The 72,089-nt window shown below is 34.1% G+C and overlaps 1 protein-coding gene across 2 annotated transcripts; it reads left to right on the top strand.

The window, feature by feature from the left end:
* Positions 1–39,216: 39,216 nt before the first annotated feature.
* On the top strand, positions 39,217–50,231 carry LOC139865968 (glutamate synthase 1 [NADH], chloroplastic-like). Of its 2 annotated transcripts, XM_071854087.1 has the most exons (21): positions 39,217–39,731; positions 39,819–39,938; positions 41,154–41,267; positions 41,375–41,527; positions 41,608–41,708; positions 41,801–41,897; positions 42,145–42,254; positions 42,347–42,450; positions 42,533–42,712; positions 42,846–43,189; positions 43,378–43,439; positions 43,544–44,013; positions 44,482–45,351; positions 45,451–45,605; positions 46,029–46,190; positions 46,271–48,085; positions 48,193–48,461; positions 48,539–48,844; positions 48,933–49,200; positions 49,322–49,579; positions 49,681–50,231. In XM_071854087.1, the coding sequence occupies exons 1-21, from the start codon at positions 39,345–39,347 to the stop codon at positions 49,942–49,944; spliced, it is 6,609 nt and encodes a 2,202-aa protein (XP_071710188.1). In that variant the 5' UTR covers positions 39,217–39,344; the 3' UTR covers positions 49,945–50,231. The 2 variants fall into 2 exon arrangements, with proteins under 2 accessions (XP_071710188.1, XP_071710189.1); XM_071854088.1 differs by lacking the exons at positions 39,217–39,731; positions 39,819–39,938; positions 41,154–41,267; ... (1 more) ...; positions 41,608–41,708; positions 41,801–41,897 and adding an exon at positions 41,943–42,067.
* The last annotated feature ends 21,858 nt before the right edge of the window (positions 50,232–72,089 follow it).

The following is a 72,089-nucleotide window of genomic DNA, read 5'->3' as shown; positions in this document are numbered from 1 at the left end:
ACGAATTGAAGACGCAAACGACCAAAAAGCTCAAAAGTACAAAAGACAATCAAAGAGGTTCCAATTATTGATAAGAAACGTCTCGAAATAACAAGAGTACAAGATTCAAAACGCAAAGTACAAAATATAAAATTGTACGCAAGGACGTTCGAAAATCCGGAACCGGGACCAGAGTCAACTCTTAACGCTCGACGCAACGGACTAAAAATTACAAGTTAACTATGTATATAAATATAATATAATATATAATTAATTATATTAATTATATATATATTATATTTATAAATAAAAACCGTCGGCAGAGAAAGACTCCAAAGTTGTGAGCTGTAATTTCATTCTCCGCGACTCGCTGAGTTTGAAGGCAAAAATGCCGCGAGTCGCGGAGCCCCAAATTCAGAAACCCCCTATAAAGCTCGCGCATTCTGATCGTAAATCATCATCTTTTTCTTCTTCTCCTCATACGTAAAATATATATATATATTTATAATTTATATTTTAATTTTAATTATAATTCTAATAATAAGGGTATGTTAGCAAATGTTGTAAGGGTGTAAGTTGAAATTCTGTCCGTGTAACGCTACGCTATTTTTAATCATTGTAAGTTATGTTCAACCTTTTTATATTAATGTCTCGTAGCTAAGTTATTATTATGCTTATTTAAAACGAAGTAATCATGATGTTGGGCTAATTACTAAAATTGGGTAATTGGGCTTTGTACCATAATTGGGGTTTGGACAAAAGAACGACACTTGTGGAAATTAGACTATGAGCTATTAATGGGCTTTATATTTGTTTAACTAAATGATAGTTTGTTAATGTTAATATAAAGATTTACAATTGGACGTCCCTAAAAATTACCATATACACTCAATCGGACACGATGGGCGGGGTATTTATATGTATGAATAATCGTTCATTTAACCGGGCACGGGAATGGATTAATAGCCACTAGAATAATTAAAACAGGGGTGAAATTATGTACAAAGGACACTTGGTATAATTGATAACAAAATATTAAAACCTTGGGTTACACTCAGTCGACATCCTGGTGTAATTATTAAACAAAGTATTAAAATCTTGTTACAGTTTAAGTCCCCAATTAGTTGGAATATTTAACTTCGGGTATAAGGATAATTTGACGAGGACACTCGCACTTTATATTTATGACTGATGGACTGTTATGGACAAAAACCAGACGGACATATTAAATAATCCAGGACAAAGGACAATTAACCCATGGGCATAAAACTAAAATCAACACGTCAAACATCATGATTACGGAAGTTTAAATAAGCATAATTCTTTTATTTCATATTTAATTTCCTTTATTTTATATTTAATTGCACTTCTAATTATCGCATTTTTATTGTTATTGTATTTAATCGCACTTTTAATTATCGTACTTTTTAATTATCGCAAGTTTATTTTATCGCACTTTTATTATTCGCAATTTCATTTATCGTTATTTACTTCATGCTTTAATTTAAGTCTTGTATTTATTTTTAATATTTTACATTTGGTTTTAACTGCGACTAAAGTTTTAAAATCGACAAACCGGTCATTAAACGGTAAAAACCCCCCTTTATAATAATAATATTACTTATATATATTTGTATTTTTATAAAAGTAAACTAATATAGCGTTGAGCTTTGTTTAAAAAAGATTCCCTGTGGAACGAACCGGACTTACTAAAAACTACACTACTGTACGATTAGGTACACTGCCTATAAGTGTTGTAGCAAGGTTTAAGTATATCCATTCTATAAATAAATAAATATCTTGTGTAAAATTGTATCGTATTTAATAGTTTTTCCTAGTAAAATATAAACTATTTAATATCCCTTAGCTTTGACATCAAGCACTTAAATCGATTGATGATCTTAAAGAAAGAAAACAAAAAAGTTATATTTTTTAAGTTGACTTTGAAAAAGCTTTCGACTGCATAGACTGAGAATTTTTTTTATCATGGAAACACATGGGGTTTGGGGCTAAATGGATTAAATGGATAAGTTCTTGTCTAACCTCCACCTGGAGACCCGCTCTCTCCTTTTCTTTTCATAATTGCGGGAGAATGTCTAAATCATCTTTTAAATGTCGCGGTAAACAAAAATCTAATTAATGGGGTCGAGGTCGGGCGGGAAAGAGTTGTAGTGTCACATTTTCAATACGTTGATGACACTATCATTTTTGGTAAATGGAACAAGCTAGAAGTTAGGAACACTTTAAAAATACTCAAATGTTTTGAAAATCTTTCGGGCCTTAAAATAAACTTAAACAAAATTTGTGTGTATGGAATTGGGACCTCATCCTTTTAATTAAATCAACTTGCCACTTAGTTCGGATGTAAAGAAGGATCCTTCCTGTTTAACTATCTTGGACTTCCAATTGGCGCTAACCTAAAACTTCATCATAATTGGTCACCCATTTTTGAAAATTTAAAAAACGACTAACCGATTGGAAGGCTAAATCAATCTCATTTAGTGGAAGGCTTACTATTATCAAATTGAATCTAAGTAGACTCCCTTTATAATATTTCTCTCTTTTCAAAGCTCTCGTTGGAATCATAAATGAACTTAAAGGTATATGTCGTGATTTTTTTTATTTTTTTTGGGGTGAGTCTTTTGATGAAAGAAAAATGGCTTGGGTTAAATGGGAGCAAATCTTGCTACCTTACGAAGTTGGTGGTCTAAATGTTGGCTCCTTAAAACTTAAAAACTTTTCACTCCATGCAAAATGGTGGTGGAGATTTCTTAACAATAAAAACTCCTTTGGTCACGGGTTATTAAAATCATTTATGGTGATAACAGTGGGTTGGGATGCGTCTCTTCACTACCAGTAAATAATTTGGAAAAAAATCTCGGATATAACATGTATAACATCATTAATATTGAACATGCCCTAACTAAGTTAGGGTTTAATATTTCTAATGCTTTTGTTAAGGTAATAGGTAATGGAATGGAAACATGCTTTTGAAACGATATATGGGGTCGAGGTGCGATTCTAAAAGACGAGTGATGTTCTGCGAGGTGTATATAAAATAGCTTATATTTTACAAGGAAATACTATTAAATACGATACAATTTTACTCAAGATATTTATTTATTTATTGAATGGATATACTTAAACCTTGCTACAACACTTATAGGCAGTGTACCTAATCGTACAGTAGTGTAGTTTTTAGTAAGTCCGGTTCGTTCCACAGGGAAAATCTTTTAATCAAAGCTTAACGCTATATGAGTTTTATTTTATAAAAATACAAATATATATATAAGTAATATTATTATTATAAAGGGGGGTTTTTACCGTTTAATGACCGGTTTGTCGATTTTAAAACTTTAGTCGCAGTTAAAACAAAATGTAAAATATTAAATAAATAAAAGACTTAATTTAAAGCGTAAAGTAAATAACGATAATGAAATTGCGATAAATAAAAGTGCGATAAAATAAACTTGCGATAATTAAAAAGTACGATAATTAAAAGTGCAATTAAATACAATAAAAATAAATAAAAGTGCTATAATTAGAAGTGCAATTAAATATAAAATAAAGGAAATTAAATATGAAATAAAAGAATTATGCTTATTTAAACTTTCGTAATCATGATGTTTGACGTGTTGATTTTAGTTTTATGCCCATGGGTTAATTGTCCTTTGTCCTGGATTATTTAATATGTCCGTCTGGTTTTTGTCCATAACAGTCCATCAGTCATAAACATAAAGTGCGAGTGTCCTCGTCAAATTATTCTTATACCCGAAGTCAAATATTCCAACTAATTGGGGACTTAAATTGTAACAAGATTTTAATACTTTATTTAATAATTACACCAGGATGTCGACTGAGTGTAACCCAAGGTTTTAATACTTTGTTATCAATTATGCCAATGTCTTTGTACATAATTTCACCCCTGTTTTAATAATTCTAGCGGCTATTAATCCATTCCCGTGTCCGGTTAAATGAACGATTATTCGTACATATAAATATCCCACCCATCGTGTCCGATTGAGTGTATATGGTTATTTATAGGGACGTCCAATTGTAAATCTTTATATTAAAATTAACAAACTATCATTTAGTTAAACAAATATAAAGCCCATTAATAGCCCATAGTCTAATTTCCACAAGTGTCGTTCTTTTGTCCAAACCCCATTTATGGTACAAAGCCCAATTACCCAATTTTAATACTTTTAGCCCAACATCATGATTACTTCGGATTAAATAAGCATAATAATAACTTAGCTACGAGACATTAAATTAAAAAGGTTGAACATAACTTACAATGATTAAAAATAGCGTAGCATTACACGAACAGAATTTCGACTTACACCCTTACAACATTCGCTAACACACCCTTATTATTATAAATTAAAATTAAAATTATAATATAAATATAAATATTATACGTTGAATGAGGAGAAGAAAAAGATGTGTTTTGTGTTACACCAAAGCTCGATTTTTATAGGCCTGTGATCTGGAAAAGATGCTCATGCGATCGCATGAGCTTTACCCTTCAAGGCCATGCGATCGCATGGCCAGCTGGGGAGACTCAAAAGTCTTTGTTTTTTTATGCCGACGGTTTTTAAATATAATATAATATATATTAATTTTAAGAATTAATTATATATTATATTATATTTATGTGCATAGTTGACTTGAAATTTTTAGTCCGTTGCGTCGAGCGTTGAGAGTTGACTCTGGTCCCGGTTCCGGATTTTTGAACGTCCTTGCGTACAATTTAATATCTTGTACTTTGCATTTTGAATCTTGTACTCTTGTAATTTGGAGACGTTTCTTATCAATAATTGGAACCTTATTGATTGTATTTTGTACTTTTGAGCTTTTTGGTCGTTTGCGTCTTCAATTCATCGAATCTCTCTTTTGTCTTCACCTTTTATTATTTAAACGAATATCACTTGTAAATAGAACAATTGCAACTAAAAGCTTGTCTTTCTTGAGGAATAATGCTATGAAATATATGTTCGTTTTTAGCATTATCAACGAGTTTCCTAGGCTCTATAGACTTGAAGCGGTTAAACACGCCTTGGTTGGAAACAGAATCAAGTGGGCCGAAGAATGAAATGTCCCGTTCTTATTGATTAAAAATGTTCCATATTAATTGATTTCGTTGCGAGGTTTTGACCTCTATATGAGACGTTTTTCAAAGACTGCATTCATTTTTAAAACAAACCATAACCTTTATTTCATAAATAAAGGTTTAAAAAACTTTACGTAGATTATCAAATAATGATAATCTAAAATATCCTGTTTACACACGACCATTACATAATGGTTTATAATACAAATATGTTACATCGAAATCAGTTTCTTGAATGCAGTTTTTACACAATATCATACAAACATGGACTCCAAATCTTGTCCTTATTTTAGTATGCAACAGCGGAAGCTCTTAGTATTCACCTAAGAATAAACATGCTTTAAACGTCAACAAAAATTTTGGTGAGTTATAGGTTTAACCTATATATATCAAATCGTAACAATAGACCACAAGATTTCATATTTAAATACACATCCCATACATAGAGATAAAAATCATTCATATGGTGAACACCTGGTAACCGACATTAACAAGATGCATATATAAGAATATCCCCATCATTCCGGGATACCCTTCAGATATGATATAAATTTCGAAGTACTAAAGCATCCGGTACTTTGGATGGGGTTTTTTAGGCCCAATAGATCTATTTTTAGGATTCGCATCAATTAGGGTGTCTGTTCCCTAATTCTTAGATTACCAGACTTAATAAAAAGGGGCATATTCGATTTCGATAATTCAACCATAGAATGTAGTTTCACGTACTTGTATCTATTTTGTAAATCATTTATAAAACCTGCATGTATTCTCATCCCAAAAATATTAGATTTTAAAAGTGGGACTATAACTCACTTTCACAGATTTTTACTTCATCGGGAAGTAAGACTTGACCACTGGTTGATTCACAAACCTATAACAATATATACATATATATCAAAGTATGTTCAAAATATATTTACAAAACTTTTAATACATTTTGATGTTTTAAGTTTATTAAGTCAGCTGTCCTCATTAGTAACCTACAACTAGTTGTCCACAGTTAGATGTACAAAAATAAATCGATAAATATTATCTTGAATCAATCCACGACCCAGTGTATACATATCTCAGTATTGATCACAACTCAAACTATATATATATTTTGGAATCAACCTCAACCCTGTATAGCTAACTCCAACATTCACATATAGAGTGTCTATGGTTGTTCCGCAATATATATAGATGGGTCGACATGATAGGTCGAAACATTGTATACGTGTCTATGGTATCTCAATATTACATAATATACAATATAAGTTGATTAGATTATGGTTGGAATAGATTTATTACTAACTTTCACGTAGGTAAAATGAGTAGTTTTTATCAATCTTGTTTTACTCGCCATTTCTTTGTTTCTAATCCGTTTTGAGTGATTCCAGTGGCCACGGTTTCGTATTGAACTTAACTTTATGAATATAAACAGAAAAAGTATAAGTTTATAGTTAGAAATACAAGTTATAAGTCGTTTTTGAAAGAGGTAGTCATTTTCGTTGAAAGAACGACATCTTGATGACCATTTTGAAAAACATACTTTCACTTTGAGTTTAACCATGATTTTTGGATATAGTTTCATGTTCATAAGAAAAATAATTTTTCCAGAAGTATAGCTTTTAAATCAAAGTTCTTCTTAGCTTTTAATTATCCCAATCAAAACAGCCCCCGATTTTACTACGACGGCGTATATCCAGTTTTATGGTGTTTATCGTGTTTCCGGGTTTTAAATCATTAAGTTAGCATATAATATAGATATCGAACATGTGTTTAGTTGATTTTAAAAGTCTAGTTAGAAGGATTAACTTTATTTGCGAACAAGTTTAGAATTAACTAAACTATGTTCTAGTGATTACAAGTTTATAACGTTGAATAAGATAGCTTTTTATGTATGAATCGAATGATGTTATGAACATCATTACTACCTCAAGTTCCTTGGATAAATCTACTGGAAATGAGAAAAATGGATCTAGCTTCAAAGGATCCTTGGATGGCTTGAAAGTTCTTGAAGCAGAATCATGACATGAAAACAATTTCAAGTAAGATTTCCACTCGAAATAAGATTGTTATAGTTATAGAAATTGAATTAAAGTTTGAATATGATTATTACCTTGTATTAGAAAGATAACCTACTGTAAGTAACAAAGGTTTCTTGATCTTGGATGATTACTTGGAATGGATTTAGAAAACATGGAAGTAAACTTGCAATCTTGGAAGTATTCTTGATTTTATGAAACTGGAACTTTTGGAATTTATGAAGAACACTTAGAACTTGAAGATAAAACTTGAGAGAGATCAATTAGATGAAGAAAATTGAAGAATGAAAGTGTTTGTAGGTGTTTTTAGATATAAAGGATATGTAATTTTGTTTTCATGTAAATAAGTCATGAATGATTACTCATATTTTTGTAATTTTATGAGATATTTCATGCTAGTTGCCAAATGATGGTTCCCACATATGTTAGGTGACTCACATGGGCTGCTAAGAGCTGATCATTGGAATGTATATACCAATAGTACATACATCTAAAAGCTGTGTATTGTACGAGTACATATACGGGTGCATACGAGTAGAATTGTTGATGAAACTGAACGAGGATGTAATTGTAAGAATTTTTGTTAAGTAGAAGTATTTTGATAAGTGTCTTGAAGTCTTTCAAAAGTGTATGAATACATATTAAAACACTACATGTATATACATTTTAACTGAGTCGTTAAGTCATAGTTAGTCGTTACATGTAAGTGTTGTTTTGAAACCTTTAGGTTAACGATCTTGTTAAATGTTGTTAACCTATTGTTTATTATATCAAATGAGATGTTAAATTGTTACATTATCATGATATTATGATATATAATATATCTTTGTATGATATATATACAGTTAAATGTCGTTACAACGATAATCGTTACATATATGTCTTGTTTCGAAATCATTAAGTTAGTAGTCTTATTTTTACATATGTAGTTCATTGTTAATACACTTAATGATATATTTACTTATAATTTAACATAATTAACCAAGTGTATCAATATATTAATATGATTCATATGTACCTAGTAAGACGTTGTTATAACGATAATCGTTATATATATCATTTTCGAGTTTCTTAATTTAATAGTCTCATTTTTATGTATATAACTCCTTGTTAAAATACCTAATGAGATACTTACCTATAATAAAATCATGTTAACTATATATATAACCATATATATGTCATCGTATAGTTTTTATAAGTTTTAACGTTCGTGAATCACCGGTCAACTTGGGTGGTCAATTGTCTATATGAAACCTATTTCAATTAATCAAGTCTTAACAAGTTTGATTGCTTAACATGTTGGAAACACTTAATCATGTAAAATAAAAATTTCATTTAATATATATATAAACATGGAAAAGTTTGGGTCACTACAGTACCTACCCGTTAAATAAATTTCGTCCCGAAATTTTAAGCAGTTGGAGGTGTTGACGTATCTTCTGGAAATAAATGCAGGTATTTCTTCTTCATCTGATCTTCTCGTTCCTAGGTGAACTCGGGTCCTCTACGAACATTCCATCGAACCTTAACAATTGGTATCTTGTTTTGCTTAAGTCTTTTAACCTCACGATCCATTATTTCGACGGGTTCTTCGATGAATTGAAGTTTTTCATTGATTTGGATTTTGTCCAACGGAATAGTGGGATATTCTTTAGCAAAACATTTCTTCAAATTCGAGACGTGGAAAGTGTTATGTACAGCCGCGAGTTGTTGAGGTAACTCAAGTCGGTAAGCTACTGGTCCGACACGATCAATAATCTTGAATGGTCCAATATACCTTGGATTTAATTTCCCTCGTTTACCAAATCGAACAACGCCTTTCCAAGGTGCAACTTTAAGCATGACCATCTCTCCAATTTCAAATTCTATATCTTTTCTTTTAATGTCAGCGTAGCTCTTTTGTCGACTTTGGGCGGTTTTCAACCGTTGTTGAATTTGGATGATCTTCTCGGTAGTTTCTTGTATTATCTCCGAACCCGTAATCTGTCTATCCCCCACTTCACTCCAACAAATCAGAGACCTGCACTTTCTACCATAAAATGCTTCAAACGGCGTCATCTCAATGCTTGAATGGTAGCTGTTGTTGTAGGAAAATTATGCTAACGGTAAATGTCGATCCCAACTGTTTCTGAAATCAATAACACATACTCGTAGCATGTCTTTAAGCGTTTGTATCGTCCTTTCGCTCTGCCCATCAGTTTGTGGATGATAGGCAATACTCATGTCTAGACGAGTTCCTAATGCTTGCTGTAATGTCTGCCAGAATCTTGAAATAAATCTGCCATCCCTATCAGAGATAATAGAGATTGGTATTCCATGTCTGGAGACGACTTCCTTCAAATACAGTCGTGCTAACTTCTCCATCTTGTCATCTTCTTTTATTGGCAGGAAGTGTGCTGATTTGGTGAGACGATCAACTATTACCCAAATAGTATCAAAATCACTTGCAGTCCTTGGCAATTTAGTGATGAAAACCATGGTAATGTTTTCCCATTTCCATTCCGGGATTTCGGGTTGTTGAAGTAGACCTGATGGTTTCTGATGCTCAGCTTTGACCTTAGAACACGTCAAACATTCTCCTACGTATTTAGCAACATCGGCTTTCATACCCGGCCACCAAAAATGTTTCTTGAGATCCTTGTACATCTTCCCCGTTCCAGGATGTATTGAGTATCTGGTTTTATGAGCTTCTCTAAGTACCATTTCTCTCATATCTCTAAATTTTAGTACCCAAATCCTTTCAGCCCTATACCGGGTTCCGTCTTCCCGGATATTAAGATGCTTCTCCGATCCTTTGGGTATTTCATCCTTTAAATTTCCCTCTTTTAAAACTCCTTGTTGCGCCTCCTTTATTTGAGTAGTAAGGTTATTGTGAATCATTATATTCATAGATTTTACTCGAATGGGTTCTCTGTCCTTCCTGCTCAAGGCGTCGGCTACCACATTTGCCTTCCCCGGGTGGTAACGAATCTCAAAGTCGTAATCATTCAACAATTCAATCCACCTACGCTGCCTCATATTCAGTTGTTTCTGATTAAATATGTGTTGAAGATTTTTGTGGTCGGTATATATAATACTTTGGACCCCATATAAGTAGTGCCTCCAAGTCTTTAATGCAAAAATAATCGCGCCTAATTCCAAATCAGGCGTCATATAATTTTGTTCGTGAATCTTCAATTGTCTAGACGCATAAGCAATCACCTTCGTTCGTTGCATTAATACACAACCGAGACCTTGCTTTGATGCGTCACAATAAATCACAAAATCACCATTCCCTTCAGGCAATGACAATATAGGTGCCGTAGTTAGCTTTTTCTTCAATAACTGAAACGCTTTCTCTTGTTCATCCTTCCATTCAAATTTCTTCCCTTTATGCGTTAATGCAATCAAGGGTTTTGCTATTCTGGAAAAGTCTTGGATGAACCTTCTGTAGTAACCAGCTAGTCCTAAAAACTGGGGTATGTGTTTCGAAGTTTTCAGGGTTTCCCAGTTTTCAACAGTTTCTATCTTTGCCGGATCCACCTTAATACCTTCTTTGTTCACTATGTGACCGAGGAATTGAACTTCTTCCAACCAAAATGCACACTTTGAAAACTTAGCGTACAATTCTTCCTTCCTCAATACTTCTAACACCTTTCTCAAATGTTCACCGTATTCTTGGTCATTCTTTGAGTAAATAAGTATGTCATCAATGAAAACAATGACAAACTTGTCAAGATATGGCCCACACTCGGTTTATAAGGTCCGTGAACACAGCTGGTGCATTAGTCAATCCAAACGGCATAACCATAAACTCGTAATGACCATAACGCGTCCTAAAAGCAGTCTTTAGAATATCATCTTCTTTCACCCGCATTTGATGATACCCGGAACGTAAGTCAATCGTTGAATAAATAGACGAGCTTGTAGTTGATCAAATAAGTCGTCGATTCTCGGTAGTGGGTAGCGGTTCTTGATGGTAAGTTTGTTCAACTCTCGGTAGTCGATACACAACCTGAATGTACCATCTTTCTTCTTGACAAACAAAACAGGAGCTCCCCACGGTGATGTGCTTGGTCGAATGAAACCACGTTCTAAAAGTTCTTGTAATTGACTTTGCAGTTCTTTCATCTCGTTGGGTGCGAGTCTGTAAGGAGCATGAGCTATTGGTGCAGCTCCTGGTACAAGATCTATTTGAAATTCAAAGGATCGACGTGGGGGTAATCCCGGTAATTCTTTCGGAAATACATCGGGAAATTCTTTTGCGACGAGAACATCATTGATGCTCTTTTCTTCAGTTTGTACTTTCTCAACGTGTGCTAGAACAGCATAGCAACCTTTTCTTATTAGTTTTTGTGCCTTCAGGTTACTAATAAGATTTAACTTTGCGTTGCTCTTTTCTCCGTACACCATTAAGGGTTTTCCTTTTTCTCGTATAATGCGAATTGCATTTTTGTAACAAACGATCTCTGCTTTCACTTCTTTCAACTAGTCCATACCGATTATCACATCAAAACTCCCTAACTCTACTGGTATCAAGTCAATCTTAAATGTTTCGCTAACCAGTTTAATTTCTCGATTCCGACATATATTATCTGCTGAAATTAATTTACCATTTGCTAATTCGAGTAAAAATTTACTATCCAAAGGCGTCAATGGGCAACTTAATTTAGCACAAAAATCTCTACTCATATAGCTTCTATCCGCACCCGAATCAAATAAAACGTAAGTAGATTTATTGTCAATAAGAAACGTACCCGTAACAAGCTCCGGGTCTTCCTGTGCTTCTGCCGCATTAATATTGAAAACTCTTCCGCGAACTTATCCATTCGTGTTCTTCTGGTTCGGGTAATTTCTAATAATGTGGCCCGGTTTTCCACATTTGTAACAAACTACATTGGCATAACTTGCTCCGACACTACTTGCTCCGCCATTACTCGTTCCGACACCATTTGTTCCTTTCGTTCTGTTAACCCCTGGTCCGTAGACCTCACACTTCACCGCGCTATGACCATTTCTTTTACACTTGTTGCAAAATTTGGTGCAGAACCCCGAGTGATACTTTTCACACCTTTGGCATAGATGCTTCTGATTGTTGTTGTTGTTGTTGCGGTTGTTATTGTTATTGGGATGATTGTTGTAGTTGCTGTTGTTGTTGTTGTTGTTGTTGTTGTTGTTGTTGTTGGACCGTTTGTTGTAGTTGCGATTGATGTTGCGATTGTTGGGATAGTTGTTGCGATTATTGTTGTAATTGCTGTTGTTGTTGTATTGGTGATTCTTATCACCGTTTTCCTCCCACTTTCTTTTGACTTGCTTCACATTGGCCTCTTCAGCCGACTGTTCTTTAATTCTTTCCTCAATCTGATTCACTAGTTTGTGAGCCATTCTACATGCCTGTTGTATGGAGGCGGGCTCGTGTGAACTTATATCTTCTTGGATACTTTCCGGTAATCCTTTCACAAACGCGTTGATCTTCTCTTCCTCATCTTCGAACGCTCCCGGACACAATAGGCACAATTCTGTGAATCGTCTTTCGTACGTGGTAATATCAAATCCTTGGGTTCGTAACCCTCTAAGTTCTGTCTTGAGCTTTTTGACCTCGGTTCTGGGACGGTACTTCTCGTTAATCAAGTGCTTGAATGCTGACCACAGTAGTGCGTAAGCATCATCTTTTCCCACTTGCTCTAGATAGGTATTCCACCATGTTAACGCAGTACCTGTGAAGGTATGCGTAGCGTACTTCACTTTGTCCTCTTCAGTACACTTACTTATGGCAAACACCGATTCGACCTTCTCGGTCCACCGTTTCAATCCGATCGGTCCTTCGGTTCCATCAAATTCCAAAGGTTTGCAGGCAGTGAATTCTTTGTAGGTGCATCCTACACGATTTCCTGTACTGCTAGATCCAAGGTTATTGTTTGCATGTAGCGCGGCCTGTACTGCGGCTATGTTTGAAGCAAGAAAGGCACGAAATTCCTCTTCACTCATATTCAAGGTGCGTCGAGTAGTCGGTGTCATTTCCTTCAAAATAGTCAAATGAAACGAGTTAATCATATAGAATATCAAGAGTAGTCAATAGTATTTCGTAGCCTAATATGAACTTATTTATAAAAGCTCTTTCTTCATATTAGCGTTTTATACTCTTTAATTCGGGTAGTACCTACCCGTTAAGTTCATACTTAGTGGCTAACATACCATTTCAACTACTACAATTCTATATAAAAAACTAATCACAAAAAAAAAATATCATATTCAATCCTTTATACAATAACTTGCAAACTTACAATACCGCTATTTTACATATAGCATGAAATATAGCACATAAAACTTTGATACGAAGTAGTTGCGAAGATAATTCTAGTTAATAAATAAGGCGTTCAACAAAGGCAACAAAGACACGTAATTCATATGTCCAGAAACAAGTCATGCATTCTGGTTTTACTAATACCACTTCCCATCCTTGGTCTTGTGGAACGTAACCGTTGTGACCGATAGTATGACAACGTGTTGTAACGTCGTCAAAAGGGCGAAGGTTACGTAATGACCAACAGTCTCGTAATAACCTAAAAACCTCATTTCTTACCCCAATTACCGACTCCGTCACTTGTGGGAACGTTTTGTTTAATAGTTGTAGCCCGATGTTCTTTTTCTACTAACCCGTAAGCATAACATGCTTCTTTATGTTGCATGTTAGCCGCTTTTTCTAAATCATGAAGTCCTATATTCGGATACATTGAGTCAAAATAATTTCTTAACCCGTTGCGTAAAATAGCATTTGGGTTCCCCGCAATATATGCGTCAAAGTAAACACATCGTAACTTATGGGTTTCCCAATGTGATATCCCCCATCTTTCAAACGAAAGCCTTTTATAAACCAAGGCATTCTTGGAACGTTCTTTAAATGTCTTACAAACTGATTTTGCCATAAATAGTGGTGCCGAGGAATTCTGACCGACTCTAGACAAGATTTCATCAATCATGTCTCCGGGTAAGTCTTCTAAAATATTGGGTTATCTATCCATTTTGTGTTTTTATACTGTAAAATAGACAAGAGTTAGATTCATAAAAGATACTTATTAATACAAGCAATTTTTACATATATCGTAAAGCATAAGCACACTATATTACATATATTACACCGCACAAATACAACTATCTTATTCCGACTCACTCGTTTCTTCTTTTTTGAACTTGGTTCTTTTTGCTAAGTTTTTAGGGATATATGATGTTCCCCTAATACGAGTCGTCGTTTTCCACATTGGTCTAGAAAAACCTGGTGGTTTAGAGGTTCCCGAGTTATTGTTACAACTTAAGAAATACGGGTGTTGACGATACATATAAAGTTCATCGGGGTTGAAATCAGATTTCTCTATTTTTATGCCCTTTCCCTTATTGTTCTCTTTTGCCTTTTTATATTCAGTTGGGGTAATTTCTATAACATCATCGGAATCCTCATCGGGATCCGATTCATCGGAGAATTGGTAATCCTCCCAATATTTTGCTTCCTTGGCGGAAACACCGTTGACCATAATTAACTTTGGTCGGTTGGTTGAGGATTTTCTTCTACTTAACCATTTTATTATTTCCCCCACTGGTTCTATTTCTTCTTCCAGTTCCGATTCTTCTTCCGGTTCCGATTCTTCTTCCGGTTCCGACTCTTCTTCCGGTTCCTCTTCGAGAACTTGTGAATCAGTCCACGAATCATTCCAATTTACATTCGACTCTTCATTATTATTAGGTGAGTCAATGGGACTTGTTCTAGAGGTAGACATCTATCACATAATATCAAACACGTTAAGAGATTAATATATCACATAATATTCACATGTTAAAAATATATAGTTTCCAACAAAATTTGTTAAGCAATCTTTTTTTTTTTCAAGTAAACACGGTCGAAGTTCAAACTCACTAATGCATCCTAACAAACTCGATAAGACACACTAATGCAAAATTCTGGTTCTCTAAGACCAACGCTCGGATACCAACTGAAATGTCCCGTTCTTATTGATTAAAAACGTTCCATATTAATTGATTTCGTTGCGAGGTTTTGACCTCTATATGAGACGTTTTTCAAAGACTGCATTCATTTTTAAAACAAACCATAACCTTTATTTCATAAGTAAAGGTTTAAAAAACTTTACGTAGATTATCAAATAATGATAATCTAAAATATCCTGTTTACACACGACCATTACATAATGGTTTATAATACAAATATGTTACATCGAAATTAGTTTCTTGAATGCAGTTTTTACACAATATCATACAAACATGGACTCCAAATCTTGTCCTTATTTTAGTATGCAACAGCTGAAGCTCTTAGTATTCACCTGAGAATAAACATGCTTTAAACGTCAACAAAAATGTTGGTGAGTTATAGGTTTAACCTATATATATCAAATCGTAACAATAGACCACAAGATTTCACATTTCAATACACATCCCATACATAGAGATAAAAATCATTCATATGGTGAACACCTGGTAACCGACATTAACAAGATGCATATATAAGAATATCCCCATCATTCCGGGACACCCTTCGGATATGATATAAATTTCGAAGTACTAAAGCATCCTGTACTTTGGATGGGGTTTGTTAGGCCCAATAGATCTATCTTTAGGATTCGCGTCAATTAGGGTGTTTGTTCCCTAATTCTTAGATTATCAAACTAAATAAAAAGGGGCATATTCGATTTCGAAAATTCAACCATAGAATGTAGTTTCACATACTTGTGTCTATTTTGTAAATCATTTATAAAACCTGGATGTATTCTCATCCCAAAAATAATAGATTTTAAAAGTGGGACTATAACTCACTTTCACAGATTTTTACTTCGTCGGGAAGTAAGACTTGGCCACTGGTTGATTCACAAACCTATAACAATATATACATATATATCAAAGTATGTTCAAAATATATTTACAAAAATTTTAATACATTTTGATGTTTTAAGTTTATTAAGTCAGCTGTCCTCGTTAGTAACCTACAACTAGTTGTCCACAGTTAGATGTACAGAAATAAATCGATAAATATTATCTTGAATCAATCCACGACCCAGTGTATACGTATCTTAGTATTGATCACAACTCAAACTATATATATATTTTGGAATCAACCTCAACCCTGTATAGCTAACTCCAACATTCACATATAGAGTGTCTATGGTTGTTCCGCAATATATATATAGATGGGTCGACATGATAGGTCGAAACATTGTATACGTGTCTATGGTATATCAAGATTACATAATATACAATATAAGTTGATTAGGTTATGGTTGGAATAGATTTATTACTAACTTTCACGTAGGTAAAATGAGTAGTTTTTATCAATCTTGTTTTACTCGCCATTTCTTCGTTTCTAATCCGTTTTGAGTGATTCCAGTAGACACGGTTTCGTATTGAACTTAACTTTATGAATCGAAACAGAAAAAGTATAAGTTTATAGTCATAAATACAAGTTACAAGTCGTTTTTGAAAGAGGTAGTCATTTCCGTCGAAAGAACGACATCTTGATGACCATTTTGAAAAACATACTTTCACTTTGAGTTTAACCATGATTTTTGGATATAGTTTCATGTTCATAAGAAAAATCGTTTTTCCAGAAGTATAGCTTTTAAATCAAAGTTCTTCTTAGCTTTTAATTATCCCAACCAAAACAGCCCCCGGTTTTACTACGACGGCTTATATCCAGTTTTATGGTGTTTATCGTGTTTTCAGGTTTTAAATTATTAAGTTAGCATATCATATAGATATATAACATGTGTTTAGTTGATTTTAAAAAGTCTAGTTAGAAGGATTAACTTTATTTGCGAACAAGTTTAGAATTAACTAAACTATGTTCTAGTGATTACAAGTTTATAACGTTGAATAAGACAGCTTTTTATGTATGAATCGAATGATGTTATGAACATCATTACTACCTTAAGTTCCTTGGATAAACCTACTGGAAATGAAAAAATGGATCTAGCTTCAAAGGATCCTTGGATGGCTTGAAAGTTCTTGAAGCAGAATCATGACACGAAAACAATTTCAAGTAAGATTTCCACTCGAAATAAGATTGTTATAGTTATAGAAATTGAATTAAAGTTTGAATATGATTATTACCTTGTATTAGAAAGATAACCTACTGTAAGTAACAAAGGTTTCTTGATCTTGGATGATTACTTGGAATGGATTTAGAAAACTTGGAAGTAAACTTGCAATCTTGGAAGTATTCTTGATTTTATGAAACTAGAACTTTTGAAATTTATGAAGAACACTTAGAACTTGAAGATAGAACTTGAGAGAGATCAATTAGATGAAGAAAATTGAAGAATGAAAGTGTTTGTAGGTGTTTTTGATCGTTGGTGTATGGATTAGATATAAAGGATATGTAATTTTATTTTCATGTAAATAAGTCATGAATGATTACTCATATTTTTGTAATTTTATGAGATATTTCATGTTAGTTGCCAAATGATGGTTCCCACATGTGTTAGGTAACTCACATGGGCTTCTAAGAGCTGATCATTGGAGTGTATATACCAAGAGTACATACATCTAAAAGCTGTGTATTGTACGAGTACAAATACGGGTGCATACGAGTAGAATTGTTGATGAAACTGAACGAGGATGTAATTGTAAGCATTTTTGTTAAGTAGAAGTATTTTGATAAGTGTATTGAAGTCTTTCAAAAGTGTACGAATACATATTAAAACACTACATGTATATACATTTTAACTGAGTCGTTAAGTCATCGTTAGTCGTTACATGTAAGTGTTGTTTTGAAACCTTTAGGTTAACGATCTTGTTAAATGTTGTTAACCCATTGTTTATTATATCAAATGAGATGATAAATTGTTACATTGTCATGATATTATGATATATAATATATCTTAGTATGATATATATACAGTTAAATGTCGTTACAACGATAATCGTTACATATATGTCTTGTTTCGAAATCATTAAGTTAGTAGTCTTATTTTTACATATGTAGTTCATTGCTAATACACTTAATGATATATTTACTTATCATTTAACATAATTAACCAAGTGTATCAATATCTTAATATGATTCATATGTACCTAGTAAGACGTTGTTATAACGATAATCGTTATATATATCGTTTTCGAGTTTCTTAATTTAATAGTCTCATTTTTATGTATATAACTCATTATTAAAATACCTAATGAGATACTTACTTATAATAAAATCATGTTAAATATATATATAACCATATATATGTCATCGTATAGTTTTTACAAGTTTTAACGTTCGTGAATCACCAGTCAACTTGGGTGGTCAATTGTCTATATGAAACCTATTTCAATTAATCAAGTCTTAACAAGTTTGATTGCTTAACATGTTGGAAACACTTAATCATGTAAAATAACAATTTAATTTAATATATATATATAAACATGGAAAAGTTTGGGTCACTACAAAGAATCCTGCATCTTCTTTTGGGCTTGGACTGCCCAGCCTAAATGGTGTACATAATCTGAGCTTGAATCTTTAATGTAACTGTTAAAAGGTGTCGCGGTCTCGGGTAATGACAATGACAAATGGATATGGAAATTTGCTAATAACAGAGTTTTTTCCTAAAGTTCTTTTATGCAGATATTAATTGAAGCCACAACTGCCAACTTAATTGCTCATAATCCTACAATTGTCAACTCCCTGCTTCCTAAAAAAATTGGAATTTTCATATGGCGTGCATCTCAAAACAAACTCCCCGTAAGATTCGCGCTTGACAAACGAGGTATAGATCTCCATTCAACAAGGTGTCCCGTTTATGTCGACGATATTGAAACACTACATCACTCTCTTATTTCGTGTAAGTTCGCCAACAATATTTGGAGCATAATGGGAAAATGGTGGCGTCTTGCCAATTGTTACATTGCAGATCTTGCTGATCTTTCAAAACGCCTTAACCCATGTCTTAAAACGCACTCGGGTCTTGTAATATGGCAAGCGGTTGTGTGGACCACAAGCTATTTTATTTGGAAAAACCTTAATGACCATGTGTTCGGGAATTGTAAGCTAAGTGGCCCAAAGTAATCTCCGATATTCAATCAAAAACCTTCGAGTGGATCAATTGTCATTGAAAAAAGGGTAATTTGTCATGGCAAGAATGGATCTCAAACCCACAAGCTTTCGATGTGAACCCAATATCAAAAGAGGGCATTGGTTAAATCTCGCACGTTTTTTAGTCTTGGTCTAATCTTGCTTCATAGAGTAGGGATAAATGGGTTAGTGTCGGCCACTTTTTTGCTAAGTTTCTTTAGCACTGTGTTTCGCGTCCTTTTCCCGGCTTGTTGTTTTACAAGTTGCCCTCTCCATGGTAGCAACTGTCCGACTGGGGCATTTTTCCTGCTAAATGTAATCTAATGCTCGAGCTTCCCCTATGCGGCCGTTTCTTTTTTCACTTCTATTTTTCCACTGTATGTAATAGTCTTCGTGGTAATGGGCTTTTTCAGCCCCTCCTATTGTAATTCTTTTTGCTTATTAATAATATTTGGGTTTTTAAAAAATAATAATAATAACCTTAACCTCTTTTACGTAAAATAACTCATTCAACCAAATACATAATAGACAACTTACATAATTATATTAAATCCAACAAAAAGTAACTCAAACAACAATACTCAAATTGATGGAGTATATTATATATATTTTATTATATAATTTTACTAGGTTTTGAGACCAGACGTTGCACGGTTACTTAAAATCCATTTCAAATTAATTATATGTAGATAGATAAAATAGATATATAGATCTTTCACTTAAGGGAGTATATCGACCCAATAGCTTAAAGTGTGGTTAATTTGGGTCCGTATTCTGTTTTCAATAGTCATATCAGTTACTATTTGAAAAAAGGTAAAAGGTAATGGGTGAGTTAGTTGACTATATCAAAAGGGTCAAACGTTACCTTTTAGTATTTCAAGTTTAGATAAAATGGTAACGGGTCCGATTAGTCGATTATATCAAAAGGGTCAAAATTTACCCAATTTGTTATCGATTCATTGAAATTTTATGAATGTATTATCTTTTAAATAATATAGTATGTTTTATCATATTTTGACTATCACACTTAACATAAAAAGTATTAATAAGACTTAAATGAAATGGACAAGATGTGGCGGCAGTTTTAAAAATTCATTTTTCCTAAAATCTAAGCTAGCAAACTAATTAATTTCTTAAGTAATTTAATTATTGAATATAATTACACATAGTGATCAAATGTATAAGCAAGGGTACTGTTTGATAACATAATTTTTCAAATCAGACTCAAAAAGAGTGAAAGAAGCTTATGCAATTACCTGCGATGAATGTAAAATTTAACATACAGTGTAAAACGATTTCCAACTTCACTTATCCTTATCGATGTACAGTCAGTCAAGTTGTCTGAATTAGTTATAGCTTCCACCAAGTTCATACTTTGGAGATTAAATAAGGAACATACATATATTTTACATACCGTTTATGAGTATATGTTGTGAAAAATACATCATGATAAACAAAGCACTTTGATTCGGTTCTTGTGATGTACACCATTATATTAGTCATAAAATACATGTTGTCGTTGTTGACTGATATATATCTCCTCAAGTTCTTCTATACATTCATGTTCAATCGATTCATTGTTCAGAGATTGGAGAGATATGAAAATATGTAAGTCAGATATGTATGCTTTGTGGAAAACGAATTTCTTTACGGAATTCAAAGTAGTTATAGTACACATATTTGTTTCCAAATAAGATTTCCAATTTTGATCCGTCTATTAAAAATCTAAATCATTAGACTGGAGGCTACAACTGGTGGTACCTTCAACTAAGTGAAGCTAAATAAGATTTTCGCATAATTACAAACAAATCATCGATAAATCTGGAGATAAGATTAACGTTTATTTAAGAAGATAAGATTTTAGAAAATAACCTGGAGATAAGAAGATAAGATCATCGTTGTGAAATTTTGAAGAGAGTGAAGGGATGGAGAAGAGATCATCGTTTAGAAAATATATGCGTTTTACTTTTGATTTTTGACATTTGGATTACAGACTTTTGATTAAAGCTTTTTTTTTAACAGCGATTGGGATCACCCGAGGGGGATTTTACCACCCGTTGCGATCATCTCCCGTTTCGACTATGCCGATGCAGCGATAATAACCCCGCCCCCATCGCTGCCTGGGAGGAAACCTTGAAACCGATCTAAGAGCACGGCCAAGTAAAACCCCCCTCCCCTTTTACCCCCCCCCCCCCCCCCCCCCAAACACCCCACCCCCCCCACACACACACACACACACACACACACAAACGATATGGGAAAGGTGTCATGGGTGGATACTTCATGGCAGAGATGAATTTGTGTTTTTAATATGTAGCCAACGGGGGTCGAACTCCTGACCTCCTCTAAAGGAAGCAAGCCACCAACCGCTGGACGACATCACAACTTAATAATTTTGGCAACATTAGTTTAGGGTTAGATGAGGTTATAATGTTTATGAAAAGGGATTGAGTTATCTTTGATTTTTTCAAGCTTTAAAGGAAATGTCGTTACAATCATCTAGTCATTAATTTCATTAATTATTGATTAATAATAATATGAAATTAATTAACGTTAATTAAGATTCAGATTAATCCTTGAAGTGACGTGTGGATTTTCCAAATGGCATATTTTCCAAAAATTAAGCCACTAATGAGTAATGACATGTCAACTATAAAAAAATATCTTTTATATAAATAGATAGCTAGATAGATACATTATTTATGTATTCTATATTACTATTAGATTAGATTTTAGACACGTATATTACAGGGTGAGTGTTAAAATGAATGTTGAATATAATTTTTAGAATTATGTGAATAATTTTAATGATAGATATTAAACGTGCTTTATTTAACATAGAAATATATTATTTAATTGAATTAAAACATTTAGAAATTATGTACATTAAGGATTAAGGATTTAGTGTCATCTATCTATCTATATCTATAGTTAATACTAAAATTCTATAGTGATGCTGTCATTATTAAGATAATTCATTTGTTAAGAAAAAATTAAAGAAAAAAGAAAAAAAATCTAAACATGGTGGGTGATGTCATTAATCTAAATAATTTTGAATTAAAATTAAATCTTATTAATTAATTATTATTATTATTAAAATTAAATAATTTTGAATTATTTTAATTAATTATTTTAAATTGAGTACGAGAAGGTATAAAAACTAGGCAGAAGGAAACCAATTCTAAATTTATATTTTAATTTACAATTTTAAAATAAAATGACAACCAATATTATCTCTTATGATTGGATGTAGATTGTTTAATATGCATTTTAGGTGTTTGATGAAATGTTCAGCTGATGAGTTTCTTAGTCGGACTATGTGGTTCAACAAGTCATTAAACTAAATGACTTTAGCATTTACGTTCACTTAATACCTAAAACATATCATTAAACTGTTTCGTTTAAACAAACCCGTAATTTCACAGGTCATTTCACTAGTCGAAATATAAATGTGTAAACCTATAAACCCTCCCATAAACTTCATTTATTTGATAACATAAAATAGATAAAATAGATAGTCTTAGTAACAAAACTGCATATGTACATAGGGATGGCACCCGCGGGTCGCGGGCGCGGATCCTCTATATCCATCACCCGCACCCATGGATTTTTTGAAGATCCATTAGCCTGTGAATCTTGGTTAACGGATTTAATTTTAGATCCATGCCCGTACCCATGGATATTCGCGGGTCGCGGGCTTACCCGCAGATCTTATTTACGAAGTATATGTAAATTAAAGTATTCAAAAATCAAAAATAAACATCATTACATAATTCAAAGTGACATGAAAAACATCATCAATCATATAACCATGTTTATGATATAATAAAATGAGAAAACATATATTAATTTTACCTTTTTTGCTAATATATAACAATGTTTAAAATTAACAATCACAATTTAATTGCTAAACCTAATCATACAGTAGGTTGACGAATTAGTTAAGTGATAGGTAAAAACTAAATTTATTAAGATGGTCTAATAAAAGAAAAAAAAACAACATGTTTTGATTATATAATAAATGTCATGTTTTGTTGTGAGATGCTCTAGTTAATAAAAAGTTCGATACCAAAATGATATGAGTAATGTAGAAACTTATACGGAGTAAATTATTACCTATTGGCAATTTATTTAAGGTGGAGATTTTCACCCATTTAGAACGGGTATATCTGTGGATTATTCAAACGGGTATTACGAATTTTCGAATCGGATTTTACCCGCAACGGATCTACTACATCCATCACCCACCCGCGACCCGTCAGCGGGTACAAGATTACATCCATCGTACACTCGCGGGTAAAGATTTTTGATTTTATCCGCCCATCACGGGCACGGGTATCCGCGGATCTCGGATTTTTTTAGATCCATATGTACAAAAAGAAAATTAACATATTATATAAGTACTCTAATAGAACTTAATTTTTTTTTTTCATATCTAGTATATTTGCTTTTTTGCATTCTTTATATCTTTAAGTATTGATATTTGAGTAACTGGATATAATATATTATTAAGTATTTAATATATTCTAAATATTATAAAATTATTTAATAGAGTACACATCATGCATCAATAGAGATGTCAATTGATGTTCGATCTATCGAATATTCACTATTCACTATAAATTATTAAAATGTTGTTAAAAAATCAATTGTAAAATTAGCTTTGCTAAAATGTTAATGTACTTTGATTTCCTTTTCTTTTCGAACATTTTATTGTTATTTTTGTGTCTATTGTGTTTCGTCTTCATCGCTTTGGTTGTGTTTTCTTAATTCTTTTGGTTCTCAAATCTCCAATGGTTTATGTATGCGCTCCCTCACGTCTTCGTTCGTGATCGCTTAGAGCCCCTCTTCCATCAGTAAGTACTCCGAAGGCGTTGACCACACGCCTTAGCATAGCCTTTCCCGCAGAGACATCCATAATAGAGTCACTACGCACGACAAATGTCCTTCTTTAATAGCATAGCAGTATCACTACCATGGCATCCGGTAACATAAGTCTTGTGTTTAAAATATTATATCTAATTGAGTCTACACTTGGTTTATGAAGAAATGTGAAAACATCAAAATCAAAATACTTTATTATTCGAGTGTATTGATTTTTTTCCACTAATAGAGTTACGTGAGCTAGTTCTTATCTTCTCATTTTCAATAAGTGCTTAGATAACGACAAGAAAATTCATTTAATTTAATTTAATAGTATATGAGACCAAATAAAAACTATCACCAAATATGTATATATCGACAAGAAAATTCATTTATATCGACAAGAAAATTCATTTGTTTTATTAAGAAGGATAACAACAAATTAATTTAAATACGAAAATATAGTGTTAGTTGGGTAGTAAAAAGAACTGATTGCGATTACGGCATGCCTCATTTCATACACCACAACGAGATAAAAAACAAATTTAAATTATCAAATTGTTTGCCGCATAAAACTGTCCCGCCGCCCCTCCCATTTTATTTAATCCCACTGAGTTCAAGTTAGACCAAATTTTGCGTTTAGTCCTTCAAATTTATTCAAAATGTTATTACGTCTCTGTTCCAAATATGAAACGAAATTTCACACTTATTACTAAAAAAGTTATAATCTAAGTTAAGTCTTATAAGAATAATTTACAAGTGATTAAAAGATGTAAAAAATGTTGTATATATATTTTCTTGGACATCGATTGGGATCACCCGTGGGGGACTAAACCACCCGTTGCGATCATTTCACGTTTCGACTATGCCGATGCAGCGATAATAACCCCGCCCCTATCGCTGCCCGGGAGGAAACCTTGAAACCGATCCAAAGGCACGATCAAGTAAAACCCCCCTCCCCTTTACCCCCAAAACGATATGAGAAAGGTGTCATGTGTGGATACTTCATGGCAGGGATGAAATTGTGTTTTTAATATGTAGCCAACGGCTATCTATTAATACAAGTACAAATGGTCAATATGTCTAAGATATCTTCATATCTTGAATTTCTCATGCTCATTCCAGAATTTCCAAAATACATGCCGCAAGAAAATAAAATGATGCTAAGCTAATTACGCTGTGCGTGAATGTAAACATGTATAGATAGTAACACTAAAATATTTTACAAGTATAAAAGATGAAGGAATTAAGAACTGTTTTATTTTTCCTTCAAAATTCTCCGTCGAGCACCGCCTCCACACCAAAATAAACAAATGAAATGTAGGATGAGGCAACGAGGATTTGGGTTAAATAACATAACAAAATATCATATGCGCACACACTGATGCTAACACATATCACAAATCATATATCATATGTCACAGTCACACATTGGCGACTCCATGTGTCATCCTAAATCGGAAGATGTGTATGGCACTACACCACACATTCTTTTACATAAGTTGTATCATAGCTTAGGATGCATCTATACGCTTCCTAAATAAACAAAACGCTCTTTCGCGAGCAATAAGCGCAAACAATAATAGATAGCTCTCCTACGAGCATAATAAACAGAGGCATCGTGGACTGATCACATTGCCACATATAATTCGCAATCATTAGCGCCACAATGACAACTCTATGTTAGCCTCCACATGGAATTAACTCGGTGTACCTATCTACTGTCTACATAATATTGGCTTCTATGGTAACACAGTGAACATACCAACCAACACTATAATTATGTTCACCGTACATATGGAATAAGTTGAACAACAAGTTCGTCCTCCGAATCAGAATCGAACTGATGTAAATACAATTCCATAATTATATACTACTAAATGTTAATACTAAAATTAGAATGTCTAAAAAAGAAAGTAGTGTTTGTTTTGGTGTGAAAAATAAATTGTGAAATGAGATTAAATAGGAGAAAATATTGGAATTAAAAAAACTAAACAAATATATGAGCATCGCCCCAAATTTGAGGCGTGTTCAGACACATTTGTCCTCATTAAATTATTGAGTGACGCTGTGTTAATTGCGTCAATGAATATCAAATTTCACCAAGAAAGGTGACATGATGCTTTTAACGCAACGTTAATAACAGTCTAATAGATGTAGTGAAAATCAAATATCATATCACAATTAATATAACAATTTTATTTTATTAGTCTCGATATATAATTAAATTAAATGCATTTTCTTTCGATATCGTCAAATAGTATAATAGCAATTCTGGGTGATCTCAAACTGTTGTTAAGAAAAGTTATAATATCCGTTAATATTATATCATAGTTAATATAACTATTATAGTTTATTAGTCTCGATATATAATTATATTAAATTCATCTTCTTTCGACATCGCTAAATATTATAGTATCAGTTTAGTTATAGATTATACTCCGTAGTAGATTAGAGTCGTCCCTTGAAGAATTATATATGCATGATGTCTAATCACCATCATCTTACATGTAAATAGGCTACGATTACTAAATTACTAATTATTCTCCAGATAAGATTAGGACTTTAAATATAATTTCTAGATCCGTGGGCCAGCCGATTAAACGAATCAAGTTTTGGGATTAGGTTGAATCGTTGCTCGAATGGGCTTGAATTGACGTTTTGAATGTGCAACTCGAAATACGTAATGGTGTTATTACGAAGTTTAGTTACGATTTAAAACAACTTTCTATTTACTTAATTAACAACTTCGTTACAATTTGTATACACCTCACTTATTTTATATTAATTAGTTACTTTTCTAATTAATAGCAATAAAGGGAAAAATTGTCACTAAACCTCATACTAATTCTTTTAACATTTTAAAATAGTAACTCGTGTCATTCACATATGATGAAGAAAATAGTTTCTTGATTTTAACATATCTAATTATCTTAATTATACGAATAATATTATGATATAAATTTATTATATGGATAACCTTTTTTTGTTATATATATATATATATATATATATATATATATATATATATATATATATATATATATATATATATATATATATATATGTGTGTGTGTGTGTGTGTGTGTGTGTGTGTGTGTATTTGAAGCAATATAAACACTACAATGTGATACTCTACTCCACCACTTCACACATGAATACGAACAAAAAAGAAAAAACTCGTAGCCAACATCGCACACCACAAAACACAAATACATAAATACATCATCAAAGCTGCAGGAAACGCCAATAGAAGAACGCAAGAAAATCCACCTCAAGACCAGCTGCAAGAAAAATAGAAGAGAAACTCCCGTTAACCAACAGTCCCGGAGACATCCCCTTAAATTGAAAAAATTACCTACAACTACCAAGAACCATAAGTAGTCGTAATACCATATACGAACGACCAAAATTCCACAAGGATAAAACCCTAGAGAACCATACAAACCGAAGCTATAATAAACATCGAGAATGCAAAAAACCAACACAAGGTGAAATGACGGACGGCAACAACATCGACATCAGCCAAATAGATTGCGACGACAACCGACAAAACACCCGCATAAGCAAAAAATATAAAGGAAAAAAAGTCGTTGGAGAAAATTTCAAACCCAAAAGGTAACCTACGAGTTTTCGAAAACCAATCTATAAACGACCAAACATACCTAGCTAGCCACAAAACATCTGTTGGTCGTTACCTATTACGTACGACAAAAAGAGAGAGGCCGGAAAAAGGACCATGTTAAAAAATTAAGAATAAGGGTTTAAAGTCTCGATAACCGTCTGAAAAACGAGAAACAAGGCCATTTCATTTTAAAGAATCAGCATAATGTAGAACCCACAACATTCGCCGTCTATAATTGGTTACAAAATAGGATGTATGTTAAATTATATTAAATTTTATTTATATATTAAAACTAGGTTTTGAGCCCGTGCGTTGCACGACTATTCAAAATATGTTTTAAATAAGTCACTTATTTTAATTTTATAACGCTTAAGTGTGGTTGCGTTTAAACTTTAAAGCAATAGCTTAAGTGGGACATGTCGACACAATAGCTTAAGTGTGGTTAATTTGAGCCCATACTTTATTTTCAATAAGTCATAGTTGTTAAAAAATGACGCATTTCTAGTATGTTAGTATGTTTCGTTGGCAAAACGGAACTATAAAATATATATATGTTTCATATTGCGTGTAGTTGCAACAACAAAAAATTGCTCGAGTTTTATCAGATTTAAGAAATCGGTTGAATCTAATTATGTAATAGCATAATTTTACTAATAAGAGTAATAGTTACCATTCTCTCAAAATTAGTATTAATAATTGTTTGGTAGTTTTTCTTATTATTTTATATGAACAAATGTGTGTATAAATATACTATAATAATAGGACATGTGTGTATGAACAAGGGAAAATTGATTCAAAATGCATTGAACTTTTACTAAATTCCTATTGTATGCATTCAACTTTCAAATCTCCTATTATATGCATTCAACTTTCTAAATTGTTCTATTGTATGTATTTAACCTGTTATAATAGGTAATCTTTCAGGTCACCTCAATATCATTTTTAAGTATTTACATTATTGGTCCCTCATGTTTTTAAATCCTCATTTCATTGGTCCTTTCATCATCATCCATCATCTTCATCAAGATAATGTCTACCATTCCCATCAAACAAATAATGCATCTTCCCTTCGACTATATTCGTCATTATGTAAATAGATCATCAAAGGTTCTGGCAATTTCAACAAAAAACATGAATGGAGATTACTTGATAAACAAAAAATGAAACATATCTATAAATGCATCCCAAATAGAAGAGCGACAGTCACGATTACAACAACAATTCAATGCTTCAGCTGATTGTTGGTGTGTATCCTACGGTCATTTCACCTATTTCATACGATTTAGATGGCGTTCCCAAGGTAATTCGATCATTTATTTTACTATTATCAAAATACTATTATCATCCAAAGACTTTACTAATTGAGTCGTGTCCATATGTATTATCATAAGGGGACGTACGATTTATGCACATCGATGATAACAGTAATAATCAGAATCAAGGTGTTAAAATACAATGCAAATTTAGAATAATATGGAATTAGTAAATGTATATGGGTAAAATATCTAGATATTAATATGTATAAGAAAATATCTAGATATTAGAATATGAGAGAAAAATCTAGAAATTAAAATGTAAAAGAAAAATCTAGATATTTGTAGGTTGTAGAAATATTTAGATATTTATATATCCATGGAAATATCTAGGTTCTAGAATGTTCCATGGAGTAGTATAAATATGGGAGGAGATTTCATTTGTGTTGTGTGAAGTTGTGAGAGTGAAATAAGAAGTGAGTTGTGAAGAAGAGAAGAAGAGTGTGAGTTAGCGAAAGTAGAGAAGATAAAGCTTGTAAGTAATATTGTAATTGTAATTTAATATAAGTGTTTTTGTTAAGTTTCCCGATCAAGCCTTAGTTTGTGTTTAAGTTCTTAGTGCACTTGTGTTATTTTTATTATATGGTCGGCTCTGCCGCCTAAGTGATATATGGTCGGTTATACCGCCTGAATGATATATGGTCGACACTGTCGCCTAAATATTATTGTGCACTAAGGATTTATAAAATTAAAGGTTAACCAACGTCAAAGTGTTGGTCTAGTGAGTGAGTATAACCTAGGTCCTCTATAGTGGGTGTGTTGGGCTCGTCGAAGCTTCCAACAATTGGTATCAGAGCAGGTCGTTCGGGACCATTTCTAGTGGAGGAAATCGGTAAACGTTGGACGTTTACATCGGCTTGTTTTCACCAAGGCTCTAAGGAAGATTCTGTCGGAGCACAGTTAGGAACTGTGAAAGCTCATCGGTCAGGGACCAAGCTTATTGGACGTTGGACGTCATGATTACAGATCTTGCAAGTACGAGCAGTGGAATCAAGAGTCTCAATAACCACAACTATGGTTATTGGCGGACTTGCATAGAATCCTACCTACAAGGACAGGATTTATGGGAAATAGTTGCTGGCAGTGACACAACGCCTCCACCGAAAGAAAATGCTGAAGCCTTGAGAAAATGGAACATCAAGGTCGGGAAGGCTTTATTTATATTGAAGATTACAATCGAGGAGGATCTATTGGAGCACATCCGTGACGAGAAAACACCAAAGGCAGCTTGGGAAACTTTTGAAAAATTATTTTCAAAGAAGAATGAAGCACGCCTCCAGCTCTTGGAAAATGAGCTCGCGGGTATCTCACAAGGAAGTCTGTCTATTTCTCAGTATTTCACCAAGGTGAAATCAATTTGCCGTGAGATATCTCAACTTGCTCCTGAAGAGAAAGTGAGTGATGCAAGGATGAAGAGAATTATCATCCACGGCTTAAGATCCGAGTATAATAGATTTATAGCCGCTGTGAGAGGATGGCCTACTCAACCATCATTAATAGAGCTGGAGAATTTATTGGCTAACCAAGAGGCATTAGCCAAGCAGATGAATGAAGTGAGCATAAAAGGCGAAGAAGAAGCACTCTTCACCAATAAGAAGAAAGCAACATCTCGAAGACAAGAGGCGATGAAAGAAAGTAAGACATATGGGTGGAAGGGTCACCCAAAATCAAAAGGCAACGCTTCAGGGGGAGCTCAACAAGGAAGAAGAGATCGTCGCCAACAATACGGAGAAAATGATAAGAAAAGGAATGGTGAATGCTTCAATTGTGGCAAGAAGGGTCATTTTACTCGAGATTGTAAATTCCCCAAAAGGCGAACTTTCAAAGGAAATGTGGCCGCCGCAAGAGATGAGAAGAAAGAGGTCACATTCGAAGCAACCATTAATGAGGAAACATGGAATGCAGAAGCTGGACTCTCTGTTGAAGCTGACATAGATGATCAAGCTCTTACAACAACTTTAAAGTCAAAAATAAACTACAAAGATGATTGGATCATCGATTCTGGGTGCTCAAATCATATGACCAACGATGGGACGAAGCTGCAAGAAATGGAGGATTACAAAGGAAAGAGAGTCGTGTTGACAGCCAACAATTCAAGGTTGTCTATTTCTCACATTGGAAAGACAATAATTCTAAATGAAGGCGACTCTCATAAGCTCCAACTCGAGATGGTGTATCTTGTCCCTGGCCTAAAGAAGAATTTATTGTTAGTACCACAATTAACAGCAGAAGGGAATTATGTGCTCTTTGGACCAGAACATGTGTCCGTATTCAAGAGAGTAAAGGTGGTTGGCAATCCAGTTATGCATGGAAGAAGAATAGAATCGGTCTATGTATTATCTGCTGAAACAGCTTATGTGGATAAGACTCGAAAAAATGAGACGATTGATCTTTGGCATGAACGTCTTGGGCATGTGGGCTACAACAAGTTAAAGGAGATGATGGTAAAACGCATAGTAAATGGGCTTCCTCAAATTGATATCCGAACAGATACAATATGTGCTGGATGTCAATTTGGCAAAGCTCACCAATTGCCATTCAAGGAGTCAGCGCATCAGTCCAAGACACCACTAGAGCTCATACACTCAGATATTTTCGGCCTAGTGAAACAAACATCACTTGGAGGTATGAAATATATGGTGACATTCATTGATGACTTCTCAAGATATGTGTGGGTTTACTTCATGAAGGAGAAGTCGGAGACTTTTCTGAAGTTTAAAGAGTTCAAGAACAAGGTAGAAAGTGAGCTCAATACTAAGATTCGATGCTTACGCACAGATAATGGAGGAGAATATTTATCAACCGAGTTCAATATCTATCTTAAGAAGCACAAGATCAGAAGGCAATTAACTTGCCCTAATACTCCACAACAGAATGGAGTGGCAGAACGTAAGAATCGTCATCTTGCTGAAACCTGTCGAAGTATGCTTCATGGTAAGAATGTACCAGGCAGATTTTGGGCCGAATGTATGAGGACGGCGTCATACGTGATTAACAGACTCCAACAAACAAAGTTGGGATATATTTCACCTTATGAAAAATTATGGAAGATCAAGCCAACCGTCAACCATCTCAAGGTTTTTGGATGTGTATGCTACGTCTTCGTACCAGATCATCTACGAAGCAAATTTGATAAGAAGGCAATTCGGTGCATTTTTGTCGGTTATGATAAATCAAGAAAAGGATGGAGATGTTGTGATCCAAATACTGGGAAGTGTCATACTTCAAGAAATGTAGTATTTGATGAAGCTTCTTCATGGTGGTCACCTCAAAAGATAGAGCTTCCAGAATCTCATGGATTAGAAGAAGTTCCAGAAGAGAAAGAAGAACATAAAGAGCACATATCGGATCCAATTAAAGAAGGAGATGGATCGTACTCTAAGGAAACGAGTCCATGGAAAACTGGGGTACATCAATCTACATCGGAAGAGGTTCGTCCAAGCCAAATGGATGCCGAGGAGCATGTGCAAGAATTACGGAGATCAACAAGACCGAGGCAACCTAATCCGAGGTATGCCAATGCTGCTCATGTGGATGAATCAATACCTATTGAGCCTTCCACTTATGAAGAAGCAGCACAAATTCAAGAATGGCAGAAAGCGATGGAAGAAGAAATTAATGCACTAAAAGAAAACCAGACATGGAGTTTAGTTCCAAAGCCAAAAGATGTAAAACCAATATCTTGTAAATGGGTTTACAAGGTGAAGACTCGATCAGATGGCTCCATTGAAAGGTATAAAGCTCGACTTGTTGCTAGAGGTTTTTCTCAACAATATGGGCTGTATTATGAAGAAACGTTTAGTCCAGTGGCGAAGATCACAACAATTCGAGCTCTACTAGCTTTAGCCGCTAGCAAATCTTGGAAGCTGTGGCAGATGGATGTCAAGAACGCTTTCTTACATGGAGAACTTGACAAAGAAATTTATATGGATCAACCAAGAGGCTTTGAGAACAAGTCCCATCCTGACCATGTCTGCAAATTAAAGAAAGCACTATACGGCTTGAAGCAGGCTCCAAGAGCTTGGTACGGAAAAATTGGTGAGTTCTTAGTACAAAGTGGTTTCACAGTTGCTCCTTCAGATTCTAGTTTATTTGTGAAACAAGATCGAGGAAAACTAGCCATAGTGCTAGTATATGTGGATGACTTAATCATCACGGGAGATCACTATGAGGAGATCCAAAGGACAAGAGAGAATCTGTCTATCAGATTTCATATGAAGGAGCTTGGAGAACTCAAACATTTTCTTGGACTCGAAATAGAGCACAAAAGAGAAGGATTATTTCTGGGACAACAGAAATATGCGCGAGATCTTTTACAAAAGTACGGATTGCTTAATTGCAAACCTATCTCAACTCCGATGGATCCGAATACAAAACTACGAGCAGATGAAGGAAAAAGTCTTCAAGATGTTACCATGTATCGAAAGATGGTCGAAAGTCTTATTTATCTCACACTAAGCCGGCCAGACATATCTTATGCAGTTGGAGTGGTTAGTCGATACATGAGCAATCCGAAGAAGCCTCACCTTGATGTTGTACGACGCATCTTAAGGTATGTTAAAGGCACTATTAACTTTGGCATTTTGTACAAGAAACCAAAAGAATGTCACGTGAATGGATATTGTGACGCCGATTACGCTGGAGACTATGATACACGACGGTCAACAACTGGATACATGTTTAGTCTTGGATCAGGAGTAATATCATGGTGCAGCAAGAGACAACCAACAGTATCCTTGTCAAGCACTGAAGCAGAATATCGATCGGCATCGTCAGCAACACAAGAAATTACATGGTTGAAACAACTAATGGAAGATCTTCATCAATCAACAGACTATCAAGTAAAGCTTTTCTGCGATAACTTATCAGCTATACGTCTAGCAGAAAATCCAGTCTTTCATGCGAGAACAAAACATATAGAAGTGCACTATCATTATGTTCGCGAGAAGGTCCTTGAAGGGAAAATCAAGATGATGCCAACAAAGACAGATGAACAGGTTGCAGATATATTCACCAAGAGCCTAAGTAAACCGAAGTTTACAAAATTCAGAGAAGCACTTGGAATGGTCTGCAAGACATCGTTGGAAGAAAATTTGCATTGAGGGGGAGTGTTAAAATACAATGCAAATTTAGAATAATATGGAATTAGTAAATGTATATGGGTAAAATATCTAGATATTAATATGTATAAGAAAATATCTAGATATTAGAATATGAGAGAAAAATCTAGAAATTGAAATGTAAAAGAAAAATCTAGATATTTGTAGGTTGTAGAAATATCTAGATATTTATATATCCATGAAAATATCTAGGTTCTAGAATGTTCCATGGAGTAGTATAAATATGGGAGGAGATTTCATTTGTGTTGTATGAAGTTGTGAGAGTGAAATAAGAAGTGAGTTGTGAAGAAGAGAAGAAGAGTGTGAGTTAGCGAAAGTAGAGAAGATAAAGCTTGTAAGTAATATTGTAATTGTAATTTAATATAAGTGTTTTTGTTAAGTTTCCCGATCAAGCCTTAGTTTGTGTTTAAGTTCTTAGTGCATTTGTGTTATTTTTATTATATGGTCGGCTCTGCCGCCTAAGTGATATATGGTCGGTTATACCGCCTGAATGATATATGGTCGACACTGTCGCCTAAATATTATTGTGCACTAAGGATTTATAAAATTAAAGGTTAACCAACGTCAAAGTGTTGGTCTAGTGAGTGAGTATAATCTAGGTCCTCTATAGTGGGTGTGTTGGGCTCGTCGAAGCTTCCAACACAAGGTGTATCTCATCAAACCAAAATAAGATATCAAAAAGGCAAAGTCCATATTTGAATGTTAATGTCAACGTAAGAAATCCCAATTTAGGAGTTCAGATTCAGCTAGCTATGTTTGACTACAGTAATATATTTAACTTATTAAGTACTACTAAATAACTAATAAAACGGACAAGTTGATAATAAGGTTTTACAAAATGAAGAAAGTATACAGAAGCAACTTGACTAATGCTCCGTAAAACTATACTCAAATATACTGTAATCGCTATGAGTTAACCAAATATAAATTAATAATCAAATAATGAACACAAGTTGGCATTTTACTATAGAATTGTTAAAAGGCTGGTCATATAATACATAGTTATTATAATTTTACAATAGATAGATGTCAATCGATTTACACTCGCATCATCATATATATTCAGTCATGAAACGTCGAATTATCGTGCATTCGTATTGGTTGACTGGAAAATAAGTAATGGTAATATGACATATTGAACTAGCTAGAACTGTCATTTTGTAACTTATAATATATAATATATAATAAGTAGTAGCCTGGAGGTGGATTAATAAACATTTGTATTTGTATGTTGTGAATTCCACTCCATGTGATAATCGACTTGAATTTCTGATTGTAAAGCTTAATTTATTGTAACGGTTGAATTTAAGAGTTGTTGAACAAGAAGTTAATCAAGGTGGGATGAAGATGAATCAGTGATGAAGATGAAGATGATGAATGGATGAGATGAAGGGACCAATGAAAATAGGATTTACAAACATGAGGGACCAATAATGTAAATGTCTAAAAATGAAATTGGGGTGACCTGAAATGTTACATATTATAGCAGGTTAAATACATATAATAGAACAATTTAGAAAGTTGAATGTATACAATAAGAGATTTGAAAGTTGAATGCATACAATAGGAATTTAGTGAAAGTTAAATGCATTTTGAATCAATTTTCCCTATGAACAAATGTCTGTAGTTTTTCTGATGATCGTAGTAGTATATAGGAGTAGGGATGAAATAGGGAATTAAATTGTGTAAAATTGAGTTTAGTGAATTTTTTAAATTAAATGGGTACATATGGTAGTTTTAGTATTCAAATTGGGTATATATGATATTATGTTTTTTATTTGGGTAAATATGTGATTTTAAAGGTTAATAAGGGTATATATGAATAATTGTGACATGTGTATATTATACTTGGCTTAATATGTAATATTTAAGGAGCTAATGACATGTAAGTTAATCAAATCTCTTTTTTATATTAATATATATTGATATTGATATATATAGATATAGATATAGATATAATATAGATATAGATATAGATATAGAAGATATATCTAATTATTAAATATTATATATTGTATATTGTAGTACTTAATAAAGTCAAATTAAATTAAATACTACTCCGTATTATACTAAGTTACGTTTTATACTTCGTAAATATATGGTTCATATCTATCTATTTATATAAAAAAGAGTTTTGGATAGATGACTTGTCATTAGAAGCTTAATTATAGCATATTATGCCATGTATAATTTCCAAATGTCCATCTCTCAACTAATCTGAATATTATCATTAGTATTATTAAAATAAATAATATATAATATAATTAATATAATTAAATGGATGATACCTAATTTAAATAGAAAATACGGAGTACTACATAAATATAAAGGCCAACCCTTCTCATTCCTTTTCTCTTAAAAAAAGCTGATACACATTTTAATCCTAAATTAATGGTTGCCAAAAATAAAAAGGAAGAACCAGTTTCGGATTTCAAACACGATGATCTTATAATATACGGAGTAACGTTTTTATATACTTTTATAAAGATATTGAAATTATCCTGATTGATCGATGATCCGTTGTAATTATTCGAAAATCTTATATAGAGATAGATATTAACACAATACACGGACTTGTAGAAATTCTACAGATTACTAAAGATTTCATAATTTAGTAAACGAGTTGCGTATTGAAGTTAAGGTAGAAGAGGATGTGGATATATTTAAGGATGTGACCTACAAGTTTGTCTCACTTGACTATATATTAGTGTTGTCAACATGGGTGGGTATGATACTTGGATAATGGATCATACAAGTAATGGTTTGTTTCAATCATTTAAAGGATTATGTAAATTCATTGTGTTATACATGATTACAAAACTACTATTGTGCATACATAGTTCGTGTGGCTTAGTGGATCATCCTTTTAATTTGTAGTTTTCATTTGAATTTTATAAGCATTAACAACTATGGATGGCACTCGCAGGTCGTGAGCGCGGATCCACTACATCCATCACCCGCACTCGCGAATTTTTTGATGATCCATTAATCATTATCCTGCGGATCTTGATTAACGGATTTATTTTTAGATCCATGCCCGTACCCACAGATATTCGCGGGTAGCTGGTTTACCCGCGGATCTTATTTATGTAAATTAAGGTATTCAAAAATTAAAAATAAATATCATCACATTATTTAAATTGACATGAATAATATCATCCAATCACATACCCATGTTTATGATATAATAAAATAAGAAAGCATATACGGAGTATTAATTATACTTTTTTGCTAATACATGTAAAGTTACGATGTTTAAAATTAACAATCAAAATTTAGTTGCTAAAAGTTATCATACATTAGGTTGACGAATTACTAAAATGATAGGTAAAAAATAAATTTATTAAGAAAGTCTAATAAATGAAACAAACAACAACGGGTATATATGTGGATTGTTCAAACACGTATTATGGATTTTCGGATCGGATTTTACCTACAACGGATCAATTAGATCCATCACCCACCCGCGACCCGTCAGCGGGTACAAGACTACATCCATCGCTCACCCGCGGGTAAAGATTTTTTATTTTATCCACTCATCACGGGTGCGGATATCCACGGATCTCGGATTTTTTTAGATCCATTGTCATCCCTATTAACAACCATGTTTTATTTGCATTTTTATTGATTTGAGCCTGAAGGGATGTTCTTTCAAATTGAATGGGTCATAATTGAAATTTGTTGACTAAATATCTCTAATTCAAGTCTTTTCCATAATCCAATGTTGTTTATTTTTTCTTACTGTTATGCTTCATGGACTCAAAATAAACCGACGCCGAATCATGGGAAAAAACAGTTAAGGAAAACATCTTCGAAAGCTACTAGCATTTAATTTCATTGTATGTAGTACATGAGCCATCAATTAATTCTGTTTTCATAATTAACTCATTGTTTAATGTATTACGGTTTTAATCTAATGGGCTGAGTGAGCAACATGATGCATTAATCACTCTACTAATTCAATTACCAATCGAGTCTTATTTAAATCTCAAAATCATATGTTTATCATTTTACTTTTTTAAGCCAATAGAAATAATAATTTCAACTGTTAATTTGATGCATCGAGGAAAAAACAAATTCTTATATCTTGCTTATTGGTACATTCATGTGTTGATAAGAATGAGAAATATAACATCAAAGGTCATAAATAAATGATACTCCTACATTTGAAACAAACTTTGAACAATCGTGCAACGCACGGGTTCAAAACCTGGTACACACACACACACACACACACACACACACACACATATATATATATATATATATATATATATATATATATATATATATATATATATATATATATATATATATATATATATATATAGTAGAGAGATCAAATGAGAACTTTTTTGGTGTGAGAACCCTGAGAACTCAAAAATACACTGAAATTCGAGCAAAAAATGGGGTAGTCGAACAAAAAATGAGAAAGTCGAACAAAAAAAAATACGGCCGAACAAAAAAAAGAAATTCGAACACAAATTGTTGAATTCGAACACAAAATGTGTTCTACATTTTTGTATTCGAACAAAAAAATGTAGAACATATAGGTAGTCGAACAAATTTTTTTTTATTTTTTTTTGAAAAAAAATGTAGAACCATTTTTTGTTCGAATATCAAATTTTTTGTTCGACTTTGAATTTTTTGTTCGTCCGTGTTTTGTATTTTTGCTCGAATTCATCTTTTTTTTTTGCTCGAATTTAAGTGTATTTAGGTGTTTTTTAGAGTTTCTAGAGTTCTTACACTAAAAAAGTTCTCACTGGATCCTCTCCCTATATATATATATATACTCCATATTGTACATGTATTTGGGTATTTGAGTATTTGAGCGGGTGTAAAATTAAAAGTTGACCCTAAAAAATGTGAAAAATAAACATATATCTGGGCCCACACCACATCCAACAATGACATCCTTGTTGGATAGATTAGCTGTTAACCTCCTGCCTCTTCTATATAATCCTCTCTACACCAACCTCGACGAGGGCGAAAAGAAACCACCTGTACCCTCTTCCTTTATTGTGTTTGCCTTATATACATGCACACATCTGTATCTATCTCCAATCGTCTACCTAAGTTTTCGTTTTATTGTATTCCCCCCCCCCCCCCCCCCCCCCCCCCCCCTTTTTTTTTTTTTTTCAGATTCCACACACATCAAATCCAGATCTGTTAGATAAAACTTGTTTGTTAATAACAACTTAATTGTTATTGTTAATTAAAAATTATTAATTAATTATTAATTATAATTATTATTTTAGAATTTTAAAAAAATGGCGGTGCCTTTGAATCACGCTATACACGTTCGACCAGACCCGACGACGTTTGTTAATACTGCTACTAGTCGTCCGATAAACGGTCTAGCTCGGATAGCTGCTGGTAAAACTAACCGGACGTGCACTTCAGTTTTGAAACAGTCGAGTAAGTTTAATGGAGCAGCTAGGGTTTTACGTGGATTCGGGTCGGGTTGTGAGACGTTACAGGAATTGAAAGCGGATAGTCCGAGATGTGACCCGAAGGTGATGAGGAGAATGGTGGTTAGGTGTAATTTGTCGTTAGTGCCTGAGAAGCCATTAGGGTTATATGATCCGAAATTTGATAAGGATGCATGTGGAGTTGGGTTTGTTGCTGAATTATCAGGTGTTGCTAACAGAAAAACGGTATGCATAATAATTGTACTTCTATTTTGTATTTTTATTTATTTTGGATTAATTATTAAAGATGAAATTGGGAATTGAATAAATTAGGTGACTGATGGAATTGAGATGTTGGTGCGTATGTCACATAGAGGTGCTTGTGGATGTGAGACGAATACCGGTGATGGTGCCGGAATTCTTGTTGGACTTCCGCATGATTTCTACAAGGAGGTATATTTATATATATTATATAAAATAAAAAAATATAATATTTTTTTTTGTAATTATTATAATTTATATTAATATTTAATATTTATATTTATTTATAATTGTAATTATTATATTATTATATAATATTATAATTATATTATATTATATTATAATTATAACTATAAGAATGATTCTCACACAGACTTTTTTATCCTCACACATCTATTTTAACCTTTTACTCTTCTAAATATGTGTGACCTATTTTAACCCTTTATTCTTCTAATTCTAATTCTAATTCTAATTCTAATTCTAAATATGTGTTAGAATCATCCCATAACTTAATAACTTAACTATAATTATTATATTATATATGCATACTTTAAGCATGACTGTATGTAGTGTAGTTGTAGTATATAATCATATAATACTCCGTAAGTGTATATATGAAACCACGATTACTTCTAATTAATCCCCTATTACTTCTTTTTAAAAGCAGTACGTTCGATTTTTCAAATGAGTCAAAATCGTGTTTGTTGCTCAAGTAGGTCAAAGTCAAAATTAGTCACATGAATTTAAAATACAGTTTATAAACAAAGAATGTTTTTTTGACAATTATGATAAAGTTTATGTTTATGGTTTTATTCCGTATTTACCCTTATAAATTTTAAAATTAATATTTAAATGTCTAAAAAGTACAATCCTATTATTTCTGATTAGTTCCGATTAGGTGGTGGTTGGATGCAAGTTTTTAAGTGATCTCTATAATTTTTTTTTTCCAACTTAAGTGATCTCTATCAAAGATCAGAAGTATATAAATGGCTGATTTAGTTGGGGTAATTAGAAGTATTACGGAGTAATTTTTGATTGTAGTTAATTTTCACTTTTCTTGCCATACATGATTATTTTGACCCAAAATATTCAAGTTACGATTTCTGTAATATACATGACATTATCTCATAATCCGGAGTATTTTGGTGAGTAGAATTCGTGTGAAAAAAGTAACTATCGAAAACGATCACCAATCACATATATCCAACTTGTGCTTGATGACTGATAGGTAATAAACTGAAAAGGATATGGGTTTTGTCTTTAACTCTGTTTAAATTAGGTTTTGGATTTGATTTTACTTGGTTGATTCATGATTGCGACAATGATAGCTTTATGGATTTTAATTTTGCTGATATATTAATATTTATTATTATTATTATTATTTATGTGCTCCCCATGCAACACCAGTTGGCAAAGGATGAGGGGTTTGAGCTACCACCACCCGGGGAATATGCAGTCGGCATGTTCTTCTTGCCTACTTCCGATACTAGGAGGGAGCAAAGCAAGATTGTATTCACAAAGGTACGTTAGCTTTATATGATGATTGATACTTTATGAATTTATAATCATAGTTTGATCTTGTGCGGTTCAAGACACACATTTTAAAAAAGTGTAAATATTATTTCCAGGTTGCTGAATCACTCGGGCACACCGTGCTTGGCTGGCGTACTGTTCCCACTGATAATTCAGGTTTGGGCAAGTCTGCTCTACAAACCGAACCCGTCATTGAACAAGTGTTTCTCACACCAACATCTAGGTCAAAAGCTGATTTTGAGCAGCAGGTGTTTATAAAAACTTAGTTTTCATGCTCATTTTTGGTTCTTATATGTATAATTTGACCAATTTGTATTGCTATATGCAGATGTACATACTAAGGAGGGTTTCAATGGTAGCCATCCAAGCTGCATTGAATCTTCAACATGGCGGGGTTAAGGACTTCTATATATGTTCTTTATCATCTAGGTTTGCTTTTTCTATAACCGTTAAATTTTCAAATTCTAGTATGCTAAATATTATATTGTGATGGGTTGTTGAATTTGAGTTATATTGTGCAGAACGGTTGTGTACAAAGGTCAGTTAAAACCGAACCAGTTGAAGGAGTATTATTTTGCTGATCTTGGGAATGAAAGGTTTACGAGCTACATGGCCCTGGTAAATATTTAATCCATAAACTTGATTTTTTATCTGCTGACATCATACTTAACAACAGCATTGGATCAACCGGTTAACGGGAGAGAGATGTGATGTTGAGGAATGACTTCCAAGGCATTTTTTGATTAAATAATGAATTTGGATCGGATGCTCGATTGGATTCTTTTGTGGTGAGTTGGTAAATAAAAACTACATCATGTTTACATAACTTGATGCCGTCTTTTGGTTTTGGTGTCCTTTTGTGCAGATTCATTCTCGATTTTCAACCAACACTTTTCCCAGTTGGGATCGGGCTCAACCTATGCGTGTTCTTGGCCATAATGGAGAAATTAACACACTTAGAGGGAATGTTAATTGGTAAGTCTTGTACTTTTCTCAATATTGTCGTTGGCTTATCAATGTATTATAACTGTTAATGTAATGTAATTGTATGTATCTATAATATTCAGGATGAAGGCACGCGAAGGCCTTCTGAAATGCAAGGAGCTTGGCCTTTCAAAGAACGAGTTGAAGAAACTTCTTCCCATTGTAGATGTCAGCTCGTCTGATTCAGGTGTGTACAAATTTGTCCAATTAAAAAAACTTTTTGTTGTTGAATATAATGATTGTAATAATAAATTGTTGTTGATTTGCAGGTGCTTTTGATGGTGTCCTTGAGTTATTAGTGAGAGCTGGTAGAAGTCTTCCCGAGGCTGTTATGATGATGATCCCCGAAGCCTGGCAAAACAACAAAAATATGGATCCTCAAAGGAAGGCCTTGTATGAATATTGCTCAGCTTTAATGGAGCCCTGGGATGGACCTGCTCTAGTTTCATGTATGGCTTACAATACTTTAAGTTACGCCTTTATAACATTATCAGAGTTGACCCGTTATAAGTAAATGGTTTGTAATTGCCACTTCTTTCAACTTTTTATTTGTTCACATTGTAATTACCACTTTTTGTGTAGTTACTGATGGCCGATACCTTGGAGCTACATTGGACCGAAATGGATTGCGTCCGGGTCGTTTTTATGTTACTCACAGTGGGCGAGTTATAATGGCGAGTGAGGTTGGAGTTGTTGACATTCCACCAGAAGACGTGGCTAGGAAAGGTAGACTCAATCCGGGAATGATGCTTCTTGTGGACTTTGAGAAACATATCGTTGTTGATGATGAAGCCTTAAAACAACAATATTCTCATGCAAAACCATATTGTGCATGGTTAGAAAAGCAAAAGATAGAACTCAAGCACATTGTTGAATCTGTTACTAAATCTTCACGTATATGCCCTCCTATTGCTGGAGTGTCAAAGGTAAGGCTTTTTTTTCATCTTCAGTTAAAAAGTTCATTTTTATTTTTCATTTTTTATTGTTTGCTTGTTGAGATTGTGATGTTTCATCTTCAGATAGTTAAATGTAGGCAAAATCTGAAAAGATTGAACACTTCTAATTTTACTTTTTTTTAATAGCATTTACATTGACTTTAAATTTCAAATTTTAGGCATCTTCCGAGGATGATAACATGGGTATTCAGGGACTCTTGGCTCCATTGAAGGCTTTTGGGTATCTAAACTTCTAATATAAATTATAAATAGTCCTTCATTTGTTGGTTATATTTCTATTTTTTTTATTGATTTTATTAATTGGGATATGGGATTATTATGCAGCTATACGATTGAATCGTTGGAAATGCTTTTACTACCAATGGCAAAAGATGGGGTTGAGGCACTTGGTTCAATGGGAAACGATGCTCCATTGGCTGTGATGTCTAACAGAGAGAAGCTAACATTCGAGTATTTTAAACAAATGTTTGCACAAGTAACTAACCCACCTATCGATCCTATACGCGAAAAAATTGTAACTTCCATGGAATGCATGGTGGGACCCGAAGGTGATCTTACAGAGATTACAGAAGAGCAATGCCATCGCCTTTCACTAAAAGGCCCACTTTTGTCTATCGAAGAGATGGAATCCATTAAAAATATGAATTTCAGAGGCTGGAGAAGCAAAGTTCTTGATATAACTTACCCTAAAGAACTTGGACGCAAGGGTTTGGAGCAAACCTTGGATAGAATCTGCTCGCAGGCTCATGATGCCATCAAACAGGGTTATACTACGTTGGTGCTTTCTGACAGAGGTAAACATTCAAATATATTCACGAAATGGGTGGGACCTGTTGGTTGTATAAGGGTCAACTATGGTTTGGGTCGAGTCTGGTATTCTTTCTCTTTGTCAAAACAGGCGGGATCTGTAGGTCATTTTTCACATATGTCATATATTAAATTTTAATGATGCTATTCTATGAATGAATATAAAAATTCATCAAAATTTAGGAGGTTCTATGCACTAAAAATGCCTGTTTGCGTGGCTTGACTTCTAAATTCTAATGCATGAGCCATATAACCTTTTGACCTGTTTAACTTAAACACACCTTTGTGTCAAGTGAGTTGAACAGATTAAAAAAATGCAATCTTGACACATTTACCTATAATAGTTTGACACATTTTACATTTGCTCATTAATGGTTCGAAATTGCCACCACTAATTTCCACATATGGATTGGACATTTATTGGATGATCTAAATTCCTGTTTCTTGTATTGCAGCCTTTTCATCAAAGCGAGTTGCAGTAAGCTCTCTTTTGGCTGTTGGTGCAGTCCACCATCATTTGGTTAAGAAACTCGAAAGAACCCGGGTTGCGTTAATGGTTGAATCCGCCGAGCCTCGTGAAGTGCATCATTTCTGTACACTTGTTGGCTTCGGTGTTGATGCTATATGTCCATATTTAGCCGTGGAAGCCATTTGGAGGATGCAAGTTGATGGTAAAATCCCACCGAAGTCAAACGGCGACTTCCACACAAAAGACGAATTAGTCAAAAAGTACTACAAAGCAAGTCACTACGGTATGCAAAAAGTTCTCGCCAAAATGGGAATTTCAACTTTGGCATCATATAAAGGTGCTCAAATCTTTGAAGCAGTCGGGTTATCAACCGAAGTTATGGAACGATGCTTTGCTGGCACTCCAAGTAGAGTCGAAGGAGCCACATTTGAAGCATTAGCGGGTGATGCTCTTCAGTTGCACGGGTTAGGGTTTCCGACCCGCGGGTATCCGCCCAACAGTGCAGAAGCGGTTGCTTTACCAAACAACGGTGATTACCATTGGAGAAAAGGTGGTGAAATTCATTTGAATGATCCTCTTGCCATTGCAAAGCTGCAAGAGGCTGCTAGGGGCAATAGCGTTGCTGCTTATAAAGAGTATTCGAAACGTATTCATGAATTGAATAAAGAATGCAATCTACGTGGACTTTTAAAGTTTAAAGAGGGTAGTGTTAAGGTTCCTTTGGAAGAGGTTGAACCTGCTAGTGAAATAGTGAAACGATTCTGTACTGGTGCCATGAGTTACGGTTCTATTTCGTTGGAAGCTCATACCACTCTTGCCATGGCTATGAACAAAATCGGTGGAAAATCTAACACTGGTATGTACCTCTCAATGCAGATTTTTAAGATTTTCACAAGATTTTGTCATGTTTTTATACAAGGCTTACAATTAAAAAAATTTAATAATAATTTTATAGGTGAGGGAGGTGAAAATCCGTCTCGTATGATACCACTACCAGATGGTTCAATAAACCCAAAGAGGAGTGCAATTAAGCAGGTTGCTAGTGGACGATTTGGAGTTTCTAGTTATTACCTTACAAACGCCGATGAACTGCAAATTAAGATGGCTCAGGTAATAATGTTTTTTTTAATCATATTGTAAAGTAATCCGAGTCACCCTGTCATTACAGAACTCGGAATTACCCGATTTTGGCAGCTCTGGGAGTACTCGGTCAAACTCAGTCAAACATGGTCAAACTCGGTCAAAACTTGCGATTGCTCGGAAAATTGGTCAAAATCAAGCAAAACTCAATCTGCCGAAATTGGTCAATAAAACGACCAAAATCAGTCAAAGTCAACTTAGTCAACATCCGAGTACTCCCTAAAATGTCCTGACTGAGTACTACCCGAGTAGCGATTTTAGCAACCTTGACAGAAGTTCCTCATGTTTATGCACATATGTTAATGGACAGATGATGGTAACTTTGCATCTTCAACTAATATTTGTTTAGTGGATGCTGATTACGGTTTTATATTCTGAATTTCATCATTACAGGGAGCAAAGCCGGGGGAAGGTGGTGAACTGCCAGGGCACAAAGTTATTGGCGACATTGCTCTCACGAGAAATTCGACCGCTGGCGTTGGATTAATTAGTCCTCCGCCACATCATGATATCTATTCTATTGAAGATCTTGCTCAGTTAATTCATGATCTGAAGGTAATAATAACTTTGGTAATGTTTTTAGGTTATGTACAGTAAGTTATAATTTTTTTGACACTTGTATTTGGTATCTTTAGAACGCAAATCCTTCCGCTCGTGTAAGTGTGAAGCTGGTTTCCGAAGCTGGTGTGGGAGTAATTGCTAGTGGAGTGGTTAAGGGCCATGCAGACCATGTTTTGATTTCAGGTCATGATGGTGGAACTGGTGCTTCTAGGTGGACTGGGATCAAGAGTGCTGGGCTTCCATGGGAGCTAGGTCTAGCCGAAACACACCAAACTTTGGTTGCGAATGATCTTCGAGGTCGAACCGTCCTCCAGACCGATGGTCAACTAAAAACCGGAAGAGATGTAGCCATTGCTGCTCTTCTCGGTGCTGAGGAGTTCGGTTTTAGTACTGCACCACTCATTACACTTGGCTGCATCATGATGAGAAAGTGTCACAAAAACACTTGTCCTGTTGGGATTGCCACACAGGATCCTGTTCTTCGTGAAAAATTCGCAGGGGAACCTGAACATGTTATCAATTTCTTTTTCATGTTAGCAGAAGAAATGAGGGAAATTATGTCCGAGATGGGTTTTAGAACCGTTAACGAAATGGTGGGACGTGCAGATATGCTTGAAGTTGATAAAGAACTTACAAAAAACAACGAGAAATTAAAAAGCATTGATCTGTCACTATTACTTCGACCTGCTGCTGACATCCGACCTGATGCAGCCCAAACTTGTGTAGAAAAACAAGATCATGGTTTAGATATGGCTCTTGATCAACGGCTAATATCACTCGCGAAACCTGCTTTAGAAAAAGGGCTTCCTGTATACATTGAATCACCAATTTGTAACGTTAACCGTGCAGTCGGGACGATGCTTAGCCATGAAGTAACAAAACGGTACCATTTACCGGGCCTACCAACCGACACTATCCATGTTAAACTTAACGGTAGTGCGGGTCAAAGTATCGCGGCTTTTCTTTGCTCGGGAATTATGCTTGAGTTAGAAGGCGACAGCAATGATTATGTCGGGAAAGGGTTATCAGGTGGCAAAATTGTCGTTTATCCTCCTAAAGGTAGCGGGTTTGATCCTAAAGAGAATATCGTGATTGGAAACGTGGCTCTATATGGTGCAACAAGTGGCGAGGCTTATTTTAATGGTATGGCGGCCGAACGTTTTTGTGTGCGAAACTCGGGAGCTAAAACGGTTGTCGAAGGTGTCGGTGATCACGGGTGTGAATACATGACTGGTGGGACCGTAGTAATTTTGGGTAAAACCGGGAGGAACTTTGCTGCGGGTATGAGTGGAGGAATTGCGTATGTTCTTGATGTTGACTTGAAGTTTCGGTCAAGATGTAATACAGAGTTGGTTGATTTAGATAAGGTGGAAGACGAGGACGATATTATGACTCTTAGAATGATGATTCAGCAACACCAACGGCACACAAACAGCCAGCTGGCGAAAGAAGTACTTAACAATTTTGATAATCTTTTGCCTAAATTTGTTAAGGTGTTCCCAAGGGATTATAAGCAGATTTTAGCTACAATGAAAGAAAACGAAATTGCACAAAAGGCTGTTGAAGAAGCTGATATTCGAGAAGAAGATGAATTAAAGGAGAAAGATGCGTTCGAAGAACTTAAAAAGTTGGCAGCTAAATCTGTTAATAAGGTCGTTGACCCGGTCATTGAGGTTAAACAGGATGAACCGGTGACCCGACCTTCTCGGGTCGAAGATCCGGTTAAAAACCGTGGGTTTATTGCGTACGAGCGTGAGGGTGTATCGTACCGTGACCCGACTATTCGGATGAACGATTGGAATGAAGTAATGGAAGAAACAAAACCTGGCCCTCTCTTAAAAACTCAATCCGCACGTTGCATGGATTGTGGTACACCTTTTTGCCATCAGGTAAACAATGTGGTTGTATAGAAAATTACTATATGCTTTGAATTGGTTTAATTAATAATTAATCAATAATCAATTAATTTATTAAAATTTTAAAAAAATAATGGCAGGAGAATTCTGGATGTCCACTTGGCAATAAAATTCCGGAATTTAATGAGTTAGTTTACCAGAATAGATGGCGTGAAGCATTGGATCGACTTCTTGAAACAAACAATTTCCCCGAGTTCACGGGTCGAGTCTGCCCCGCTCCATGTGAAGGATCGTGTGTCCTCGGTATAATCGAAAATCCCGTCTCTATTAAAAACATCGAGTGCTCGATTATCGACAAAGCCTTTGAAGAAGGTTGGATGGTGCCTAGGCCCCCCATCCATAGAACAGGGTATGTTTGACTTTCTCTTCATTGACTTTATTTGTCTCTTGATACTGTGATTAACTAACTGTTTTCTTTTTCTACAGTAAAAAGGTTGCTATTGTCGGTAGCGGGCCCGCTGGTTTGGCTGCAGCCGATCAACTTAATAGGGTTGGCCATACGGTTACTGTTTTTGAGCGTTCTGATCGAATCGGTGGACTCATGATGTACGGGGTTCCTAACATGAAGGCGGACAAAATTGATGTTGTTCAAAGACGGGTCGACCTTATGGCTATGGAAGGTGTTAACTTTGTTGTGAATGCCAATGTTGGAATCGATCCATCGTTTTCCATTGAGCAACTTCGTAATGATAACGATGCCGTTATTTTGGCCTTGGGATCCACAAAGCCAAGGTGTGTGAAAACTGTGATAATCGAGTATTCTGTTATTTTTTATGTCTAGTATCATAATATTGAAACAATTAAAAATGTTATGTTACAGGGACCTTCCTGTTCCAGGACGTGAGCTATCGGGAATACATTTCGCTATGGAATTTTTGCATGCAAATACTAAAAGCTTATTCGACAGCAATCTTACAGACAATAACTATATATCTGCCAAGGATAAAAAGGTAATTGTAATAGGCGGAGGCGACACAGGCACAGATTGTATCGGGACTTCAATACGACATGGTTGCACTAGCATTGTAAATCTCGAGCTTCTTCCTGAGCCACCTCGAACTCGAGCTCCCGGAAACCCTTGGCCTCAGGTTTGTCTCTTTCTTTAAACACTATAAAAAACTATAAAAAATTAAAATAAAAATAAAAATAAAAATAAAAACAATATCTTGCCAGCAGTTTCTGATTTTGGTCTTGTTTTTTGGCTTGTAGTGGCCTCGTGTATTTCGTGTAGATTATGGACATCAGGAAGCTGCTACGAAATTCGGGAAAGACCCACGATCGTATGAGGTTCTGACGAAAAGGTTTATTAGCAATGAGAATGGATCAGTGAAAGGCGTGGAAATTGTTCGTGTTCAATGGGCAAAAGATGACTCTGGACGGTTCCAATTTAAGGAGGTTGAAGGTTCGGAAGAAATCCTTGAGGCTGACCTGGTTTTGCTAGCCATGGGTTTCCTCGGTCCTGAATCGGTTAGTACTTATGAACTCGACTATTAAGACCCAATTTTCAGCAAGCAGGTCGAAATTGCTACCTATAGTATTTGCTGATTTGTTTGAAATTATGTTGACAGACGATAGCGGATAAACTGGGGTTGGAGAAAGATGGGAGATCGAATGTAAAGGCAGAGTACGGGAGATTTTCAACGAATGTAGATGGTGTATTTGCAGCGGGTGATTGTCGAAGAGGACAGTCACTGGTTGTGTGGGCCATCTCAGAAGGGCGACAGGTGGCAGCACAGGTGGACAAGTTCATGATGAAAGATGGAAAGGATCTTGAAGAAAGGTTGCAGGAAGAAAAGGAAAAGAGAGTGCAACAAGCAGTCAGGATATCGTAGATACAAAGAAGACATTTGAAAAAGGTTTTTATAGGGGTGGTTTTTGGGGGTTTTGTGTGGAAGGTTTAGTTTTGTATGCTGCTCTCTGATTTGTTTATAGCCTATTTTATCTTATTTTTTTGTTGGTTATTGAATGCTTGAACTTTGAACAATAAAATGTACAGATGAGTCTTTTTTGTCATTTATGGCTAGTTTTGGCATCCAATATGCAATTTAGCGTTGCATGTGATTGTTGGCTTATTTTGTATGTGCGCGTAAATTGAATCCAAATATCTTTTTTATTTAAATTGCAAATGCAAATTCTTTATCTTTTCTTTTTTCAAATCGTGTTGAAGCTGATGATCTGGGTGTATAAATACAGAGTTTACTACGTCTTGTCTTCTTGCGCACCGAGTTACTTATGTAATGGTGCTTAGCAAGTTATTAGCTACCAGTGTGGCAGTGTTAGCATGGAAGTTGACTGATTCTATTATATGACATCCATTACTCCTTTTAGGCTATTCCCAACTGTTCCCGCTCTCCTCACTTGCTCATCTAGACCTCGAGGGCTTCATTCACATTCACGTAGCTCTCAGTAGCCCTCCTCCCTCTCGTGCTCCTTCGCGTGCTTTTTCAACATACACGAGAGTGGAAGTTTACAAAGAGTGATGAATAAATAAATTGTACTTATATCTTGGTAAAAACCGAGTCTCAATTAGTATGTCATGGTTGAAAGTGATTTAGTTCTGGATTATTCTTGTTGTTGAAGTGCGTGATGAGAAAATATGTCATGGTTGCGAATGACCTTACGATGATAAAAAAAATACCTGCAATTGGACTTCATGGCTAGGGTTTGGAATTTACATAGTAACAAGCTGGTGCTCGAAAGGATGTCGAGAGGACTTTCGAAATTCTACAAGGTTGGTGGCATATTGTTCAACAACCGGCAAGATCATACAAAGTGGTTATTATGGGACGACTGATGTAAACGCGCGACATATTACACAACATGATTGCTGATGACAACGGTTATAACATAGCGGAGAAAGAGTTAATATATGAACCAGTTCATAATATGCAACACACTTGAATCGATAGGTATGATGATGCTTACGATCGAAGAAACAAGGAACTACGTGATCGAGAAGCGCACCAAAGATTGTGACAATATTTAGTTGGGAATTTATGGTCTCTTCGAGAATAAATATTATTTTTATTTTAAGAATCTTAGTTTTTTTATGAATTGTATTTTTTTGTATGTTAACGAAATGATTTTCAAAGTTTAAAGTGTTTAATTTAAATAGTTTATCTTAATAAAATAAATTAATTAATTAAAATAATTAAGTATTATAAATAATAAAATACCGAGTAATTAAAATGAACACTGAAAAATAAAAAAGTAACACAACCATTTTTTATACATACATAACCAAGTAATCAAATATGTTTACTATACATATCACTTCCATAAAAAAATAAACAATGGTTTTCAGATTCGATATAGAAGTCTCATTCAACTTAGGGTTGTCGTTAATGAGTTGTCGTTAATACACGTGTAATTTTTACGTGGCAAGTTCATTTAAGACACGTCACCTTTACTACTACTCACCAATATGCGAATTAATTTTTCATTTGTTTATTGTTTATTTCACTTTTCTCGCAACCAAAAAGAACATCAATGGCAATGACTAACCTGCGCCGCCTACTGTCATCACCGCCGGCAGACCTCTCACGTCCGGCCGTCATCATTTCCACTGTCCGATCGCAACTCCCAAACATAAACCGATTCATCTCCACTTCACCCGAAACCATTCAAACTGACTCATCTAACAATCACGGATCCATGAACGAACAAGAAGATAAGATCCAAAAACCTAATGATCAAAACGAAGTAGAAGACGACGGTGACGATGAATTGGATATTAATAAAGCTACAGGTGAAATTGGCGGACCAAAAGGTCCTGAACCTACTCGGTTCGGTGATTGGGAACGGAACGGTCGTTGCTCTGATTTTTAGGTCACGAGTTTTTTGCGATTAAAGAGGTTAGGGTTTTTATTGTACTTTTAATTTTATGTGCTTTTTTAATTTTAATACTCCGTAATCAATAATCAATTGTGATTGGATTAGATGTGTTGAATAAATGAATTTAGATCCGTGTTTATTAATAACGGAAATAGTGATGATTTGTGAATTTATTATTTGGAACATAAGCTCAATCGGATTGAAGTTTGTTATTAGCTTTGATTATTATGTATGTTTATAGGCCTATTATTAACTTTTAACAATAGGAGTATCCAGTTCTAGGCTATATTAGCTTACAGAAAGCACATTGTATTGTACGGAGTATTCTAAATTTATATTCTTTATATCTAGTTGTTGAAATCACCTAGGGCTTAGTCGGGTGCCCATGACGGATGATGTTATCATATGCTGTTTTGATCTAAATCCAACTTTAATGGAAGGACTTTGTGCGAGTCACATGCTGATGAAAAGGATATAAGAAATGAGATTTATACTAATGACGGATAGCCGGACTCTATGGTAGTGTTGTGGGAAAGGGGTTCCTATGGTAGTGTTGTGGGAGAGTGTTGTTAAATATGATTGATAGTTATGTGATAACAAGATCTACGGAGTATTAATTTAATACAAAAAATAGAGAACCAATTAAAATTAAGTAAATATCGTTGTGTTGCTCGTGGTGCGCACGCCTCAAATTTGTTGTCCCACAATGCCCCATAGGGAGCGTTGTAGCTGCTTCCACATGGCAAAAACCACGCCCCATAGGGAATGGTCTTACTAGTGGTTTTCGTAGTACACCATGAAATATTCACGGGTTGCTTATTAGCCATGTCTTTCCATGTAGAGGTATGTTGAAGACTTGAAGCGCACAAGTCTTCTGTCTAGGGGTGACTAGGGAAAGGGTAGAAAACAATCACGAGATAGTCTAGTCAATTCGTGTAAATAGGAAAAATCTCCGATGTCTATGCATTTACTATTTCATTTTTTTGAGAAAAGGAACACTCACTCACACCCTTATACCGGGCATTTGTTTGAGTCTTAGGACTTTAATCTAACCTAATGGTTGAAAGGTTTGTTGCAATACCTCTAGGCCAATAACCTTTCGGTTGTTTTAGATGACACATTGACAATTTCGACCCAAATTTCATGTAACAACTTTTACCGTGTTATTTGACATTCACAAGCATCCGACTCTTACGGGGTGGTTAGTTTGGTAGGTTGGGCAACACATAGTTTGCGTGTCCGTGCTGGTCTTTTAGAACATATTATTGGGAAAGGATTCTATTAGAAATTCTGTTTATATATTCACCTGTTTATGGAATAAATGGCAAATGTAATTCGACTAGATACCCATTGATATGTGCAATTGGTCTTTGTTTTGGGCTTTATAACTTAAGATAAATTTTATTTGATTTTTTATTCATTGGGCTTTTAGATAAATTTTTTGCTATTAGTTGGACCCAAGATCAACTTATCGTCTGATTTAAATATTAAAATCAGGGGCAAGACAAGAACATAGTACCAAAACTCAATTTAGAATAAAAACGTAGAAAACGTAGAATCTGTGCATGCTGACGCCATCAGCTAAAACTTGATACAACAGAGTCTACGGCTTGTAACATTGTGTTTATCAATTATCACAACTTAAAATGGCATAAATATATTAAATATGAAAAGTCATTAGATTTGGTTCTAGTACGGACATTGTTGATCCTTAAGATAAAAAAAGATATACACTACTTTTGATCCAAACGTAAGCGACTTTTTGGTATTCACTAGTAAGTACTTGACGGTTGAAATATTTGTATAAAAAAACAATAATTTGATCCTTTGAATCGGGGCATAGACATCACCCACGAAAGTTGCAAACAGAATCCTAAATCTGCGATTCTATTTATATACTTTGGTCAAAGAATCCAAAAAATATTGCTCCATGATCATTGGGCCCACAATTGCATAACAACGTTCGACTTTTAGACTATCTTTAACAATGATGGGGGTGTTGATGGGTAGGGGTGGGGTGTTTGATGGGCATGCTAGTAAACTGGTAAATAATGGGGTAGAGTGTTGAGTGGCGTGTTGTGTTATCTGTTAAAATCTGATTGGAAGTTTGGTAAAAAAGAGAATAAAAAATAATTAGAAAAGGAAAATGGACCAATCAAAAACAAGAAAAATACTTGCATGCTGGCTTTCTTCTCCGTGCACCAAGCACACACGCCTGCATAAAACACCTCCAACACGCCTTGTTAGTGGCGTGTTGGGTGTGTGTTGGTGGCACACATGCTTGAACATGCTCTGTTGTAGTAGATGGTCTTAGCTTCTTGGTATTTTGGCCAATCAACTTATAGTATAATTATTTCTTTGATACTTGAAATGACTATTTACACGATCATATTGAAACGTTTATTGCTTTTTTTTTTTGTTTTTGTTTTTGTTTTTTTGAGAATGTCAAACACACGCGTCGTACATAATTTACACAAGTAATGTGTAGGTAAAATTTATGTGAAATTGAATGAATAAATAGAATAATGACAAATTTAAACATTTATATTAAATAATCATAATAAGAACGGAAAATGAAAACGATAAAACTGAAGTGAAAGCTGAACCGAGCTTGTGTTTGACACAATTTCTTTAAGCAGATCCTTCGTCTGTTCTTAGGTTACGTCGGTCCGAAGCGACGTAATACCGGTCTTGAACTATAAAAAACTTCGCAACAAACCCATATGTCGTCGCCAACAACTTGTTGCGACGATGAATCACAACCAATTTAATTTCTAGTTTGTAATACTTTCTCATTTCTTGTAAATTCTAGTTCTAAATGAAAATCAAAAGAAAAAAAAAATAGGGAATTTATTAGCTACAATTATGGGGGATGATTCTCACACACTATTTTTTGATCCTCACACACCAATTTACTTGAACTCCTCCCTAATAATAGGGTAAAAGGTTTGTGAGGATCAAAAAACAGTGTGTGAGAATCACCCCCCTACAATTATATCAACGCGTAAGATAACCTGGATTAAAAAAAGTCAAGAATATAGAAACTTTTGTCGTTTAATAGGCTTTTAGCAGCGATAATGCCTTACCTCTTTGTTGGGGTGCAAACCTATCCCACATAGGAGGGAGACAAAAACAAATGTATATATATAAGTCTAAGGGGAAGTCCCTCTAATACCAATTGGTTTTAGAAAAGGATTGACTCTTGGGCTTATATTGCAGGACATTATGTTTGGGCTATGCGATCTTACAAATGGCATCAGAGCTAGGCTATAGCCCGATGTGGTGAACAACGCAGTGGTGGCGCACCCCTAAGCGCACGGTGCGACATAGCACACCCCTCAGTTTGCCAACGATAATGGAGCCATGGTGCCTTGTATCGAAAGTCTTCCTTCCCAAGGCGTGGAAGTGCGGCGTGTCCGGATGGTGAAAGAAAAGTGAAAGAAAGAGATCGGCGGTATAAGAGGCGTGTCCCGGTAGTGAAAGAAAAGTGAAAGAAAAGAGACCGGTGATATAAGATGGCGGGAGTATCGTTGAAGGGGAGGCTCGGTGATGTGGTCTTCGGTTTGAGGGGAGGATTGTTGGGGTGCAAACCTATCCCACATAGGAGGGAGACAAAAACAAATGTATGTATATAAGTCTAAGGGGAAGTCCCTCTAATACCAATTGGTTTTAGAAAAGGATGGACTCTTGGGCTTATATTGCAGGACATTATGTTTGGGCTATGCGATCTTACACTCTTAAACCTAACGTTGTCCTATTCTAACTACATATATTTTAGTAAAGAACATTAATTTATCACGCTTAATTAAACGAAATTTAGATATTAATATTGATGGATGGATTGTTTATTTTTTTTAACAATAGGATGAACCGAATTACATGAATATGGATGGATATTTTTTTTAATGGATATCAATGTTGATATTATATAATTATATTTATATCCAATTTATTGTCATTCTTAGATGGGGGATGATTCTCACACACACTTTTTTGATCCTCACACACATATTTTAACCTTTTGCTCTTCTAATAATACTCAATTGGTGTGTGAGGATCAAAAAAGTGTGTGTGAGAATCATCCCCCTTCTTAGATGTAGATGTTCAAGGAAGTATTTATTTATTATTTTTTTTTGAAAGGCAAACTTATACACCAACTTAATACTAGCTTGAATATATACACCACGAAATGTCCTAAGTATGACTCGAACCTTTAACCTCAAGGTTGTAAGGGTGACCTCGATACCGCCAAGTCATTGGCTCTTTGGTAGATGTTCAAGGAAGTACTATTTCAAATCATTTCGACATTGTAAACGTGATGAATTAGTAAATACAGAGAACTTAATCAAGTGTAATGGAGTACAATATTAAAGCTTATGCATACGGAGTATGATAAAAACAAAAGTTGAAATATCTATCAGAATGCAACAAATCTCAAGTACCATTTTAGCTAGCCGTGAGAACACAAAACAACTTCAATTCAGAGTTACACGTGCACTAACTTAGCACATGAGAATACGTGACAAATATGACGAGCTGAGGTTGTAAATAATAATACTCCGTATCATACAACGTATTTAATCCATCCGTCATAACAACGCACTTGTAGCAACGATAAATAACCGTATTTAATACGGAATAATTAACACTTTAATCAACACATGTTACATGTTGTCAGGATCCAAGATTTGTAAAGGACTTGAGAGACATAATTGGATACTGATTTGTAAAGGACTTAAGATACTTAATTGGATACTGTCTTAAGAAGATATTATGTCCAACATCAAACTGCTATAAATATACTGTCTTTTTTTGGCTCGGTATGGAAGAGGTTTAATCGAGTTATCTCATGATTATTATTGAATCACCTCAAGATATGATATTAGTAAGCTTTGAATATGAAATCATCGAGGACTCTAATCACTAGGTTATTTTGACATGGTATTGATGGGTTAAGTTTCAATTTATCGAGTTTCAAAATAGGAGGAAGCTTATCCCAATGAATTAAACCCAATATTAAAGGTCAATTAGGAAAATACTTGGTTGAGCATGGTGTTGAGCATCAAACTAGTTGTCCTGATAGACCACAACAGAATGGAAGAGTGGAGAGAAAACATAGACATATTTTGGAAATAGCAAGAGCCTTGAGATTTCAAGCTAGTCTTCCTCTAAAGTTTTGGGGAGATTGTATTAGTACAGCTGTGTATCTAATAAATAGATTTCCAACTCCTATTCTCAAGAATAAAACACCTTATGAAATATTGCTTAAAAGGTCACCTAACTATGATCATTTAAGGGTGTTTGGTTGTTTTGTCATGGCTAACAATCCTTCTAGAATTGTTGACAAGTTTCAAGAAAGAGGAGTACCTTGTGTGTTCTTGGGATATCCCTTAAATCAAAAGGGGTATAAGCTGTATAATCTTACAAATCATACCACTTTTGTGTCCAGAGATGCTAAATTTTATGAGCATATATCCTCCAACTTTACAATTTCTGATGTTTTGAGCTTTGACTTTGCCTTTGACCTCCAAATGCTTCTTTTGTTTGCTATACTCCCCCTCAAATTGTGAGTGGGAAGGCACAGAAACTCCCAATTTGTTCAGTAACGTGTTGTGTTGATCAACAGAAACAATTTTAGTGAACACATCAGCTAGTTGAGATTTTGTATTCACATATTGAGTCTTGACAGCTCCTGACTTCACTTGATCTCTAACATAATGACAACCAACCTCTATATGTTTGGTTCTAGCATGAAACACAGGGTTTGCTGCTATGTGAACTGCAGCTTGATTATCACAAAATAAGTCAACTGGACCCAGGTCTTTGAGACCTAAGTCTTTTAATAAGCTCACAAGCCAAGTCACCTCACAACAAGTCAATGTCATGGCTCTATATTCAGCTTCTGCTGAAGATCTTGATACAACAGCCTGCTTTTTTGATTTCCAAGAAATAGGAGAACTTCCTAAAAGTATGCAGTAACCTGTGGTTGACCTTCTTGACATTGGGCAACTAGCCCAATCAGAATCACAGAAAGCTTTTAACTGAACTGCATAATTTTTTGCTAGTAAAATACCCTGACTAGGTGCAAGTAACAAGTATCTTAGGACATGTTTAACAGCTTGTAAATGAACTGAAGTAGGGTTTTGCATAAACTGACTTAACAGTTGAACACTATAACAAATATCAGGCCTTGTAATAGTGAGGTAAATAAGTTTACCAATTAACCTCCTGTAAACTTCTGGATCTGGTAAAGGTGTGCCAATATCAGCACTTAATTTGACATTTTGATCCAAAGGAAGCTTATAAGGCTTGTGATGCAAAACTCCTGCCTCTTTTAACATATCCAAAGTATATTTTTGTTGAGATATGAAGACACCTTGATCAGTTTTACTAACTTCAAGCCCAAGAAAGTAACTCAAAGACCCTAAGTCTTTCATATGAAAAGTAGCTTTTAACTGGTCTTTTAATGCCTGTATATGAGCAGAGCTATTTCCTGTTATCAAAAGATCATCAACATAAATTAAAATAGCAGTAAACTGATCCGCATCCCTATTTGTAAACAAGGAATAATCTGCCTTTGATTGTTGATAACCAAATGACAACAATGCAGCAGACAATTTTGCAAACCATTGCCTTGGAGCCTGCTTCAATCCATATAATGACTTCTTTAGTTTGCAGACTTTTGAGAACTGCTGTGATTGAACATTTTGTATAGGCTCCCCCTTACCAATATACCCCAAAGGCATTTTCATATATACATCTTCAAGAAGATCTCCATGCAAGAAAGCATTAGAGACATCCATTTGACAAAGATCCCAATTGAACATTGCAGCAACAGCTAATAGAGACCTTACAGTAACCATTTTTGCTACAGGAGCAAATGTTTCAGAATAATCTACACCTTGTCTTTGTCTATTTCCATCTATCACAAGTCTTGCCTTCTTCCTATCAACTGTACCATCTGCTTTTAACTTTTTTTTGAAGATCCAATGACAACTAATTGCTTTCTTTCCAGCTGGAAGTTCTGTTATTTCCCAAGTGTCATTTAACTCCAAAGCAGACAATTCATCATCCATAGCTTTACTCCATTCAGGATCCAAAATTGCTTCTTTGAAACTAGTTGGATCCTTATTTGCCATTAAAGCTGTAATATACTCCTTAAACTGAATATTAAGATTTTGTGTAGATACTTGATTAGCTACAGGAGTATGAGACAAAATATAATCTTTTTGCCACACTGGAGGAACAGTAGTTCTTGTTGATCTTCTTACATTAGGAATCTCCACAGAAACAGAACTGCTGGTAGCAACATTGTTATCATCACTAGATTCAGGTATTGGATTAACTTGAGGTACGTCATAGACAGAAGGATGTAGAGTTGTAGATGGTAGAGTAGAAGAAGGTATAGGTTTAAGGAACTGACTTGAACATTCCTTTGAAAAAGGAAATATATGCTCATAAAATTTAGCATCTCTGGACACAAAAGTGGTATGATTTGTAAGATTATACAGCTTATACCCCTTTTGATTTAAGGGATATCCTAAGAACACACAAGGTACTCCTCTTTCTTGAAACTTGTCAACAATTCTAGAAGGATTGCTAGCCATGACAAAACAACCAAACACCATTAAATGATCATAGTTAGGTGACCTTTTAAGCAATATTTCATAAGGTGTTTTATTCTTGAGAATAGGAGTTGGAAATCTATTTATTAGATACACAGCTGTACTAATACAATCTCCCCAAAACTTTAGAGGAAGACTAGCTTGAAATCTCAAGGCACTTGCTATTTCCAAAATATGTCTATGTTTTCTCTCCACTCTCCCATTCTGTTGTGGTCTATCAGGACAACTAGTTTGATGCTCAACACCATGCTCAACCAAGTATTTTCCTAATTGACCTTTAACAAATTCCAAAGCATTATCTGATCTAACACATTGTACAGAAGTATCAAACCTGGCTTTGACAAACTGCATGAAAGACTTGAACTTATCAAAACACTCACTTTTGTGTTTTAACAAGTATATCCATGTAGCCCTACTGCAATCATCCACTATTGTAAGAAAATACTTGTATTTTCCTTCAAATGCTTCTTTGTAAGGCCCCCATATATCAATGTGGACCAAACCAAATACATCAGTACAATGTGAAGCACTAGTTTGATAAGGCAGTTTAACAAATTTAGCCATAGGACAAGTCATGCATACTTCAACATTGTTGTTTATAACAGAATCACATTCACAAGGAATTTACTTGAGTTTGGAATCAGATACATGCCCCAATCTATTATGCCACAAACTATAGGTTTTAGTAACCTTACTAGATTGAGCACATGACCTTTTTACAACAGAAAACATACTACTATTACCAACAGTATTTTGAATAATCCTTGCCAATCTGCTACCAATCTGATGAAATGGAGTATTCACCAGATAATACAAGTCATCTCTTCTTTCACCCAACCCTATGATCTTCTTATTTGTCAAGTCCTGGATTATACAGAACGATGAGTAGAATATGACAACACAAGGGTTATCTTTGGTCAACTTAGACACAGACAACAAACTGAACTTGAATGAAGGAACAACATGCACATCATTTAGCTTCATGTCATTATCTAACTCCACTTTACCAATATGTGAAATAGCAGATAATTCTCCATTTGGTAACCTTATATGTGGCTTAAACATTAAGCATTTAGACTCAGCTAAGTTTTGAAACAATGGTGTGATGTGATCAGTAGCACCAGTGTCTAATATCCAATCAGACAAAATACAGGATTTAGAGGTTATACCTGCAGCAAAATGATTTGTCTCAAGCTCATCATCTGATCCTGCAACCCTTACATTCTGAGTCATCTGAGGTAAGCTTCTCATGAGTTGTTCAAACTGTTCAGATGTAAAAACAACAGTGTTTCCTTGCACATTTGCTGCAGTCTTTTGATAATTGCTAGTCACTTTGCCTTTTTTAGCCTTTCCTTATTGCTTATGCTTGTAGTGCCACACTGGATAACCAATTTTTTCCCAACATTTTTTAGGAGAATGACCTTTGAAGCCACAAAGATTACACTTCTCAGGCTGACTTGCAGACTTGCTATATAATGCAACAGTTTCAACACCAGTAAAAACTTCTCTTTGAGACTCTTCCTGTTGTAACATTGAACATGCCATTTCAACAGAAGGAAGTGGATTCAACAATAAAAGTTGACTTCTTATAGCACTGTATTTATCATCCAGACCATTAAGAAATTGAAACAAATGTTGCTCCTCCTTTTGCTTATTTAAAGCAGACAGAAATTGTGTAATCTCTGGTGTAACAGCAGTGATTCTTGGAAGTTCATTCATCGAATCCAACTCTTCCCATACACATTTCATTTTAGTGTAATATTCACTGATGTTCATACCTTGTTGTTCAATACCATACGTGTCCTTATTAAGCTTGTACTTTCTGGATCCATTACTCAAGGCAAAACGTTTCTCCAACTGCTTCCATATCTCAGATGCAGTTCCTACAAACATTATTGACTTAGCAATAGACTCGCTAACATTTGACATGAGCCAGCTAATCACCATATTGTTGCAGGTATCCCACATTTCTGCCCTTACAGCATCATCACCAGATCTGATAACCGTACCAGTAATAAATCCAGTTTTACGCTTAGTAGACAACGCAATTTCAACACTTCTTCTCCATGAACGATAATTTTGAGCTCCAATGAGTTTCTCTTGCACTGTTAGAGAGCTCGGACCGTCAGAAGGATGAAGATAAAGTGGATTTTGAAAATCGATTTGATTCATGATTAATTGAACCAATTGATGACAATCGAAGATGCGGAAGCGAATGAAATTAATCAGAAAAGAATTGAATCAGCAATTCACAGAGCAATTAGCTCAAATTGCTAGAGATTCAGAAAAAAAATCGCCATTGTTACGCTCTGATACCATGAAAATTGAATAACAATGGAGAAATTGAACTCAGTAGAGAGAATGATCACTTTCATTACACTCGAATTAATCTGCTATAACCCTAATTACACTGTTATATACACAATTGAACTAACCACCTCTAACAACTTGTGAGCCCTAACTCACCGAATAACAACACAGTTATCTATTTACATAGAGAACCCGATAAAGATATTATTTACAGTTTAGATCCTCCAACTTTACAATTTCTGCTGTTTTGAGCTTTGACTTTGCCTTTGACCTCCAAATGCTTTTTTTGTTTGCTATACAATACAAGGTATCATTGGTCTTGTATCTTTAGGGCGTCATTTAAAGAATTTTGTGTAGCCATTTGATACAGCAAGAGAGAGGATAAATCAACAAGAAAGAGGAGAGATCAAGAAAAAGAGTGAAACCCAATCCCGCTTTTGAAGACTGCATCTCACAAAAAAGTCAATATATGGAGATCCGATAGTTGAATATTCACCATTTTTGGACAGTGTGTTCTGACATCTACATATGGGCCAAGATTTTCAACCGCTGAAAGTGGTTTCTAGCTCGAATTACAGCCGGTTACACATTAGCATTATTTTTAGGTAAGTTATCTCTCGTTTGTCTTTAGGTTGTTTCATATACTTGTTGATTATGGTAGCTCAAGAGTATGATGATGTTGTATGCCTCTAGTTAATCTAGAGAAGACCTATTGAAATGCTCTCTTGTTGGTGATAGTGGATTTTAACTGGCCTACCGGTCCCGTGATATTTTATTCTCGATTTTGAAAGGCTTTGTCACTAAAATTTCGTGTCTTTGTGTGTGCTTGATTAATAACACGAGCCGAGCTCGAGCCAAAGAATTAAAGCTCGAACCGAGCCGAGCTCGAGCTTTCTGAAAATCTGACGAGCCGAGCTCGAACATAACTAAGCTCGACTCGGCTTGTTTACAGCCCTAGATACATGCCAAAAGCTCGAGCTCGGCTCATGATAAGCTCGCTTTTTCTTGAAAACAACTGACTCGGCTCGTTTAGCAAATCTAGGCTCGGTAAACAAAAGTCAAGCTCGTTAATCAGCAAGTTTGTATATTTATTAACCTGTATCAAGTTATCTCGTACAAGTTGTGTAAGAATAAGTGTCAATGTAATAAATAAATAAATAAATAAATAAGGAATAGCATTTTGATCAACATTATCGACAAAACTGTTTGCCACAATATCTTAAACCCCAACAATAAAATACAACATGTTATAAAAGTAATAATTGGATGATAATTTTATTATTATTATAGATATTGCATAGTATATTTCTTTTTGAGTATAAATAGGTGTGTTGAGTTAGAGTTTATTGTATGTATTTTTTTGGTTAATAAAAACACACTCTCTCTCTAGATTCCAAATGCCACCAAACTCTCATTGTACATTTTTCTATAAATAAAAAACCAATTACTCATACCTTTTGTTCAACCTTTGTTTTCTCCGTTTTACAGTATCTCTATCTCTATATACCTTCTACAGTCAAGAACCACTAAAGGTAGTTATAAGCCTACTGAATTATAACACGTTATCAGCACGATTATCTCAACATTTATACTAAATATGGTTGGCTCTGCCACCTAACTAATATATGGTCGGTTATACCACCTAAATGATATATGGTCGACACTGTCGCCTAATTTACATTTATGTTATCCAACATTTATTTATGTATACTAACATTTACATTTATGTTATCTAACATTTATTTATGTATACTAACATTTACAGTTATGTTCACTAACATTTATATTTATGTTATTTAAGTTATATATGGTCGGTTATACCACCTGAATTATATTTTCTGTAATCTAACTCTTATTAACTTCACTAACATTTATATTTATGTTATTTAAGTTATATATGGTCGGTTATACCACCTGAATTATATTTTCTGTAATCTAACTCTTATTAACTTCACTAACATTTATATTTATGTTAATAAGACCTCATGATTGTACGCAACACGTCATTTGACAACACGGTACTTTATGTACGCAACACGTCATTTGACAACACGGTACCATGGGTCGAGATTAATTCCGATCAATACGAATACGATGGGGTCTTTATATGTTATCTAACATTTATGATTACTTATGCAATTAATCATTATTTATTTCATGCATACTAATGTTTATTCTTAAATTTATAATCTTAAAAGTTAAAATAAAAAAAAGTAGTTTGTATTTTTATTAAAAGTAAATCTTAAAAGTTAAAATAAAAAAGTAGTTTGTATTTTTATTAAAAGTAAATCTTAAAAGTTAAAATAAAAAAAGTAGTTTGTATTTTTATTAAAAGTAAATCTTAAAAGTTAAAATAGAAAAAATAGTTTGTATTTTTATTAAAAGTAAATCTTAAAAGTTAAAATAAAAAAAGTAGTTTGTATTTTTATTAAAAGTAAATCTTAAAAGTTAAAATAAGAAAAGTAGTTTGTATTTTTATTAAAAGTAAATCTTAAAAGTTAAAATAAGAAAAATATATTATAATAATATATATTATAACTTAATATATATTATAATAATATCATTAATAATATAATATAATATGAACCTATATTCCCTTATGATTTTATTATTTGTAATCATACCATTATTCCTTTGTTTACTACTTATGAATCTAAACTAATTCTAATTGCATGTTGTTATTTATCTACGAAAAAAATAAAAAATATTATGATTATGATTATGATTTATGTTGTTCATCTTTCTGAAAATAAAAAATGTCAAACTTATCAAAGCTTGAGTTTGATGCCTTAGACGTATCGGGAACAAACTACACATCATGGGTTATGGACGTAGAAATAAATCTTGGATCATTGGGTATTCTAGAAACTTTAAAAGAAAATAATACTTGTTCCGATCAAGATAAATTAAAATCAATTGCTTTTATTCGCAAACATATTGATACCACCTTAAAACATATGTTTCTCACTATCAAAGATCCACATGTTTTATGGGAAAGTATCAAGAGTAGATTCGATAATCAAAAGGAAATATTACTTCCAGCTGCGAGGGAAGAATGGAGAAATCTAAGGTTCCAAGATTTCAAAAAGGTAAGTGAATACAGCTCGGCCATGTTCAAGATCCGTTCAAAGCTTCAATTCTGTGGTCAAGAAATAAGTGATGCTGATATGATGGAGAAAACTTTCTCCACAATGCATTCTGCAAATATAACTGTGCAAGAAAATTTAAGATTGCAGAATTATAAAACTTTTTCCAAACTTCAAACTTATCTCTTAGTTGCAGAAGTTAATAAAGAATTACTGATGAAAAATCAAGAATCTCGTCCTACCGGTGCGCTAGCATTTCCTGAAGCTAATGCTATTAACAATTAACAATAATAATAATAATAATAATAATAAAAGAAGAAATGCACATGGACGAGGGCGTGGAAGAGGTCGTAGCCATATTGGCCAAAACCATCATCATGGAAATTACCATAACAATAATAAAAATCATAACTATGTTCGAAATCACCCTTATGGTAATGGTCGTGGTGGTCGTGGTGGTCGTGGTGATCGTGGTCGTGGATAAAGAAATAATAATCCACAAAATTATAAAATCCAAACACCATACAATCCCACAAATCACAATGTTGAAGAAGGCTCTTCAAAGAATGTTGAAGATTCTTGTTACCGATGTGGTAAAATTGGCCACTGGTCTAAAAACTGCCGAACAAATCAGCATTCTGTTAATCGGTATCAAGAATCCCTAAAGGGAAAAGGAAAAGAAGCAAATCTTGTGGATGACCTTGATACAAAAATCACTGAGCCAACTTGTGACTACTTTAATGAATAAATTTCTAATATCTATATATATATATATATATATATAGATATCCTATTATATGTTCTCGTTAAATAAATGGTTGTAGATTTTCAATCTACACCATATCTAGTTTACTACATATTTCCTTATTATGTTCTATCGTTTGTAACATGTTTTGAATGTAATATATTGATGAATTATATACTCATTATTTGTTTCTCATATTTTTTTTGAAGTTCATGATGTATACTGCTGGAGTAAAAAATCAGTCAAATGGTGGAGATATTTGTATTGCAGACAGTGGTGCCACTCACACCATACTCAAATCTAAAAAATATTTCACAGACTTGAAAGCAACGGAAGGAACTATACATACTATATCAGGTCCTGTGGACTTAATAAAAGGAATGGTAAAGGCAAAATTCATGTTACCAAATGGTACGAATTTTCTGATAAATAATGCCTTATTTTCTCCCATGTCAAAGAGAAATTTGTTAAGTTTCTCTGACATATACCAAAATGGATATGATTATCAGTCAGTGACAACAGAAAATGAAAAATATTTAAGTATCACTGATAAGAATCGTGTAATTGAAAAACTACCAAGACTTCATTCTGGTTTACATTATACACATATAAATGTACCTGAAGTAAATGTGGTAGTTAAAGAAAAATTATGTGATCCTGTAATGATCAGTTTGTGGCATGAGAGATTAGGTCACCCAGGATCAACAATGATGAAAAGAATAATACAAAATACACATGGACATCCATTGGCGGATCAAAGGATCCCTCATGATGCACTTATCCCATGTACATCATGCTCACTTGGAAAGTTGATAATAAGACCATCACCTCTTAAGGTTGAAAAAGAATCACCAATGTTTCTTGAAAGAATTCAAGGTGATATATGTGGACCAATTCATCCACCATGTGGACCATTTAGATATTTTATGGTTCTAATAGACGCATCTAGTAGATGGTCTCATGTTTGTCTATTATCAAGTCGAAATATGGCATTTGCAAAATTTCTTGCTCAAATTATTAAATTGAGAGCACATATCCCTGATTATACTATTAAAAGGGTGAGACTAGATAATGCCGGTGAGTTTACGTCTCAAGCATTTAATAACTTTTGCATGTCTATTGGGATTATTGTTGAACATCCCGTTGCCCATGTGCATACACAAAATGGTTTAGCTGAATCATTAATTAAACGATTGCAGCTAATAGCTAGACCATTGATAATGCGAACAAAACTCCCAGTATCTGTATGGGGCCATGCAATTTTGCATGCTGCATCATTGATTCGCATTAGACCAAGCGCAAGTCATACATATTCTCCTTTGCAACTTGTTTTTGGTCATCAGCCAAATATTTCCCACCTTAGAACATTTGGTTGTGCGGTTTATGTCCCTATCGCACCACCACAACGCACTAAAATGGGTCATCAAAGAAGGATGGGAATATATGTTGGATATGAAACATCTTCAATAATAAGATATATTGAACCCATGACGGGTGATGTTTTTACAGCACGTTTTGCTGATTGTCACTTTAATGAAACATTATTGAAAGGACCCGTCCTAAACCATCTGGACGAAGTCACCAACAACTGGTTCCATTGCGATGATCGACTCCAAATACTGTCTTTAAAATGAATAAATGCACAGCGGAACGTTTCTTTCATACCTGAGAATAAACATGCTTTCAAGTGTCAACCAAAAGGTTGGTGAGTTCATTAGTTTAACATAAATAATCATTTCATAATTTTAATAGACCACAAGATTTCATATTTCCATTTCTCATAAACTTACGTCCCATGCATAGAGACAAAAATATCATTCATATGGATTGAACACCTGGTAACCGACATTCACAATATGCATATAAGAATATCCCCATCATCCCGGGATCCTCCTTCGGACATGATATAAATTTCGAAGTACTAAAGCATCCGGTACTTTGGATGGGGCTTGTTGGGCCTGATAGATCTATCTTTAGAGTTCGCGTCAATTAGGGTTTCTGTTCCCTAATTCTTAGATTACCAGACTATATAAAAAGGGCATATTCGATTAGATAATCCAACCATAAAATGTAGTTTCGATCACTTGTGTCCATTTCGTAAAATATTTATAAAAGCAGCGCATGCATTCTCAGTCCCAAAAATATATATTGCGAAAGTATTTAAAAAGGGAGTAATGAAAACTCACGCATATAAATATTGTAAAAAAACAGTTAATAAAGCATTTGCATGTATTCTCAGCTCAAAAATGTAATGAGTAAAAAGGGAGCAAATGAAACTCACCTAATGTTTTTGTAGTAAAAATACATATAACGACATTAAACAACTGAACAAAAGCAGGGTTGGCCTCGGATTCACGAACCTATATCATTTGTATATTCATTAATATATATATATTAAAACATATAATTAACATGTACTAATAATCAAACTAATTTATATTTATATTTATTTAGTTTAGTCATATATTTGTTATTTTTAAAGTTATAAATATTTATTTTGTATTTTAATATTTATACATATAGTTATACAAATGCATATATATCTATAAAATTAGTATTATATTGTTAAATCAAAAATTTGTTATATGTAATTATTTATGTAAACAATGTTATTAGGTTTAATATATAATGTTTATGTATTATTAATATAGTTATAGTATATGTAATAAGTATATTTATATACAAAGTATTTATTTGTTAAAATGATAGTTTTGAAAATGACGATTTACTAATAATAATAATAATAATAATAATAATAATAATAATAATAATAATAATAACAATAATGATAGTATTGTTAATAATAACAATAATAAAATGAAATTCTTTATAAAAAATGATAATAATAGTAGTTTTTAATAAAATGATAAGTTTAATAATGATGATAATGAAAATAATATTTTTGATAATATTACTTAATACTTAATAGTAATAATAATAATTTTGTTACTAATAATAATATTAGTACTATTGATAATAACACACAATATTATTAATATTAGTAATTAGTAATAATATTAATATTAATCAATTATATCATTAGTCAAGTTGGGCCAAATTTTAATTGATTTAAATGAAGACAGCCCAAAATAATAGATCAGGCCCAATCTTTGTTCCTTTGGTTAAAAAAAAACAAGAGCAGTAATATGATAACATAAGATAAATAAAAAAAAAATTTAGCCGATGAAGACCTTCGGTTGTTGTCCATCGATCCGAAACAGGAACAACACGGCTTATGGTGTTCGATCCACAAACACGATCAGGAGCTGCAACAAATTGATTGATGTTCGATTTTATTGTTTAAGACCCGATTGAAAGCAACGAACAGAAAACTCAATTGGATTTCGATGGAAGTGATATGTTTTAGAAAACACGAACGGGTCACAGTCCCTTCATCATCATCTATCTTCGTCATCAATCACTCAAGTAATCGATTCATCGATTGATCCAGGTAATCGGTTATCTAATTCATCAAATATGTAACTGATTCAATATATTCACATAATTTCTTTAATCCCTTTTAAAATTTTTGTAAAACTATTTGGGTGAACAAGAACAGTATTTAATGATGGTTCTTGGTGGGTTTGATAATGGTGATCAACCAGAATAATGAGGGTTTTGAATTGGTTGTTGATAGGTGTTGATAGCTTTCGAATTCGAAACAGATACATAAATAGGTTTCGTTGCAGGTGCTGTTTGGTTAGTATAGCAGTAACGAGAGGGATTCACAAAGGGGATGATTTTAATCTCGGTAACAGGAACTAGGAACAATCCAGTTTGCAGGTAAAATTAGGGTTTTGAATTTTATACAATTCTCATTTACTAGTATAAAGGTATGAATTCATATATTTATTCATAATTTAAATTTGTAGTTCTTGTTTTGATTTCGTTGCGATTGATGATTTATATTGTTAAGTTCTAGATTTTGATACCTTCATATTTACAATAAGGAAAACAGGTAAGTAATTGATCATACGCATAGATTTAAAAATTTTACCGGCTTTTTCTTGATCTCCAATGACAGAAGTGTACTGGTATTATTTTGAAGGAAAATTCGCAGGGCTGTATTAGCAAGTTTTGCACTCTTCTGTGTAATATACTTCTCCAACTGATTGTATTTATTTTGCTCTATTGATATGTGTTTTCATTGATTCGTTGCGAATATACTTGACCTGGGTTTTGATGGTCGTGGGTAACGGTTTTTGTCGAATGGAGATTCCAGGATCGGTAATGAATAAAGCTGGAATTTTTGTAGCTGTAACATTAACTGTTTTAGCGTAACGGGATCAAACAGGGGTGTGCAGCAGGTCCACGATGATATCAGGAAGATAACTGCAGTCTATTAAAGGTAGTATGCAGTAGAAAATAGAAATAGGAATAGCAGGTTGGTAGCAACGGTTAGTTGAGTTCCGGTTCAGCAGAACAACAAGTACTTGTTGTGTGGTGTATGACAGAATAAGGTGAGAGGTCATGGTTGTGGGTGAATGATGGTTGTTCGGTTGTGGCTGCAGTCCCAGAAGTATTAGTATAACAACAAAGGGTTTTTGATTTGATCTTGGTGTTCAACCGAAACACATAACAAACACGATGTTTGTTGTTGTGAATGAAGTTGAGCAGGGAAATCATGAGGAGGGTGGTGAAGTGATCAAGGAAAGGTGGTGATGTCAAAGGAGAGGAAATTGATCTTATGTATGTTAGGTGATGGTAGTTGCATATGTACGTTCCCATGTGTAAATATTTAGATATAGTAATTCAAATAGAATGATAGAATAGATAGGATAGATAATGATAGATAAAGATTGATAACCGAAAGTGAAGTAATAATTCCACATGTATTAATATTTAAAGAGGATGAGATCTTGTTTGGATTGGTGATCGAATAAGAATAAGGGGTGGGTACTAGTGGTAGTTTTTAAAAATGATATGATGTATGTATTTTGATTTGTTAACATTAAGCATAAATATAAATGGACGATCATCAAAATATTGAAAGAGAAAGGTGGGGTATGGATTGGTAACCAAATGCATAAAGAAGGAAAGAAAATTTGATAGTGTTTTGTTATTTAGTAATTGTCTCAAAACATATCGAATATATATATGTAAAAAGGATTCTTACCTTTTGGAATAACTAGCCACTCATTTGTGACTACTTTATACAATATTATTAACTTAGTTTTAAAGGAACGTTTAATTAGGGGTGTATATTATATATGTAGATGGTGATTGGTTTGAAAATGCATGTACTATCATCTATATTCTGTATTTATGAAGTGTGCAGCGAGATAGATTAATTAAAGAAATTAAATATGGAATTTAATTTTATTTATAAATATATACACATACATATCTATTTACAATTAATTGTTCGTGAATCGTCGAGCACAGTCAAGGGTAATTGATTACATGAATATAGATTTCAAAACTTTCAAGACTTAACATTACAGACTTTGCTTATCGTGTCGGAAACATATAAAGATTAAAGTTTAAATTTGGTCGGAATTTCCCGGGTCATCACAGTACCTACCCGTTAAAAGAAATTTCGTCCCGAAATTTGATAGAGGTCGTTATGGCTAACAGTAAGAATGTTATTACGACGAATGTAAACTAATACAAAGAGTTTTATCATCATCGAGTATTATAGATAACCCAATTTGATTATACGAAGAGTATAAGTGAAGCTATCGCAAAAGAGTGAAAATGAATAAATGTAGGTTTCACTTAACCGACGGCGTATTCAAGATTGATTTCCGGAATTTAAGGAATTTAGAAGAAATCTTCATAATAGGATTTGATTTTTCGGTAATTAAGGAGATTCAGATCTTCTTTGGCTAAATGCGATAATCTGCTTCGATTGCTCTGTCGAATATTTTTCCTATAAATCTACCCTCTCCATTTCTTTAATACTCACACCTTCTAGTCTTCCTTCCTCAATTCCTACTTTAAAGTATTCGTTAATATGCTCCATCACATTCTGATCCTTGATATACTCTTAACTTTCATATCTGTCGTCCTTCTTTTTAATCTGCCACCGGAAGAATCTATTTACTTCTACTATACCCTAGGGTTTATAGTGTTTTTAGTTCTCCCGTGTTTTTACGTCGCTATTTGCATTGACATCTACGGTTTATAATTTACGGGTAGTTGTTGGGTTTTATATCTTCCCTTATACTTCGATGTTTTTGCTTATGTCTTCTATAATCATTGTCATCCACAGTTAATGTTCTCTTCTATTTGCTGCGGTTTATACCCCAGTTTCTATTTCGGAGCTTTGTCTTTTCGTTTCTTCTTCTTGCGATTAAATAGCTCTTGTAATGGTCCAGAATTCGTAGGTATGGATTTCAGAATGAACATAGTAATTGTTCTAAGATGGAATTTGA

The sequence above is a fragment of the Rutidosis leptorrhynchoides genome, chromosome 9, assembly GCF_046630445.1.
Source record: "Rutidosis leptorrhynchoides isolate AG116_Rl617_1_P2 chromosome 9, CSIRO_AGI_Rlap_v1, whole genome shotgun sequence".
In the NCBI taxonomy this organism is placed as follows: Eukaryota; Viridiplantae; Streptophyta; class Magnoliopsida; order Asterales; family Asteraceae; genus Rutidosis; species Rutidosis leptorrhynchoides.
Note: the sequence above shows the minus strand (reverse complement) of the source record. Positions and strands in the feature narration are given on the sequence as shown.

Excerpts from the sequence above, each read along its gene's own strand:
- LOC139865968 (XM_071854087.1), top strand. The coding sequence starts at position 39,345 with ATGGCGGTGCCTTTGAATCACGCTATACACGTTCGACCAGACCCGACG. Across the intron at positions 41,898-42,144 it reads TTACGAGCTACATGGCCCTG|ATTCATTCTCGATTTTCAAC; the intron begins GTAAATATTTAA and ends CCTTTTGTGCAG. Across the intron at positions 42,713-42,845 it reads TGGACCTGCTCTAGTTTCAT|TTACTGATGGCCGATACCTT; the intron begins GTATGGCTTACA and ends CTTTTTGTGTAG.